Source organism: Chiloscyllium plagiosum, unplaced genomic scaffold (assembly GCF_037043375.1).
Source record: "Chiloscyllium plagiosum isolate Xiang-an unplaced genomic scaffold, Cpla_swu_hap1 HiC_scaffold_2, whole genome shotgun sequence".
In the NCBI taxonomy this organism is placed as follows: domain Eukaryota; kingdom Metazoa; phylum Chordata; class Chondrichthyes; order Orectolobiformes; family Hemiscylliidae; genus Chiloscyllium; species Chiloscyllium plagiosum.
Genome location: NW_028270140.1, coordinates 43050740 through 43122828, shown reverse-complemented (window position 1 = coordinate 43122828; position 72089 = coordinate 43050740). Strand labels below are relative to the sequence as shown.

Here is a 72089-nt window from a genome sequence, read left to right as displayed (position 1 = left end):
TTGGTGGAGTGGGAGGGGGAGTTAAAGTGTTGAGCCACAGGGTGGTTGGGTTGGTTGGTCCGGGTGTCCCAGAGGTGTTGTCTGAAACGCTCCGCAAGTAGGCGGCCTGTCTCCCCAATATAGAGGAGGCCACATCGGGTGCAGAGGATGCAATAGATGATGTGTGTGGAGGTGCAGGTGAATCTGTGGCGGATATGGAAGTTTCCTTTGGGGCCTTGGAAGGAGGCAAGGGGGGAGGTGTGGGCGCAAGTCTTGCACCTCCTGCGGTTGCAGGGGAAGGTGCCGGGATTGGAGGTTGGGTTGGTGGGGGGTGTGGATCTGACGAGGGAGTCACAGAGGGAGTGGTCTTTACGGAATGCTGATAGGGGAGGGGAGGGAAATATATCCTTGGTGGTGGGGTCCGTTTGGAGGTGGCAGAAATGACGGCGGATGATGCGCTGTACATGGAGATTGGAGGAAGTGGGAGGACTGAACTGGTCCTCACCTTGAAACTGACTGAACTGGTCCTCAGCCTGAACAACTTCTCTTTCCAATCCTCCCACTTCCTCCAAACCAAAGGAGTAGCCATGGGCACCCGCATGGGCCCCAGCTATGCCTGCCTCTTCATAGGATATGTGGAACAGTCCATCTTCCGCAACTACACTGGCCCCACACCCCACCTTTTCCTCCGCTACATCGATGACTGTATCGGCGCTGCCTCGTGCTCCCACGAGGAGGTTGAACAGTTCATCCACTTCACCAACACCTTCCACCCCAACCTCAAATTCACCTGGACAGTCTCAGATTCCTCCCTCCCCTTCCTCGACCTTTCTATTTCTATCTCAGGTGACCGAGTCAACACGGACATCTACTACAAATCGACCGACTCCCACAGCTATCTGGACTACACCTCCTCCCACCCTGCCCCCTGTAAAAACGCCATCCCATTCTCCCAATTCCTTCGTCTCCGCCGCATCTGCTCCCAGGAGGACCAGTTCCAAAAACGTACAACCCAGATGGCCTCCTTCTTCAAGGACCGCAATTTCCCCCCCAATGTGGTCGACGATGCCCTCCACCGCATCTCTTCCACTTCCCGCTCCTCCGCCCTTGAACCCCTCCCCTCCAACCGCCACCAGGACAGAACCCCACTGGTCCTCACCTACCACCCCACCAATCTCCATGTACAGCGCATCATCCGCCGTCATTTCTGCCACCTCCAAACGGACCCCACCACTAAGGATATATTTCCCTCCCCTCCCCTATCAGCATTCCATAAAGACCACTCCCTCCGTGACTCCCTCGTCAGATCCACACCCCCCACCAACCCAACCTCCACTCCCGGCACCTTCCCCTGCAACCGCAGGAGGTGCAAGACTTGCGCCCACACCTCCCCCCTCACCTCCCTCCAAGGCCCCAAAGGAAACTTCCATATCCGCTACAGATTCACCTGCACCTCCACACACATCATCTATTGCATCTTCTGCACCCGATGTGGCCTCCTCTATATTGGGGAGACAGGCCGCCGCCTACTTGCGGAGCGTTTCAGAGAACACCTCTGGGACACCCGGACCAACCAACCCAACCACCCTGTGGCTCAACACTTTAACTCCCCCTCCCACTCCACCAAGGATATGCAGGTCTTTGGAGTCCTCCATCGCCAGACCACAACAACACGACGGTTGGAGGAAGAGCGCCTCATCTTCCGCCTAGGAACCCTCCAACCACAAGGGATGAACTTGGATTTCACCAGTTTCCTCATTTCCCCTCCCCCCACCTTGTCTCAGTCAAATCCATCGAATTCAGCACTGCCTTCCTAACCTGCAATCTTCTTCCTGACCTCTCCGCCCCCACCCCAGTCTGACCTATCACCCTCACCTTGACCTCTTTACACCTATCACATTTCCGATGCCCCTCCCCCAAGTCCCTCCTCCCTACCTTTTATCTTAGCCTGCTGGACAAACTTTCCTCATTCCTGAAGAAGGACTTATGCCCGAAACGTCGATTCTCCTGTTCCCTGGATGCTGCCTGACCTGCTGCGCTTTTCCAGCAACACATTTTCAGCTCTGTTTCATTGAATCAATTCTGCTGCCTTTTTCTTGACTTAATTGAAAGCTGGTCACTTGAGTAGTCAGTGTCTTTCTCTGTTTGCTCATTGCTTCATGAGCTTTGGCAGCCTGCAATATTGTGAACATGTCTTTTCTTAATCCAACCTCTGTGCATTTCAGGGTGTGCAAAACTTCAAATAAGCTTTCATCTTGTTTCTTTGAATTTACATTTTTTTTTATTAGATTACTTACAGTGTGGAAACAGGCACTTCAGCCTCACAAGTCCACACCGACCCGCCGAAGCACAACCCACCCAGACCCATTCCCCTACATATACCCCTTCACCTAACACTACGGGCAATTTAGCATGGCCAATTCACCTAACCTGCACATTTTTGGACTTGGGAGGAAACCGGAGCACCTGGAGGAAACCCTCGCAGACACGGGGAGAATGTGCAAACTCTACACAGTCAGTCACCTGAGGCCGGAATTGAACCTGGGTCTCTAGCACTGTGAGGCAGCAGTGCTAATCACTGTGCCACCGTGCCGCCCATGTACACTTGCGCCTGGCCTCAGGCTTTGCATCTCATCTCAGTGAATTGGATGATTGGGCTTTGGCTGGAAGTGAGAGCTAAAATTGTCAAAAGTTTTTGTCTGTATTTTCAATGTCAAATCTTGCCATGCTCCCAGCAATTAAACAAATTTAACTCTTCCTCTCCTGTCCCATAACAAATGGAGTTGACTCTGCCCCCTTCACAGAAAGATATGATTGTCAGTCTGAGCTCATGTTGAAATGCCTGAAGTGCTGAAACATCATCAGCCATCCAACTCAACATGAGCTGGAACTTCAGTTCTGGCCACTTCATTTTCAAAGGATTTCTGTTTCCTCTCTCTGGCAGCAATTCACGCTGATTTGTTTTCAAAATAATTCAGGATTAAATCTCTTAAACTGTTTGGATATTTACTCACTTGCACATGCAGCCACCATGTCAAGTCTTCTGTTTCTCAGAAGTTAAAAATAATTATGCTTCTAGTCTGAAAATGCAGGCTTTTCATTGAGCAAGTTACTTGCAGCTCCCCATGCATCTATCATACTGATACAGATGCTCGGCAGCTGAACGCTGTGCAGGAGTGAATGTGATATGCTGCCATGTACATTCCGATAACAATTAGTTCCTAGCTCTTTACGAGTAATACAAATATACTGAAGCTATCGCAATTTATCTTCTGCTGCATGTTCTTTTCTAAGTATCCCAGGGCAACCAAATTATGTCACCAGTGTTATGTAAATAGCTGGGGATGCCTGCTTCCCGTTTAAGAGAGCAGGACCTTGGGCAACAGTCTAAGTCTGACTGTGCCACTGTAAAGATTATAATAAACTGCTCCTGGTTCAAATTTCTACAGGCCTATCTTGATGCCTTTTTTATTACTTATAATTAGACACAAACGTAGTAACTGGTGATCCGGCTGAGTCACCGCCCACTAACGTTGTCCCACCACCATTTTTGGTCAAAGTCACCTGGACTTTGAAATTGGCAGAGAATAGAGGAAGTAGTATGTTAAACTTCCTGGGAGAGACAGACAAAATGTTGAGAGAAGCAATCACAAGGGGGGGACTTGGCCACACAACCAATGACTGAAAATGGGAGTTCTCACCTGGCAACTGAATGAAATCTTTGCGGAGAGCATTCATTGTGGGACTTGGACTGTGAGCGGCTAAGGTACTTAGGTTAGAGCGGCAGGAAAACAAAGTGGTAAGCTAGTTTGGATTGACAAGACTGTTAAACCAAGGGACAGAAAGTTGGCTGCTGTACACTGGATGTGTTAATGCATACTCGATGGCGAACAGAAGAGGCTTTTTCTTGAACATAATTGGGAGCAAGACCTTTGTGATTCTAAGGAAGGTGGAGCAACCAGATAAACTTGTGGAAAAGACCTAACAAGAGCTATGTGAAGTGTTGCAAAGTCATTTTGCACCAAAGCCACTGATGATCGGTGAATGTTCCCATTTTATAAATGGGTAGGGCATGAAAAAGAGACTCTATTTCCCAATTCATGGCTGCCTTAAAGAGCTTAGCAGATCATTGCAAAGTCAAAGCATCCTCCAGGATGCCTTGCAGGACTAATTGTTTTGTGGCCTCTGACATGAAGCCATTGAATGAAAACTTCTAACAAAGTGTGACCTGAATTTCCAGGCAACTATCAAAATCACTACCTCCATGGACTTGGCAGCCAGTGAAGCAACACAGTTGGGTATTGGTACTCGAGTGAATAAAGTAGCAGAAGCTCAGCAAAATGCCATTGATGCAAGTTTGGCTACAAGTAGTCAATGTGCTGGAGTCTAAAAACTCAATGCCGAAAATGTAAGTGAATAGACCACATTTCACAAAATTGCTGTTGAACCCAAAAAAAGAGAAGGCGAGTCGACAAGAACCAATTTTGAGGACAAGCATAAAGTAGATATTGCCAGCCAGGGAGTAGACATGGAATCAGTTAGGTCTGTGGAAGAAGCAGAAAGGGTGCGAGTCAGCAGAGTTTTGATTAAACATTCATTTGGTACAGGTTGAAGATGATTGTTTCTGGGTTCTTCCCAAATTAGAGGTGAAGGCAGTAAAGGTGGAAGTGGATACCGACATAGCATTGTCTCTGATTCCTGAATAGGGGGATATTAAGGGCACTACCATTAAAGCCTGCTAAGATTACACCAGAAACATACATGGAACAAGTGGTGTCACTGAAGGGCTATGTACTTGTGTAAGTACAGTTAAGGGATCAGAGTGCAGAACTGGCAATTTACATAGTAAAAGGGGAATACATTGCATTATTTGGAAGCCCCTGGTTACAAAAATTAAAGTTAAATCGGAGTGTGGTTGCTAGATTGGCAGACTCCAGCATAAGTTTGCAAGAGATCCTGGACAAGTATAAACATTTCTTCAAGGCAACCTTGAGGAAAAAGAAATGAGTCGAAATTAAACTACATCTGAAGGTGAATGCTCATCCAAGGATTCTGAAGGTGTGTCCAGTACCATATGCCTTCCACCTTGAAGTGGAGATGAAACTGAAATGGCTGATGAATCTGAGAGTGTTACAACAAATAACCAGTAATGAATAGACCACCCCATCATTCCAGTCTTAAAAGAAGAAGGTGTGGTGAAGATTTGTGGTGACTTTAAGGTCACAATCAACCCAACTTTGGGTGTGGACAAATACTCACACCCATTTATAGAAGACCTATTCAGTGGACTGGCAGGGGGTAAGAAATTCTCTAAAATGGATCTATCTGCAGGCCTATTTGCAGATGGGAGTTACAAAGGAGTCTCAGCCGCTACTGACAGTAATGACACACAGGGACTGTTCTGTTACAAGCAGCTGCCTTTCAACTTAAAATCAGTGCCAGCTCTGTTATAGAGGGCCATGGACCATATTTTAAATGGGTTGCCAGGAGTCCAGTGTTATCTGGACAATAGTTTGGTCACCAGCTCCTCTGAAGAGGATAATTTAAAAAACCTAGAACAAACTCTAAAAAGGTTGCAGGAGCGTGGCCTACAAGTAAGAACTGAGAAATGTGATTTTTTTAGGGACTCCATTGAGTACTTGGTCATGTAATTGATGGCAATGGATAACACATGCCACCCAAGTAGATGTAAGCCATTGTGAAGGCTCCCTACACCAGAGCAATGACTCAACTGTAATTGTTCTTATTAACTTGTCAATTATTATGGCAAGTTAATATCAGATCTGGCAACCATGGTAAAACTCCTACATCGTTCGTCAGAAAAGGTAGCTATGGAAATGGACTCTAGAATGTGAGGAGCTTTTCTGGGAGATTACGGAGGCCTTAAAATGTCGGAAGTGTTAACTTAATTTGATCTGAAGTTGCCACTGCAGATGGCATGTGATGCCACGCCTAATGCGGTTGGTGCTGTACTGTCACATATCCCGAGCAAATGGAGAGGAAAGGCCAGTTGCATTTGTATTGAGGTCACTAATGAGGAGTGACCTCGTTAGTGGTCACTCCTCATTAGTGAGGAGAATTATGCCCAAAAAGGTGGATTGGGCATCGTGTTCACTATAAATAATTCCTCTACCATTTCCTTATGGCAGACACTTCGTGGAGTTGACTGACCATGGGTCACTAACCTCCATTTTCAGCCCATATACAGGAATACCATGAATGGCATCAACATGCATGCAGAGAAATCAGATACCAAGAAATTTGAGAAGCTTGGCAATGCCCTGACATGGCTGTCACTACTGGGGAATGGAGATGGTTTCCCGATTGGAACTTGAAAATGACGTACTTTTCCCAGGATGACAAGGTACTAGTTTAGTGAGTCTGGTGTGGAACGCTGCCCAGAATGATCCAGTTTTAGCCAAGTGGTGAACTTAGTTCTGAGAGGGAGAACCAGTCATAGTAAGTGGCTAGAATTACTTTCTTACCTGTCCAGCATGTGTGAAGCTTCCGTATCGGACAGGTGTTTAATGTGGGGAATGAAAGTACACCAAGGACACCTGGGAATGGATGAAGGAGAGAGCCAGGAGCTACTCTTGATGGCTAAATGTGGAATGCCAGGTTGAGGAGAAAGCGGAATCATGTGAACCCTGTGCATTAGTAAGGAAAGCGTCACTGTTGTTGTCCTTTAAACCATGGGAAAGACCCCAACCACTGTGGCAGCAAATTCATGTCAATTTTGCAGGACCAGTAGAGGAACAGATGCTCAGTAGTAGTCGGTGATGCCCACACTAAATGACCCGAAGTGGCAGTTATGAAGTTGGTCTCATCAGAAGCAATGACAAACCGATTAGTTGAAATATTTGCCAGATTCAGGAACCTTGAACAAGTTGTGAGTGACAATGGTCCACAGTTTGTGGCAAATGAGATTGAGGAGGATGTGTGATCAGCTCCATATCACTCTGCAATGAATGAGTAGGCAGAAAGGTTGTTACAAACCCTGAAGCAGGCCATAAAGAGCTCACAAGGAGAAGGGTTGCTAGCGTGGTGAATCAACAAGTTCCTCAGCATGTACTGTAGCACCAGCGTCCTTAATGTTCAAACATTATCTGAGAACCATGTTTGACTTAGTGAGGCTGGAAGAGATCAGAGAGGTGGTAGAGAGAAATCAAGAAGGAGAGGTGGTCAGTAGGATGGGAACCTTACGGTTAAGGGTGTTCCAAAGAAGAGAGACTGTGTTGGTTCAGAATCATACATGCTGTGAAAAATGGATTGCAGCGATAATGGAAGGTCAAACAGAAATGTTGTCATATATGGTGTAGACTAGGGGTGAACTGGTCTGGAGGAGACACGGAGACCAGCTGGTCGCTGCACCTCACCAATGGGGGAAGGGGATGGAGGTCCCTCAACATTCAAAGCTGGGAAGGAAGGAATCAAGTGTGTCAACCGAGTCATGTGTCCGTGAGCCAGGGCTGGTCATACCCGGGGTGAGACAGCAGCAACATCACTGGCTAATGACAGCCAATCAGAGATAGACGCATCTGCTGAATGGCAGGAGTTTCCTGGAGTCTGTGTCATGGACCAGGCTAGACCCCCTCAAAACATTTCAAGAAGGTAGCCCACATCATAACTTTGCCAGTTGTTTTAAGCATGTTCAAAATGGATATTCCAAGAGTGATACAGTTGGCCCAACCACTTGGCTTTAAACAAAATAGAATTAATTTATCCATGAACAAAAGAGAATTGAATATAGAATAACATTAATTATCTGAAAACCCAATCGACATGAAAATGCAGCTTAATGATGCAGTTTGAAATATTTGCAACATCCCCATAAACAACAACTTAGCAAAAAAATTGTAAAAATCAAATACAGGTTTCTACAGGAGAGATGTCAGAGAGAGTGAGGATCAGCATGGAGCTGTTTCTTTGACAAGCAAAAACTGACCAGCAGCTGAAAAACAGGGAGACTGCTAAAACCAAAGCAAACTAGAAAAAGGCTGACCTGGGAGAACTGGCCACTCTCCTTCCATTGTACAAGTGTTCACTTTAAAACTTAAAAGCTACTTTAAGTAAATAAACACAGACATATTGGGACCTCTGTCTCAACACTTAAAAGACATTTGGATAGATACAGGAATAGGAAAGGTTTGAGGACTAGTTTAGTTCGGGGTTATGTTCAGCATGGACTGGTTGGAACGAAGGGTCTGTTTCCATGCGGTATGACTCTATGACTCTGCAAAAAAAAACATAACCTTGTTAAGGAAACAGCATTGTTTCATCTGGGAGACTACACCAGGAAAAGCTGGGACTAAGGGACAGCCTTCCAGAAACTCCCATCCCTCTGACAGACTATTCGTGTTGATGCAGACTACAGAAGGAGTGGCAGGGAGGGAAGGAATGTGGTTGTTCTTCCATGTTTTCCATGCTTTTGTAAATATTCCTGATTACATACATTTGTTGGTTATAATGCCTATATAATATTTATCATTGTTGTATATATGTTCATTAATGGGAGTTTTTGCAATAAATGGGAAGGAGTGTTATGCATGTAGTTGGGAATGCTTGTTGCCCCTTTCAGAGAGCTGGTCAGATGCCTTGGGGGGGGTGGTTGGGGAGGGGAGAGAGCAATGAAGATTGGGCAGGAGTCTATGACCTATTGTGTAGCTGTAAAGATGTCAAATAAACTGCTCCTGCTTCAAATTTCAATAGCCCTACCTTGTGGCCCTTCATGATTATACCCAGACATATCAAATAGGAGCTGAAATCACTTTGTGTCTTTGTTTATGTTCAAAGATGCTGAATTTGATTTAATGTCAGGCTGTTGTAACAGTATGTCAGAAACTATTTTCTTATTTTCAAGTTATAAGTCATTCTGCCTGATCATTAGGAAATGATACAATTAATAACAGAAGTAAACAGGATTAGAAGGGTCCAAGACAAGGCCGCAATCAGAATACAGGTCTTGGCCTGACATTGATTCTTGAATTCTTGTTTTTGAAAAGCACATTGCCAATCCCAGCTCGTTGAATGCTGATCACATGGAAGACAAATAAAACAATGTTGTAGAACTGTGGGTTAGGGAATATCATTCTTCATATAGTTAGATGTAGATCTTGGGGCTTGAGAGACCAAAGGGAATGGTGAGAAAGTGGGAACAGGTTACTGAGTTGGATGATCAGCTGAAGTTGTATTGGAAGGTGGAACAATCTTGAAGCATCGAATAGTCTAAATCTGCCCCTATTTTTGATGTTTCTATGTGTGCACTGAGTGCTACAAGATCATAAGTATCATTTTTTATTGCAGACCTATATAGATATAAGTTTATTTACTACTGTCACTTGTACCTGAATAGTGAAAAGTGAATAATAGTGCCGTGTTCCAGCACCATCATGGATTACAAAACAAATTACAGAATAAATTATATAAATGGTAAAATACTGGATAAATTAATATTAAATTGGTATTATTTCAACTGAATAAACTTCAAGAGTTCATCTTTCCCTCTCTGTAGACTTCACCATCACTTTTCCTCCAGTTGCTGTTGTCCAGTATCATCCCCTGGGTCCTGGCAATGTGCCCCTTTTCTGCCACCATCAGCACTGTCACTTCCACATCCGCTGCTTCCAAACTGGAGATGGTCATGCTGCGCGGGTCTCGCACCTCCGAAACCAGACATCAACTGATGGGTCTGGTTCTGAGTTATCCAATGGAGTTTTGGCTTGTCATTCCAGCTGGTCCCATCTCTCTTGATGGTTTCTTTCTGTCTCTGTCTCCCATCAAGAACAAAGCCTGCTGCAGGGGCAGAATAGCTGCTTTGGGGAAGCTCTAGTCAGATCCATTGCAAGTGCCCTATAATAATGGCTACACATGGGAAGAGGAATTTAACCTTTTGCCTCCCATTTTATCCTATAGAGTGGCCAAGAACAAATTCACATTATTATTTTTAGCTTCCAATTTTGGCAGCAAAAGGAAAAATATTCACTTGTATGATAAGCAAGATACCCACCCAACAAGTGTTCGGTTGCTTAAAAGCAGACGATAAGGTGTAGGCATTATCAAATGCAAATATATTAATTGGCACATGTTCCACTGACTTGCACCGGATCTTGAGTTGCTGATCCAGTAAAGAAGCTCCTGAAGGGAAGCTTAAATGAAAGCTTAGTTGGCTAGATGGCTAGCGTGCAATCGAAATTTCCTCCACTAGTGCAGGTTCAATTCCCTTACTGGCTGAAGTGTCCATCAAAGTCCCACCTTCTTGATCTTACCCTTCACTTGAGGTGTGGTGACTCTCAGGTTAAGCTCACCACCAGTTGTCTCTCTCTCTCTAATGAGAGACCACCACTATGGTGCTCCGGGACTATGGGTACTTTACCAATCTTGTTAGTAAAATAGTTTCAGATAACTTTGAAACACATTTTGAAGGTACATACTATGACTGTGTGTGCTATCAGTAGATCCCTAAGTAGTAGTAGTCAGGTGTTCAATGCCAGGGTAGATGGTAGAGTCAGAAAATTTCAATACACTTAAAGAAAAGGTGAACAGGCATTTGCAGTACAATAATCCCCAGGACTGTGTTTTCTTTTATTCACCCACAGGTTGTAGGCATCTCTGGCTTAGCCAGCATTTATTGCCCAGAAGGGGTTTAAGAGTCAACCATCTTGCTATAGGTCTGAAGGTACATTTGGGCCAGACCAGGTAAGGATGGCAGTTTCCTTATCTAAAGGGAATTCGTGAACCAGATGGGTTTTTCTGACAATCAACAATAGATTTGTAGTCATCATTAGACTCTAATTTCCAAGTTTTGTTTTTAGTGAATTTAAATTCCACTAACTGTCATGATAGGATTTGAACTCGGGGTCCCAGAACATTAGCTGAGTTTGCCACTAGACCATTGACTCTGCTATTAAAGCAGGAAAATTTAGATTTGGTAGATAATTTATTTCTGACCAACACAGCACACTAGCCACAATGGACACTTATCTTACTGTACATTTCCTATACCTCTATAAATGTGTCATCATTCAACTTGCTTATGAACGTTTTTATGGCCTTCACCTAATTAATTTTGAAAGTTAATTCATTGTTTATTCTCATAAAATCAGATGTAGACTTGATTAATTTGTTCTTAAGATACTCTGTAATTGCAGAAAATTGGCAATTGGGTTTCTTGCTGTTGACAGAATATTCATTCATGTGAAACAGTTTTCATTCCTGTGGTAGTTTAACAGGTAGTTAAATGGTTCATTGAAGATCATGAACTTATTTATTTGGTTTGTTTCGCAAAGCCAAATGATTACCTAATTTACTGAATTTAAGGAAATGACTGCACTGTTCGGTCTATACAGGGGACACTCCTCAGTAATGTGCATATTGCTTGTGCATAAAGGCTTTGCACTGAGGCCACAAGGATAGAGATTTCTTGCAGGGACCTTGATATATCCTGAATCCGTTCAACAAGGATCACTCTCTTGCCATGGGAATTCAAAACCTCCTATTTGACAGATAGCACTTATCCCGATTAATTTGCTCATGGCTTTCCCTGTTTCTCACTGCTTGATCCAAAGATGTCTGCTGGCAGGTGTTGCTCAGGAAGGTTGCTCCATACGAAGCACCGAGATGGAAGGCAGGTAACAGTGGGTTGAATTGGCCATCATGGAATAACTAAGTAAGATGCAGTATATAAGAAAATATTACTGCCAATGCTGGAAAACAACAAATGCTGGAGATTACAGCTGGTCAGATAGCAACCATGGAAAGACAGCTAGCTAACGTTTCGAGTCTAGATGACTGTTCATCAGAGCTGAAGTGAAGTGAGGAAGACACGACATTTATGCTATAGTTTGGAGGGGGTGGTATGGTGCAGTGGATGTAGCGTGCTGGTGGAAAGAAATGTTGCCAGTTCAAATTAAGTGATTTCATTTATGTTTGAGTGTCCAATGAAAGAGTCAGCTTTTCCCACTGTTGACTTGAATTCCAAAAGAGTTCAGGTAGCTTGTTGTTGGATATTCATTGAAGGGGGTCATGTTGACAGCTGTCATGGCTGTTATATTAGGAAGCCCAATTTCCTTAGAGTGAACTCAGACTGTTAGAAAAGGCTTTTAAAAAGCCTTGTAAGCCTTGTGGTTCTGTGAAGCACCTTTGGACATTTACAATACTAACCACCAACTTGCAAAGTTACAAATTAAGAGCAGAAGTAGGCTATTCTGCCCTTCAAATCTGCTTCCCCATTCATTTTGTAGATATGATTTCTTTGAAGTATTAGTTAAAGTTTCTATGTGGCCTGTGAGATTTTATCACATATTCATCTATGGTGTTGTCAGGCTTGGAGCAAAATGTAAAAAACAAAACTTAGTGATATGTATGCTCTGTTTGAATAATTCCAAATAAAATATCCACATATGGAATTATAAAATTGTAGAATGGTTACTTCAGGTCAAGCTCCCTCAGCTCATCAAGCACATACCAGCTCACTGCAAACAGGAATCAGTTACACCCACTCCCGGCCCTTTTCTGCATTACCCTCCAAATGTTCTCCCTTCAGGTGGCTTATACAGTTCCTTTTTGAATTCACCTCTAGCACATTCAGGCAACACATCCCCATCCTAACAATGCGGGGTGTAAACAAGTTATTGATTCATTTGTTTTCACTTCTTAATCTTTGTCTTCTGGTTCATGAACCTTCCACAATGGAATAGATACTATCTACTCTGTTTGGACCCCTCAAGCATCTGCACACTTCTATCCAATCTCCTCTCAACCTTTTCTCTGCTGAGGATATCAATTCCAGTTTCTCTAATTTATCCACATGAACACTCTCATTCCCTAAACCATTCTCAGAAATATTTACTTCATCCTCTTTGAAGTCTTTATGTCTTTCCTCAAGTGAGCTTCCAAGAATTGGACACAATTTTCAAGCTGAGGGGCATACCAGAGTTTGAAAAAAGCTCAGTATAACCTTCTTGCTTTTACATTTGAGATCTCTATTTGACCCAATATGTTTTATTAATCACTTTCTCAAATCTTCATTGATTTGTGCAGATACACTCAAGGTCTCTCTGTTTCGGCACTTTCTTTAAAATTCTGGTTGCTATTATTTCTCTTTGCTCATCTTCCAAAATGTATTGCTTCACACTTGGTTAAATTTTGTCTGTTACTGCCTTCCACTTCCCCAGACAGTTTGTCCCTTTGTCAATATCCTCCTCACAGTTTATAATACTCACAAGCTTTCTACCATCTACAACTTTTGAAATTGTGCTTTCTAGACCTAAATCTAAGCCCTTAATATACATTCAAAATAAAGGACTGTTTCAGGATCCCTGCTAATTCATATGATTCTGGAGGGACACCTCCAAATTTTTATACTCCCAGTTGAGGAAGAAGGAACTCCATCTTTGTTCAACTACCTCCCAACTCAATTGGTTACAGCAAGTTTTGTTTAACCCTAAAGATCCCTTCTGTTATGGACCAGGCCGGACGTCCTCAAAACATTTTAAGAAGGTAGTCCAGAACCTAGCTTTTCCAGTTGTTTTAAGCAGCTTTAAGGTGAATATTCCAGGAATGATGCAGCTGGTCAAACCACTTGGTTTTTAACAAAACTAAGTTTATTTACACATGAACAAAAGAAAACCAAATTTAGAATAACATTATTTGAAAACCTAAATGTTGTTAAATCGCAACTTAACAAAGAGCTGTTCTGATTTTTTTTTTAAGATTAGCTTCCATACAGTGTGGAAACAGGTCCTTCGGCCCAACCAGTCCACACCGACCCTCCGAAGAGTAACCCACCCAGACCCATTTCTCTCTGACTAATGCACCTAACGCTATGGGCAATTTAGCATGGCCAATTCACTTGACCTGCACATCTTTGGACTGTGGGAGGAAACCAGAGCACCCAGAGGAAACCCACGCAGAGAATGTACAAACTCCACACAGATAGTCGCCTGAGGCTGGAGTCAAACCTGGGACTGTGATGCTGTGAGGCAACAGTGCTAACCACTGAGCCACCGGGCCGTCCCTGCAACATCCCATAAATACACCATTTGGCAAAAAGGTAAATTCAAACACAGGTTCTTACACAAGAGAGATGTCAGAGAGAGAGAGGATCAGCGTGGAGCTGTTTCTTTGGGATCCCAGCTAAAATGAACACAAAACTTGAAAACATTCTGATAAATGCTGCAAAGATTCCTTCCATGTGTGACTAAAAATCACTAGGTCATCAATATAAACTACACAATTGGGTAATCTGGAAATTTTCTTTTGGGTTAGTCTCTAAAATGCTGCTGGCACATTTTTCATACCAAATGGCATAACATTAAATTGATACAGTCCATTCAGCATTGAGAAAGTCAAAATTGTCTTCGCTCTTTCTGACAAAGGTACCTGCAAGTATCCTGTGAAAAAGTCCAAATTAGAAATAAAGTTACTTGTCCCACCTTTTCAACACAGTCTACCAAACATGGAATTGGATATGCATCAGTCTTAGTAACAACGTTGACTTTGTGATAGTCCACACATAACCATTGAGTACATCTGGTTTTGGCACCAATACTATGGGTGAGCTCCAGTCACTGTAACTCACTTAGACCACGTTGTCTTGGAGCATATATTGAAACTCTTTTTGAATCTATGCAACATTAGAGGGTTTAGCCTGTAAAGATATTCCTTAATCAGAACAGCATTTCCTATATCTGCATCATACATAATTAGGTTAGCACTTCCCAGTTTATTTCCACATATCTCCCCATGTGATAGCAATAACTCTTTCAGGTCATTTTGATTTTACTCTGGAAGGTAACTCAAACATTTATTCCAATTTTTGACAACTTGTTCATTGTCCAATTTAATTTGAGGAATATCCAATTCAGAATCCTCTGAACTTGTTTCTTCACTCTGTTGTAACCAAAAACACAGTCTCCTTTTGCTTTCCTTCCCTGTCAAAGTACCTTTTCAGCATATTCGCATGGCACACTCTGTGAGATTTCTTTCTATCTGGAGTCCTTATCAAATAGTTTACCTCACTCAATCTCCTTTCGATTTGATAAGGTCCACTGAACCTTGCTTTTAAAGGTTCACCGACCACTGGAAGAATCACTAACACTTTATCTCCGATAGCAAAATTGTGAGTTTTTGATTTCTTGTCTGCTACCTCTTTCATTGTATGTTGCGATACTTTTAAATGTTTTTTAGCCAACTCCCCTGCTCCATTTAACTGTTCCCTGAAGTTTGACACAGAGTCCAAATATGTGGTCTCTGAATTATGACTTAGCAATTTCTCCCTAATCAACTTTAGTGGCCCGCTCACTTCTTCCCCCAAAACTAATTCAAATGGACTGAATTTGGTTGATTCATTTGGTGTATTTCTGATGGCAAAAAGTATAAACAGAATTCCTTTATCCCAATCATCTAGTCTTGACTATAAGTCCTCAACATGGTCTTTAATGTCTGATGCCACCTTTCTAGCGCTCCCTGCGATTCTGGATGGCATGCAGTAGATTTGAATTGCTTTATTCCTAAGATGTCCATAACTTCCTTGAACAATTTTGATGTAAAGTTTGACCCTTGATCTGATTGTATCTCTGTGAGTAATTCATATCTAGTTAATAATTTGATTAATTCCTCTACAATCTTTTTAGCTGCGATATTGTGTAATGGAATGGCCTCTGGAAATCTAGTGGACACATCCATTATTGTTAACAAATACTAATTTCCACTTTTTGTTTGAGGTAGGGATCCTATGCAATCAATTAAGTCTCTTGTAAAAGGTTCCTCAAATGAAGGAATAGGTATTAAAAGTGTGGGTTTTATGACTGGCTGTGGTTTTCCAATTCCCCGACATGTATGACATATCTGGCAAAATTCAACTCATCCTTGTACAGTCCAGGCCAGTAAAAATGCTTTTGAATCTTATATTGAGTTTTTCTCACTCCTAAATGACCTCCGACTGGTAGTTAACATGCCACCCACAACACCTCCTATTTATGACCCACTGACTTGATGAACTTCAACCCATTTCTCATCTGCCTGAATGTGATGGTCTCCATTTCTTGATTAAGACATCATTTTTAAGATACGAAAAGTGTGGCATTGGAAAAGCACAACTGGTCAGGCAGCATCTGAGGAGCAGAAGAATCGACATATTGGGCATTTTTAAGATAGTAGCATTTAGGGATACATTTGAATTCTTTTTCTGTGTATGCTTTTTGATACAATTACTTTAGTTTTTCGTCTTTCTGTTGTAACTCAGTTAATTTCTCTGAGCCAAATATGTCTACTTTGTCAACCATCTGGTCTTGGTTTTTCTCAACAGTTGATCAAACATGGTCTCTGATAATCCCATTTCAACTGTATTATCTGAACTTTTTGATCTCTCCTGTTTCAACTGGTGACTTTGTGACCTTGTCACACAGTCAGGAAAGATCCCAAGATATGTTTCCTGTAATACCTCAGCTGCCTGATTTTCTACTGGTTTTTCAACAACAGTAGGCAGCGCTCCTACCTGTGAACCAGCTATATCATTAGCAAGGACAATTTATATTCCTGGAGCTGAGAGTTTGTCCAGTAGTCCTACCATAACTTTTCCACTCTTCACTGTACACTATAACTTCACTCTACATATGAGCGCTTCTTGTCTCACTGTGAATTCTTGTTACTAGCACTTTTTCTGGCAATAGTCCTTCAGGGGTACATATTTCCTAATCTTTCAACATCAAACATTGAGAGGATCCTGTATCTCTTAATATTGTAACCTCTTTACATGTTGCTCCTAGCCTATGCGAGTATCCTTTACCTTTTTCGTTATAGTTTAAGAAGATCTGGCACTTGCCCCTTAACCAACCTCCGACCAGATTATACATTCTAGTGCAGCTTTTTCACCTCCACTGTGCTTTCTGATACCATTCTGACAAAATTCACAGGCTAATCCTGTTTTCCTACATCTGGCTTTTTCTAACCCATCAACACTGTGATTTCACGTGACTTACTTTATTGCAGCAAAAACACTGGAGCCTTTTAACTTCTCTTTCCCCTTCAACAGTTTCCCTTTTACCCTGTGGTAAGTTATCCTTATGATCATCACCAAGTTCTACTTTTTTCTTACCACCTGAGGATTTAGCTTTCCCCAACTTCTATCTCTCATGGATTGAAATTCATGTTGGAAGCTAAACTTTGGCTTATGAACCATTTCATAATCATCAGCCATTTCAGCTGCTAACTTTGCCGTTTTAATTCTCTGCTCTCCTTGAAAGTGGAGTCGCAGGTAGATAGGATAGTCATGTTGCGGCTTTACAGGACACTGGTTAGGCCACTGTTGGAATATTGTGTGCAATTCTGGTTTCCTTCCTATCAGAAAGGTGTTGTGAAACTTGAAAGGGTTCAGAAAAGATTTACAAGGATATTGCCAGGATTGGATGATTTGAGCTATAGGGAGAGGTTGAATAGGCTGGGGTTGTTTTCCCTGGAGCATCAGAGGCTGAGGGGTGACCTTAACGAGGTTTATAAAATCATGAGGGGCATGGATAGCATAAATAGATAAAGTCTTTTCTCTGGGGTGGGGGAATTCAGAACTAGAGAGCATAGGTTTAGGGTGAGAGGAGCACGATATAAAAGAGACCTAAGGGACAACCTTTTCATGCAGAGGGTGGTATGTGTATGGAATGAGCTGCCAGAGGAAGTGGTGGAGGCTAATACAATTGCAATATTTAAAAGGCATTTGGATGGGAATATGAATAGGAAGAGTTTGGAGGGATGTGGGCCAGGTGCTGGCAGGTGGGACGAGATTGGGTTGGGATATCTGATTGGCATGGACGAGTTGGACCGAAGGGTCTGTTTTCGTGCCGTACATCTCTATGACTCTGTGACTCTATGAGTTCTCACGACCTTCGTAGGTGAATTTTTGAACTCCTTCAAAATAATCATCTCTTTAAGAGCGTGATAGGTTTGCTCTATTTTTAATGCCCTTATCTACCCATCAAAATTACTTTGTTTAATCCTTTCAAATTCAATGTAGGTTTGACCAGGGTCCCTCCTTAGATTTTTGAAATGTTGTTTGTCGGCTTCTGGCACAAGCTCATATACACTTATAATGTCTTTGTTCACCTCCTCATATGCCCCAGATACTTCCTCTGATAGGGATGCAAATACCTCACTAGCTCTGCCTACAAGTTTTGTTTGGATCAACAAAACCCACATAGTCACTGGCCAATGCATTTATTTATCCACCTTCTCAAATGAGATGAAAACAGCCTCTACATCCTTTTCATTAAATTTAGGCAATGCGTGAATATATTTAAACAGATGCCCACGATGCCTTTGCTTACCACGGGTTTGCTCATCCTCACTAAGCTTAACTTCAGCATCCATCACTATCCTTTTAAGCTGACATTCCTGTCTAAGTGCCAGTTTATCAAGTTCAAACTTCCTCTTTCTTCCTTTCCTCTCTCAACTTTTCTCTTTCTCTCTCTCCTTTTCTTTTTGTTCTGCTACAGTGATTCTGTCCTTTTTTTGTTCTGCTAGAGGATTTCGTTCTTTTTCTCTTTCCTCTGCTGTTAATCATAACTCAAACAGTTTCATTTCTTTTTCTCTCTCTTTCTCTTTTGCCTTTTACTCAAGCTGCTTCATTTTTAGTTGAATTTTAGCCATCTCTAAAGATTCCGACGGTGTTTACAGCAAATTTAAATGCTGAGTTATTGCTGCAATTATTTCTCCCTTTCTTGTAGAAAAAGGCAGTTCCAACTCTAGCTTAACTACCAATTCAAGCAGCTTTGCCTTGCTCACCTTTTGTAAAACCGCCAAGGTCACTTCTTCCAACACCAGAATACTCTTAGTGACTGAAAAATCCATTACTATACCAAGCACTGTTTAAACCCATCAAATTCAACACCCGAACAAAAGACACTAACACCTACCACTCGCTGCCTTTGAGTACAACAACCCTCATCCTAAATCAGAATTGTAGAACAAATCCTGCAAAGAGCCCTCAATCTTTAATGGACCAGGACAGACTCCCTCAAAATATTTGAAGAAGGTAGCCCAGAAGATAACTTTCCAGTTGTTTTCACCAGCCTGAACGTGAATATTCCAGGAGTAATGCAACTGGTCAAACCCCTTGGCTTTAAACGAAACAAAATTTAATTACACATGACCAAAAGAAAACCAAATTTTGAATAGCATTACTATTTGAAAACGCAACCGATGTGAAAATGCAACTTAACAAAGAGCTACCCAATTCCTTGAAACATCCCATAAACACACCCCTTGTCAAAAAGGCAAATTCAAACACAGGCTCTTACAGGAGAGAGATGTCAGATAGAGAGAGGGTCTGCATGCAGCTGTCTTTTTTTGGGTGCCCAGCTAAAACTAACCCAAAACTAGAACAACCCAGAACTGGGAGAAATGGCCACTCCCCTTTCATTGTGCAAGTGTTTTAAAAACAAACCTGAAGTAAAGGAGCACATAGCAATAGAAAAATTATATACATCAGTATTTGGCTTGTCCATGAGCAGGAAATGCTTGATATTATGACTGTTATGTTGTGTCATACAACTTTGTCCTTGATAGTTGAGCAGTTGGCCCAGAGATTCTTGCTTCAGCAAAGTAGCCAAAGGAAGTTGGCCTGTTTCATTTCTGATGGCGGATTTGCTGACTTGCCTTAGCATTTTGACATTTATCGCTAAAGGAAAAGAATGTTGTTCCCCTAACTTGAGGAGGAATGTAATTGTATTTGAGGCAGTTGAGAGGAAGTTCTTATGATTGATTCCAAAGATGAGGAGTGTGTCTTATGAATAGAGATTGAGCAATTTAGACTTACGCTGTCTGGAGTTAAGAAGAATGAGAGGAGATCTAACTGAAGTATATAAGATGCGAAAGAGGATTGACAAAATAGATATAGATAGGATGCCTCATATGAGGAAATAATCTAGAACAAGAGATCATAGTTTTAGGATAATGAGTAGCAAATTTAAAACAGAGATGAGGAGACATTATTCTCTCAAAGGATCATGAATCGGTGAAATGCACCATCTCAGAATATGGTGGATGCTGGAACAGGGAATAAATTTAAGGAGGAAATGGACAGATTTTTAATTAGGAATGGGTTGGAGGTTTATGGAAGGTGGGCAGAAAAGTGAAGTTGAGGATGAGACAAAATCTGCCATGATCTTAGTGAATGACGGAGCAGGCTCAAGAGGCTGCATTGCCAACCCCTGCTCCTAGCTCGTAATACTTATGCACTTATCTTCATCAAGCAGCGGGTGAGAGACACTTCTGTTCTACTTATTTAAGGATCACAAATGAATGTTCCTCAGTTGTGACTTTTTCAGACCTGTAGAACTAAAACACCAGATGAGCACACCGTGATCTAGGTCTCCGTTGATTTTTTAAAAAAATAATTACTTGTGTATTTCCACTTAGAGATTTCTTCTACCTCACTTAATGTCCACAGTCTTGGTTGTAACTCAAAGGAAATGGTTTCTGGTAGGTGCAAATGAGCCTCCATTGATCCAGCAACTACAGGAGATCAGATTTCAGTTTGCATTGCATCTCTTCATTTTAATTGTTTGAAGTCCCTTGTCATCCTCTGAATGTGATATTCAATTGTCCAACTCTGGTTTGAGTATAATCCCCACAGAACTTTTTTCTAAATAGTCACTGAATTTCATTCTCAAAATTTACATCCACAGTAATCTTTGGTTTATATGCTTTTATTTTTTCAATGAATAAAAACCCTGTCATACTTAAAACAGTCCAATAGTTCCTTAAGTAAATCAGGGTTGTAATCCACTGTCATGATAACACCAATTTGTGAAGAGCTTCAGTGTAAACATTCCTTCAGACTGAGAAACAGCCAATCACTCAGACAACTTTGTACATGTGCTATCCTTTTATTTCATGAGCACCCAAACTGATGGCATACCTAATACAGGCTCCTTTAGCAAGAAAATGAATTCTAGAGTACTTGTAATCATGCTACATAATGCACAATATTCATATCCTGTCAAAGATAAAACGAGTGGACTTATTGTTTCAATGTTATCTCATTGCCAAGGTGTCACAATATGAAAAATGGTTACTCGCCAGCGTGCAGAGATAAATACACATCTCTGAAGACAAAAATGGTTTAATAGATAGCTATTTGACAGATTTGCTAAATCTATCATTTGGAAGACAATCTATAAGAAATCCACATCCCCAATGTAATTATGAAGCAAGCATTGCAAGATTTATAATGCCCACAGGATACAAAACTGAATCTGTTAAAAACAATGAGTTTGTCTTCCATTTTTTATAAGTATACATCAGCCCAATAATAACAAGATGGATCAGAAAATAAGGCTTCCCCTTTCATCACTGAGATAAATACTAACCATGCCATAATCTTCATTGTGAAGACTAAGAATTTGCAATTATTCCAAATCATGCGCAAAAAACTTTATTTTTTGAATGGATGTTTCTGTATTCGCCATTTAGTTTAATGCCAACCCTAAAGATTGTGATGCAAGGTTTATTTATATCTATTTATTAGTAAAGACATGTTTGTACCCATTATAAATAGAAAGGTTAGGATATTAATGGGCAGAATATGACCTTTCCCAATTTTGTAGCAAGAAGAGAAAAGCACCAAATCATTTAAATGGAGAGAGATTGCAGATTTCAGGAGTGTGGAGGGATTTGGTATCTTGATACATTAATCACATGATGTTAGTATGGACGTCATGAACAGAGAGATATGTGGAATATTTTGGTTTATTGCAAGGGAAATGGAGCATTAAAATCGGGATGTTTTGCTGCAGCTTTCCAAGATATTGGTAAGAACACATCTACAGTACTGAGTATAGTTTTGGTATCCTTATTTCAAAAAAGTGATAACATTGCTTTTGGTGCAGATCATTCTTGGGAAAGTGTTATCTAATGAATAAAAGATGAACGGGCTGTGCCTATGTTTAAGTACAACAGAAGGTGGACTTCTCTCCCCTAGAAAGCAGTGGAGTAAGAAGCACATGTAGTGATCTTTATACTAATTCAAGATTCACTTTGATTAATTTTTGATAGACAAGAGAATTGAGTGTTAAGGGAGGCAGCGTCGAAGAGAGAGGTGCTGAAAAACACTGGCAGTCAGGCAGCATCTGAGGAGCAGGGCAATCGACATTTTGAGCATAAGCCCTTCATCAGTAATGAGGCTTGTGGTGCAAGGGGGCTGAGAGATAAATGTGAGGGGGGTTGGAGCTGGGGGGAAGGTAGCCAGGAATGCGATAGGTAGATAAAGGTGGGGGTGAAGGTGATAGGTTGGAGAGGAGGATGGGCCAGATAGGTGGGAAGGAAGATGGACAGATAGGATAGTTCAAGAGGCTGGTGACGAGTTGGAAGGTTGGATCTGGGATAAAGTGGAGGGAGGGGAAATGACGAAACTAATGAAAGCCACATTGAACCCTTGTGCTTGCAGGGTCCCAAGGCAGAAGATGAGGTGTTCCTCTTCCAGGTGTCGGGTGGTTAGGGTTTGGCAGTGGAGACGACCCAGGACTTGCATGCCCTTGGTGAGTATGACGGAGAGTTAAAGTGTTTGGCCACCGGTCAGTTTGTTTCATGCATGTGTCCCAGAGGTGTTCTCTGAAACATTCTGCAAGTTGGCATCCAGTCTCCCCAATGTAAGGGAGACCACATTAGGAGCAACGGACACAGTCAATGACATGTGTGGAAGTACAGGTAAATCTGTGTCGGTTGTGGAAGGCTCCTTTGGGGCCTTGGTTGGAGGTGAGGGGGGAGGTGTGGGCACAGGTTGTTCAATTCCTACAGTGGCAGGGGAGGGTGGGTTGGTGGGGTGTGGAGCTAACAAAGGAGTCGCGGAGGGAATGATCTCTCTGGAACATAGATAGGGGTGGGGAGGGAAATATATGGTAGTGGGGCCTGTTTTTAGGTGACAGAAATGGTGGAGAATGATGCTGCATATCCAGAGGTTGGTGGGGTTGACAGTGAGGACCAGAGCGGTTCAGTCCTTGTTGCAATTGAAGGGGTGGAGTTCAAGGACGGAGGTGTGAGAATTGGAGGAGATGCTCTGGAGGGCATCGTCGACCATGTGGGAGAGGAAATTGTAGTCTTCAAAGAAGGAGGTTTGGAGGAAGAAGGAGAAGTTGTTGAGGGTGAGGACCAGTTCAGCCAATTGAATGAGAGTGTCAGTGGAACAGTACAGGTTGGGACAGTGTAAGAGGAAGAAACGGAGGCCTTGGAGGCCTTTGTCATGGTGGATGGATGTGAACAGAGACTGGATGTCCATAGTGAAGATGAGGCGTTGGGGTCCAGGCAAATGAAAGTCTTGGAGGAGGTGAAGGGCGTGGGTGGTGTCCCGAACATAGGTGAGGAATACCCTTATCTCTGCAAATCTTGGCACCATCCTGTCTTGCTTGGTCCAGGAATTCCCTGCCTATGTTTGGGACACCACCCACACCCTCCACCTTCTCCAGGACTTTCAATCCCATGGCACACAATGCCTCATTTTCACCATGGACATCCAGACCCTGTACACATCCATCCACCATGATGAAGGCCTCCAAGGCCTCCGTTTCTTCCTCTCATGCTGACCAAACTAGTACCCTTCCACCGACACCCTCATCATTGGCTGAACTGGTCCTCACCCTCAATAATGTCTCTTTCCAATCTTCCCACTTCCTCCAGATCAAAAGGGCAGCCATGGGCACCTGCATGGGCCTCGGCTATGCCTGCCTCTTCATCAGGTACGTGGAACAGTCCTTCTTCCGCAGCTACACTGATTGTCCCACCTTTCACTCCGCTAGCTCAATGATTGTATTGGCATCACCTCGTGCTCCCATGAAGAGATTGAACAGCTTATAACTTCACTAACACCTTCCTCCCTGACCTCAACTTCACCTGGACCACCTCAGACACATTCGTCTCTTTCCTAGACCTCTCCAACTCCATATCTGTGGCTGATTAAACACAGGCATCCATTACAAACCCACTGACTCCCACAGCTATCTGGACTGCACTTCCTCCCACCCTGCCTCCTGTAAAAATGTTATCCCTTATTGCCAATTCCTCTGCCTCTGCTGCACCTTCTCCCAGGACCAATTCCACCATAGAACATCCCAGATGGTCGCCTTCTTCAAGGACTGCAATTTCCAGTGCATCTCCTCCACTTCCTGCACTTCCACTCTTAAATCCCACCCCTCTAATAAAACAAAGATAGAACCCCCTGGTCCTCACCCACCACTCCTCCAGCCTCCAGATAGATCGCATCATCTTCTGCCGTTTCCACCACCTACAAACAGGCCACATGATCAGGAACATATTTCCCTCACCACCCTTATCTGCGTTCTGGAGAGGCAATTCCCTCTGTGACTCCCTTATTAGGTCCATGCAACCCCACCAACCCACCCTCCACACCCGGCACCTTCCCCTGCTACTGCAAGAAGTGCAAAAACCTGCGCCCACACCTGCTCCCTTACCTCTGTCCAAGGCTCCAAAGGATCCTTCTGCACCCAACAGAGATTTACCTGCACATCGACTGTATCTGTTGCTCCCAGTGTAGTCTCCTCTACATTAGGGAGACAGGATGCCAACTTACAGAACATTTCAGAGAACATCTCTGGGATACACACACTAAACAACCCTACTACCTGATGGCTAAACACTTTAACTCCCCCTCCACTCCGCCAAGAACATGGTAGTCCTGGGTCGCCTCCACTGCCAAAGCTCACTGCTGACCATAGAAACAGAGATTGAGATTGGTATTCGTAGATATTGGGGTCACATAGTTGCTGCCCAATCAGTAACATGAGTAGGACCCATGCAAAAGGAGGTGAAGGAAAAGGAGGAGAAGCAGCATGGCTTTCCACGGCCCCTATTAGCAACCTGAAGCCTGGAGGAAGAACACCTCATCTTCAGTCTTGGGACCCTGCAACCACACAGGATCAATGTGGATTTCATTAGTTTCCTCATTTCCCCTCCCCCACCTTATCCCAGATCCAACCTTCCAACTCAGCACCACCTTCTTGAACTGTCCTGCCTGTCCATCTTCCTTCCTATCGATCTGCTCCACCCTCCTCTCTGACCAATCACCTTCACCTTGACTTTCATCTACCTATTGCATTCCTAGCAACTTTGGGGCCCTGATCTAAGGAAATGTTTACTGGCATTGGAGGCAGTCCAGAGATGATCCAAAATAAAACTAGATGCTGGAAAACAAACAAAATCAGGAATTGAACCTCAGCAGGTCTGGCAGTGTTGATGGAGAGAAAGCAGAGTCAATGTTTTGGGTCCAGTAACCCTCCTTCAGACTGATTGTAGTTAGGAAAAGATGGTTTTTATGCTGAAGATTGGAAGTGGGAAGTCAGTGAACAGGCGATGCAGATGGAGTCCAGAGACAGAACAAACAGTTAGGTAGACAGAGAAAGGGACAATCATGAGTTGGGATGAAAGAACAGTTGCTAATAGGGGCCGTGGAAAGCCATGCTGCTTCTCCTCCTTTTCCTTCACCTCCTTTTGCATGGGTCCTACTCATGTTGCTGATTGGGCAGCAACTATGTGACCCAAATATCTACGAATACCAATCTCAATCTCTGTTTCTATGGTCAGCAGTGAGCTTCATAATGGGCAGTGCTTTAACCAACCTCGTCTGGCACCAATCACATCAAAAGCATATCAGTTGTAATTAGTTGAGTGGCTCTTTATATATCCTATAAACAGCACTCATGTTACCTACTCATTTCTGAAACAACAACATTAGCAAGTTAGAAGTTCACCGAATGTTTGTTTATCAAGTTTATTGTTTGTATTGCAATCTTTTGTTGACATTTACACCTCCCGTAGCTCACACATTCAATCTCTTCCTGCTTGTGCAGGGGAATCACATTCTTGCACCAAGTCCCTCACTCCATGCCAAGCATGGAGACTGGCTAACAGTTTTGCAGTAGAGGATCTATCTGTGGAGTGCCAGTGGAAATTGAATGCCACACCCAGTAACTTCAAGCGAAATATAGGATTTTCATCTGAATAAAGCATAATTTGAAAACTGAAGCTCTGAGTATTTGCATGAGAAGATGTAATAGTGTGGTTGCTTTCTGATATGGGTGGATGATTGAAATTGGATGGAATGTGTTAAAGGATTTAAGTCTACCCTTAGAAATAATTTAGTCTCCTTTTATTAAAAAATATCTTCAGATGTTAACGCAATTAGGTAAAAGTCATTTTGACTTTGTAAATTTATGTTCACTTTTTCTTTGCATCGCTTCCAAGTGTCATTCCCACCCAGATTCCACCTTTACTCCTTGTATTCTGCTGCAACATTGCTGCTGCTTTCACTTTCCAGTTCCCCACTTCATGGCTTCTGAATTTCTGGGTTGAAATCCCTTGCTGTGCTCATCACGGAAATCCTACCAGTTCCTCTTTGGTAATTTAACAGTAGTGTTGTCGGAGAAATGAGCACGTTTGCAATTTCTGCATCAATTTCTGCTTAAGGGGTTCAGAAGTCACAAAAAATCTGCAGTGCAAGTCTCTTTACTAAACAAAAGCAAATGTTAATGCCTGCTTAATAACACAAAATTACAAAATAGCTTAAAGGGAATTTAGGCCATGCACTTGCTCTATTGTACAGAGCAAATTAAATTGCTGTTGGTTTTTGAATGCCTTTCTATAGTCTAATTGAGTGGATGTATATTTCTCTCCTAGTTCCTACTGGTTTTCATTTCTTTGTAGATTTTTTAAAAAAATTAACTACAGGTGTTAAAAGGTCAAAACTCTGTATGTTAATCTGGTCAATATTTTACAAAGTGTTGACATGCTGGTTTTTCCTCTTCCTTTTGTTGAACTCCATTAGGAAATCCTTTTTAGCTTACAGGGTTTTTATTAGAACTGAAAGGTCAGTGTTCAGTTCTCTTTGGTTTGGATTTTCATAGCGTTGTGGAGACCTGTCTCTGAATGTGGACAAGACCAAAGAGATGGTTGTCGACTTCAGGAGAGCATGGAATGACCACTCTCCACTGGACATCAATGATTCCCCCATGGAGATTGTGAAGAGCACCGAATTTGTTGGTGTATACCTGGCAGGAATCTCACCTGGAGGCTCAACAACAGTTCCATAGCCAAGAAAGCTTAGCAGTGTCTCTACTTTCTGCACAGGCTGAGGAAAGCTCTCGCCCACCCAGCCACTCCCCACTCACCCCCATCCCATCATCACGACATTTTACAGAGAGTTTAATGAGAGTACCCTGAGCTGCTCCATCACTGCCTGGTTCAGGAATTGCATCATCTCGGATCGTAATACCCTACAACAGATAGTGAGGACAGCTGAGAAGATCATCAGGGTCTCTCCCCTCTATTACAGACAGTTACTCCACACACTGCATTAAAATGACTAAGAGTATGATGGAAGATCCCACACACCCTTCACTCAAACTCTTTTCCCTCCTGTCATATGGCAGAAGGTAGCGGAGCATACGATCTTTCACTACTAGACTGTGCAACAGTTTGACCCCCCCCAAGCCATCAGGCTCTTTAACACAGTATAATTGTCTCTTTCCCATTTGAAATTTTTTTGTATTGCTGCTAGAAAAATGTCTATTATCTATCATTCTTCTGTTAAGCTGTAACTTGTGTATTTTGCACCTCTTTTCACTTTTGCTGTGCATTATTGTGTAGTTTGTGCTGTCCACGTAGCACCCTTGGTCCAGGAGGAATACTATTTCATTTTTACTGTATGAGTTGTATATGGTAGAAATGACAAATAAACACGACTCCCATCTCTCTCTCGCTCTGTATATTATCCAGTGTGATGTGGGAATCATAGACTCATAGAGTCATAGAGATGTACAGCACAGAAACAGACCCTTCGGTCCAACCCGTCCATGCCGACTAGATATCCCAACCCAGTCTAGTCCCACCTGCCAGCACCTGGCCCATATCACTCCAAACCCTTCCTATTCATATACCCATCCAAATGCCTCTTAAATGTTGCAATTGTATCAGCCTCTACCACATTCTCTGGCAGCTCATTCCATACACGTACCACCCTCTGCGTGAAAAAGTTGTCCCTTAGGTCTCTTTTATACCTTTCCCCTCTCACCCTAAATCTATGCTCTCTAGCTCTGGACTCCCCAACCACAGGGAAAAAACTTTGTCTATTTATCCTATCCATGCCCCTCATAATTTTGTAAACCGCTATAAGGTCACCCCTCAGCCTCCGACGCTCCAGGGAAAACATCCCCAGCCTGTTCAGCCTCTCCCCATAGATCAAATCCTCCAACCCTGGCAACATCTTTGTAAATCTTTTCTGAATCCTTTCAAGTTTCACAACATCTTTCCGATAGGAAGGAGACCAGAATTGCATGCAATATTCCAACAGTGGCCTAACCAATGTCCTGTACAATTGCAACATGATCTCCCAACTCCTGTACTCAATACTCTGACCAATAAAGGAAAGTATACCAAATGCCTTCTTCACTATCCTATCTACCTGTGACTCCACTTTCAAGAAGCTATGAACCTGTACTCCAAGGTCTCTTTGCTCAGCAACACTCTCTAGGACCTTACCATTAAGTGTATAAGTCCTGCTAAGATTTGCTTTCCCAAAATGCATCACCTCGCATTTATCTGAATTAAACTCCATCTGCCAGTTCTCAGCCCATTGGCCCATCTGGTCAAGATCCTGTTGTAATCTGAGGTAAACCTCTTCGCTCTCCACTACACTTCCAATTTTGGTGTCATCTGCAAACTTACTAACTGTACCTCTTATGCTCGCATCCAAATCATTTATGCAAATGACAAAAACTAAAGGGCCCAGCACTGATCCTTGTGGAACTCCACTGGTCACAGGCCTCCAGTCTGAAAAACAACCTTCCACCACCACCCTCTGTCTTCTACCTTTGAGCCAGTTCTGTATCCAAATGGCTAGTTCTCCCTGTATTCCATGAGATCTAACCTTGCTAATCAGTCAGCAATGGGAAACCTTGTCGAACGCCTTACTGAAGTCCATATAGATCACATCTACTGCTCTGCCCTCAGCAATCTTCTTTGTTACTTCTTCAAAAAACTCAATCAAGTTTGTGAGACATGATTTCCCACGCACAAAGCCATGTTGACTATCCCAAATCAGTCCTTGCCTTTCCAAATACATGTACATCCTGTCCCTCAGGATTCCCTCCAACAACTTGCCCACCACTGAGGTCAGGCTCATCGGTCTATAGTTCCCTGGCTTGTCTTTACCACCTTTCTTCAACAGTGTCACCACGTTTGCCAACCTCCAGTCTTCCAGCACCTCAGCAAGAGACCCAGCAATCACTTCTCTAGCTTCACACAGAGTTCTTGGGTACACCTGATCAGGTCCTAGAGATTTATCCACTTTTAACCGTTTCAAGACATCCAGCACTTCCTCCTCTGTAATCTGGACATTCTGCAAGATGTCACCATCTATTTCCCTACAGTCTATATCTTCCATATCCTTTTCCACAGTAAATATTAATGCAAAGTATTAATTTAATATCTCCCCCATTTTCTGTGGCTCCACACAAAGGCCACCTTGCTGATCTTTGAGGGGCCCTATTCTCTCCCTAGTTACCCTTTTGTCCTTAATATATTTGTAAAAACCCTTTGGATTCTCCTTAATTCTATTTCCCAATGCTATCTCATGTCCCCCTTTTGCTGTCCTGATTTCCCTCTTAAGTATACTCCTACTTTCTTTATACTCTTCTAAGGATTCACTCAATCTATCCTGTCTATACCTGACATATGCTTCCTTCTTTTTCTTAACCAAACCCTCAATTTCTTTAGTCATCCAAAATTCCCCATACCTACCAGCCTTGCCTTTCACCCTGACAGGAATATACTTTCTCTGGATTCTTGTTATCTCATTTCTGAAGGCTTCCCATTTTCCAGCCGTCCCTTTACCTGCAATCAGCTTTCGAAAGTTCTTGCCTAATACAGTCAAAATTGGCCTTTCTCCAAATTAGGACTTCAACTTTTAGATCTGGTCTATTCTTTTCCATCGCTATTTTATAACAAATAGAATTATGGTCGCTGGCCCCAAAGTGCTTCCCCACTGACACCTCAGTCACCTGCCCTGGTCAAGTTTTGCACCTTCTCTAGTAGGTACATCCACATACAGAATTAAAAAATTATCTTGTACATACTTAAGAAATTCCTCTCCATCTAAACCTTTAACACTATGGCTATCCCATTCAATGTTTGGAAAGTTAAAATCCCCTACCATAACTCCCGTATAATCTTAGAGATCGCTGAGATCTCCTTACTGGTTTGTCTCTCAATTTCCCTCTGACTATTGGGGGGGTCTATAATACACTCCCAATAAGGTGATCATCCCTTTCTTATTTCTCAGTTCCACCCAAATAATTTCCCTGGTTGTATTTCCAGGAATATCCTCCCTCAGCACAGCTGTAATGCTATCCCTTATCAAAAATGCCACTCCCCCTCCTCTCTTGCCTTCCTTTCTATCCTTCCTGTAGCATTTGTATCCTGGAATATTAAGCTGCCAGTCCTGCCCATCCCTGAGCCATGTTTCCGTAATAGCTAAGATATCCCAGTTCCACGTTCCTACCCATGCCCTGAGTTCATCTGCCTTCCTTGTTAGGCACCTTGCATTGATATAAATGCAGTTTAATTATTAGTCCTACCTTGTCCCTACCTGCCCTGACTGTTTGACTCACTTCTGTTCTCAGCTGTACCCGTCTCAGATCGATCTCTTTCCTCACTATCTCCCTGGGTCCCACCTCCTACTAGTTTAAATCCTCCCGAGCAGTTCCAGCAAATTTCCCTGCCAGTATATTAGTCCCTTTCCAATTTAGGTACAATCCATCCTTCTTGAACAGGTCACTTCTACCCGAAAACAGTTTCCAATGATCCAAAAATGTGAATCCTTCTCCCATACACCAGCTCCTCAGCTTGCATTCATCTGCTCTATCCTCCTATTCCTGCCCTCACTAGCTCGTAGCACTGGGAGTAATCCAGATATTACTACCCTTGAGGACCTCCTTTTTAAATTTATGCCTAACTCTCTGTAATCTCCCTTCAGAATCTCAACCTTTTCCCTTCCAATGTCATTGGTTCCAATGTGGACACTGACCTCATGCTGGCCTCTCTGCCCCGTGAGAACATTCTGCACTCTCTCTGAGACATCCTTGATCCTGGCACCAGGGAAACAACACACCATTCTGCTTTTTCTCTGCTGGCCACAGAAACGTCTGTCATTGCATTAGAGTCAGTCTGACTACCAGAAATGTGGCTGTTCCAGCTACGTTCCCCTGAGTATCCATCACCCCTACATTTTCCAAAACAGCATACCTGTTTGAAATGGGCATATCCACAAATGACTCCTGCCCTAGGTGCTGACCTCTCTCTCCCTTCCTGGAGTTAACCCATCTATGCGACTGTATCTGAGACATTCCCTCTTTCTTATTAATGCCATCCATCACATCCTGTTGCTGTTGCAAATTCCTCATCACTTCTATCTGTCTCCAACCAATCCACTCGATCTGATAAGATTCGCATTCAACAGCATTTATGGCAGATATAAGCTGCAGTAACCCTTAAACTCTCTCTAAACTCCCACATCTGACAAGAAGTACATATCACTGCAAAGGCCATTTTTGCTCCTTCACAATCTACAGACCCAGAAAATAACACCGTCTTATTCCTCTACAAACACTGCCCCAGGTTAAATTAATAGCTATGGCTTATATTTTAAGTTTAATCAAGAGACTTCTCTCCAAAAACATAATTAAGAAAGAATCCACTATACTCACTACTGTAGCCTTTCTCTTGGGCAGACTTAAAACAACAATTAACTTATCTGACATCCTCGATCTTCAAGTACTACCCCAGTTCTAACAATCTATTTCTGTCAGTTGGTGAAAGGGGATATTATTTACTCTTGGAAGAATCCACGGGGACATTTGAATTCACTGGTAAGTTCAAACAGACCAAAATTTCACTGGAACACAATCTAGTACCTACAGAGAAATGTCTAATTTTTAGACATCAATGCTCATAAAGCTGCATAAAATCTGGGAAATTGCAAAACTGACAAGTTATTTAAATCACCTGTTCCATAAATTTTGAAAAACAAAATGCCTGTTTTCTGTTTTAACAAATGTTAGTACTTGCAATTTCAATAGTTGTTTGTTCACATGATTCTAAGGATTATCATTATAGCACTGTTTCTATTTGCCTCTTTTGACAATTTGTAATTATCATTGTTGGGGGTGGGGTGGTGAACTTTGTGAATTCAGTTTAGGTGACAGTTCCAAGAGGTTTAGAAGGATATGGGTTGTCTTTGATGTGAGGCTATGAATAAAAATGCCTGTTCATATTGGGTCTTAAGTACTTGATGGGATCCAAATGTAAACAATGAACACATGATTTTATGCACATATAGCATATAGATATGGGAGCTTCATTTCATTTTTGTGTGGTTTCTGAAAGTTGTTCACGGTAGATAATGAGTGAGTTGAGATGGAGAGCGTGAATGAAAGAGCTGTATTTGGAGGCCATGAGTTTGGATGAGTTGGCTCTATACTTACTTAAGTGTTGTAAAAGGCAACAGTGGTAAGTGGGGCCTATGCATTTACATCAGAGTGTATAGAGGCCATGAGTTGGTATGAAAGTATGAGGGGCCTTGGTGATGGGTAGAGGGGAGTGTTTGCACATGTTGACGTGGATGGGACACAGGGATTTATTGTGGAGTTAAGGGTGAGTGAGGGGTGACATTTAGAGGACTTAATATTTAATAACATAACTGAGGTGAAGCTCAGAATACTGAGGTGATAGTTTTGTAAAAACTTGTCACGGCACTTGGCAGTCACTGTGGCTATCTCTGAACTGGGGGTGGCAAATACAAATGCAGCATACACCATCAGCACACATGAGGTAGTAAGTAGCAATCAATCCCTACTATTCCTGGAAATATCACAAATGTTAAAGTTTTTCTAAAAAATGCAGCATTCCCCAATTTACCTGTCTTTTAGATACAAGCTGATGAAAACATGGACCATATTTAAAAATAAATTGATTCTCGTTACAAGTGACGAATTATGAACACTGGTATATAAATCTTTTAACTAAAACTCTAATACCCTTATAAAACCCTTCCAATGGACAAAAAAAAAGTATCATTGGCAGATGGAGAGATCAGGAAGGCAGTTCAATGGTCCCTGACAGGAGTTACTGAGATGATCCTTTTCTTTTTATTAGGACATGTTGCTTTGTGAGATTCCTTCTCACGATACTTTCACCCACTTACAGGAGGCAAATACTGAGTGTTTTACAACTTACAAAGTATCTGCCTTCTGGATCAAAAACCAAATCTTGCAGTAACTGTTACACCTCAATATGGTAGTGTGCTGGAAATTAAGCCTCGCAATTACCGGAGTCTTCACAAACGTTAAGCATTTTAGACCAAGTCTGACAGAAAGCATGACTGTTTATTACTAATAAATAGATTTTAACCACAGACAAACAATTATGAATCATCAACATATCATTGTGCCAGTTAACACTTTTAGTGCCATCCCATAAACTCCTCTGATACAAATATACACACAAGAAGCAAAACAACACAAGTGTTATGTGTGGAGGAAAAGGCTGAGAAGGTATTTCAGTAGTCCCAGTTCCAACAGTTCATGGAGATAATCCTTTTGGCTTCATTTTTCTTCTTGTGACACTCTCAGTTACTTACAGAAAACATTGGGCATGTGGTTCAAACCGATTAAATCTGACTTAATGATCAAAACAAAAACAAAGTTTACAACAACTGCTGAGTGGAAATATATTGGCTTTCCTCAGGCTTGATGTAAATTTGTTCTGCAGAAAGAAGGGACAGCCCCTTCCCTCTCAGTGATCAAAAGGCTTTCACCTTAAACATTCAGACCCACAAACAGATTAGCTACCTGAGAACCAATCATACAGAGACAAAAAAAAGAACTGCAGTTGCTGGAATCCAAGGTAGAGAGGCAGGAAGCTGGAAGAAAACAACACATCAGGCAGCATGAGGATGTGGAGAAGTCAATGTTTCTGGTGTAACTTCTCTTCAGGACTGGGAATGGGTGTTAGGGGAGCTGAAGATAAAGTGGGAGGGAAGGCAGGGTGGTGAGGTAGGGATAGGTGAACACAGGTAGATGGTATGACCTGGTTGGTCGATGGGAAGAATGAATCTGGTTGGTGGCTAGAGGGAAGGGTCGATGAGAGGAATGGAAGGGAGGGAGAGGGACTGGGAAGGGAGTCAGGTGATGGGAAGGGAGGTTATTTGAAATTGGAGAACTTAATGTTGAGTCCTCCAGGCTGTGGGCTGCCCAAGCGGAAGATGAAGTGTTGTTCCTCCAAGTTGCAATATGATTTTCCCACATTATACTCCATCTGCCAGATTTTTTGCCCACTCACCCAACTTATTTATTTCTATTTGCAACCTCCTTATTTATTCAGGATGGCATATTTTCTTATCTACCTTTGTGCTGTTTGTGAATTTAGCTATTGTGCCTTTGCTCCCTCATCTTGGTTGTTGATGTCAATTTTAAAATACTGATGCTCCATGACAGACCCATGCATATTCTCTGCTTCCAGCCTCTCTTCTATTCATATTAATATGCCGTAAGCTTTTATTTTCTGAAATAACCTGTGACATGACATTTTATCAAATGCCTTATGGGAGCTCGGACATCCCTTTGCAAATGAGCAAACAGACTCCTGCCGGGCTAAGTTTGTTAACCGTTTCTGGGACTCACCCCAAACATTCTCTATTAGGTCATCTGGTAAATTAAATGGCTGTCTATCTGCTCAACCTGCTTCTATTATTACAGAAGTGGTGGACGAGAGTACTCATGACTATGCATAATAATAAATAATTAATATAGTTATCACTTAAAACTGTAGCTATAGGGAAATTTTCATGACCACTGAACATCCCAAAGCATTTTCTAGCTAATAAAGTACATACTGGTGTCGTTGTTGTCATGAAAGAAATGCATCATCCATTTTGCATCTTGCATTCTTTGATCATCAATATTATAATGACCAGGTAATCTGATGCTGGTTTAGGATTAAAGGGACAGAAGGGTACCTGGAGAACCCCATTGGTATACTTCAAAGCAAGAGAACATGCAAGGACAGACAGGCTTCAAGTGAAGATATCACCCAGGAGATAGCATTTCCAACATTGCAGCATTCCCATGACACCGCACTGAAATATCAGGCTAGATTTATACCTATTACTGTGACATGCAAATAGAACCTAATATCTTTTATACATGAAAATGGAAATGTATCACAAAAATGATCAAATATTAAAACTCAACACAGAACTGACTTACCCAAAGAGAAAACTATGATTTAAAATGTTCAGGATGGCAATTAAGCTAATAAAGACATTTCTCACTCTAGACTGACATTGTAATTAATAATGGGAAATAATAGCACAAAAGTATGACAGAAATGTGCCACCAAAAAGAGTGATGCTGAGTAAGGCACACAATATATAAAAGAAAAATGCAGAAAGATATCCACACACTTTGCATTGAATTGTGTGTTTGCATGCTTACCCAGAAAAAGGGTACATCTTGTTACGCATAGAAATGAGTGTTACAAAAGTACAAAGATATTTCGATGTGTTTTCACTTCCAGTGAGAACTTTTGCCCTGGTACATTTCTGAGACAAGATTTTGCAAAGTTATTAACATAATAAAATACTAAGCATATTTAAGAAAAATGTGTGATACCTTCATAATTAGTATCATAAAGGACATAATACTGAAAATATTTATGAGGTATATCAGATCTAAGAGATTTCAGTTTTTGGGAAAGATTGATCAATTTAATGAACAAGAGAAAGTTCAAAGATAACCTAGCTGAGGTCTTTAAAATTATTAATAGCATTGAGAGGATAGGTTTGGAGAGAATGGGCAGAATTTAATGTCTTACATCTCCAAACATTATCAGAAACAAGTGTAGGACAGTGTATACAGGGGGGAGAGGGTACAGGATTGCAAAGCCCTCCCACCTTCTCCTGTTCAGCCCTGGATAGGATGGCTTACAGGCTGCCTTTGGGTCTTGTGTTTCTCGTCCATGGTTGAGATAAACCAGTAGGACCTGTAATTTGAACAGGTTGCCAATCAATCTCTGTTGAAGTTTCCAGCAGCTGACTGTGGGACACCATCATTTATGGGAGCTATTTGTGACCGTGAGACCCACTCATTCCCATTAAATTCCAGCTAATGCTTCATTCATGGTAAAGCTCCTAAACTAAGGGAGCCAGAAACATGAGGTCGTCGCCAACAAAAGCAATAGGGAATTGAGGAGAAATACCATTACTTAGAGAGCTATTGGAATGTGGCACTTGCTACCACAAGAAATGTTTGAAGCAAATTGCTAAGATGAATTAAAAAATTGAAAGCTTGAGTGAATATATAACTCAAAATTCTGAGATGTGGCAGAATGAAAGAATGGAAACTTTTGCTGTGTATAAATATCAGCACAGAAGGCCTTTTTAAAAAATTCTTTATCCTGTGTATGTAACTGGGACTGCTAAAATAATATTCTATATTTGCACACCAATATGCCTGGCATTAATACCAGTAGATACAATTTCTTCTCTGAATTAAAGTCAGAGAAGAAATATGGTTCAGTGGAGCTTTCACATAATTACTAACATAATATTAAGTTGGATTTGTTTCTGTGAGCATGCTCCAATTCTCTACAAAATGGAGACAAAGGTTCAATCTGTCTACTAAACTCTCTAATAAATGCATACAATGAAAAAATGCATGTTTATGATTCAAGGCTTTGTAAGAGTGAATTAAATATTGGTCATGATTGCAGTTACTTTTGTATTTGAATCCAGCAAAATAGTTTCTTTATATCACAAAATGCCTTCTATACTTCTTTTCTCTGAGCAACTTTGTTGAGCTAAGCGGTTATGAAGTCAGGTGCAACTTACCATGAATGGTAATTAAGAGTTCTTTAGTTATGGCTTTGTCGTGGCATTCTCACCAGTGAGTCAGAAGATTGTGTGCTGAAGTTACAACATCAGTACAATATGGAGGAAGTATTGGATAATCAAAACAAGCTGTCACTCAGATGAGATGTTTGACCAAGACTCTAACCCATTGTCAGATATATATAAAATATCTAGTTTGAAGAAAAAACAGAAAAATTTCATCTGATGCCCTGGAAATTACTTACTTCGCTACTAACATTATTTTAAAAATGTTATTCTGGTGATGTATCTTATTGCTACTTGTGAGAGCTTGTGTGCAAAGTTGCTACTGTGTCAACTACCTCATGTCAACCACTTTACATGTATCTTGGGGCAACTTGTAAGTGCTATATAAAGGGTTCTTGTGGTACAGTGGCTATATCCCTACCTTAGGAACAGGAGGCCTGGGTTCAAGTTCCATCTGTTCTAGAGATGTGTAATAACATCTGTGAACATGTTGCTTAAAAAATAGTTTTGGCACCCCACTTGTGGCGCAGTGGACTAGAAAGCCTGGATTCAAGTCCCACAAAAGAACTATGGGTGCTGGAGATCTGAAACAAATAGAAAATAGAAATTGTTCAAGAAACTAAGATGGTCTGGCAGCATCTGAGGAGAAAACAGTTAATATTTTGAGTCCAGTGACCCTTCTTCAGAACTAAACACTTCCTTTGTTAGTATAAGGAAAAAAACATTCACTGAAATATGTATGTTACTTTTTTTTAATAACAGTCAACTGGGACTGTTTTAAATTCTAGTAAAGAAAATACCACTGGAATTTAATTTGTGTCCAAACACAATTGTGCCTTTGGTAAATTTGGTTATCCTGTGGAATACAGTCTAAACGTTGACACCGCAAAGGATTAAATTTAAATTTTTTGCACTATATGCAAACCACCTGCTTTAAAGGGAATTAATATAAAAACAGCAAGATGTTAATTAAAAGTTAATTGGTCATGTGGTCAAATCAGGTATCAAGGGAAATTATGCTTAGCCTGTCTTATATAGCACCATTCAAAAATCTACTTGTTTTGTTACTTTTACTGAAGTGGTTGCATTACAGGTTACAGTGAATATCAGAATTTCAAATTCTCATTTGTGCGCATTGCCTTTGTGGATGTGCTTTCCATTATGGAAATTAACAGATTTCCAAAAATATTACGACACTATCACTTAACATAAATGAAGGGAGCACGGGTATGTGATTGTACCATTCAAAATTCCTCCATTGGATTTTACTTCACAGTCAGTATCATCATTACTGAATCATAATAAGTGACCTGAAGGTACAAAAGGTTGTATACTGTGTCTAAATTTAGATTAGTTGAAGCACTACTAAAATTATGCTGCTCCATGTAACTTAATGGCTTGATGTTGGCCCAGACACTGATATCCCTGTGAATGTCATGTGTGGACTAGCTGTTATAAACATCTTTTGGATTTGCCACTCGCACTTTCTCCATGCCTAGTTTCTTAGATTATGAGGGAAAAAAAATGCATCTCACATCAAGCAAAATACCTAGCTGGAAGCAAAATCATAAAGAAAAAAAGGCATAATGACAATGTCAACAGACTAGTAACTCAAAACCCCAGGCTAATGCTCTAGGGACATGGGTTCAAATCCCACCATTACAGATAATGTAATTTGAATTTGAATGAAAATATGGAATTGAAAACTGGCCTAATTATAACAGTGTAAATATTGTCAGTTATCAAAAATAACCATCTGGTTCACTAATATCCTTTAGACAAGGAAGTCTGTCCTCCTTAACATTTAAACATGATTCCAGCTGACAGCAATGTGATTGACTCTTAACTGCTCTCTGAATTGGCCGAAGAAACCGCTCAGATCAAGAGTAATTGCGAATAGACAATAGCGTTGGCCCAACCTATGACACCCACATTCCATGAATGCTTTTCTAAAAAAAAGATGGATACTTGAAAGTGCTCAAGGATGCCCTCATAAGAACTGTGTATGATGCTCAACTCATCGATTGCCAGTTCTGACATGCCACAGCGAGAAACTGTAATGACCTCCTCAGGAGACAGACACAGGATGCAACGTACAAGGTACCCTTTGTTGTCCAGTACTTCCGGGGGGGGGGGGGTGAGGACTATGCCATGTTCTTCGCAGCCTGCAACGTGCTATCAATGAAGATGAACACCTCACCAAGACCTTCTCCACACCTTCAGTTCTAACCTTTAAACAACCACCAAACTTTAAACAGATCGTGATTCGTAGCAAACTGCCCAGCCTTCAGGATCACAACACCGTACAACCCTGCCACAACAGCTACTGCAAGACATGTCAGAGTATTGACACGGGTAACACCATTGCATATGGAGACATCTCTCACCATGTATGTGGCGAGTACTCATGTGACTTGGCCAACGTTGTCTATCTCATACACTGCAGGCGAGGATGCTCTGAGGCATGGTACATTGGTGAGACCGAACAGATTGCTAAAACAATGAATGAATGGACACCTCACAACAATCAGCAGATAGAAGTATTCCCTCACAGTTGGAGAATATTTCAGCAGTACGGGACATTCAGCCTCAGACCTTTGGGTGACCATCCTCCAAGGTGGACTTTGGGACAAGCAACAATGCAGAGTGGCTGAGCCGAAGCTGATAGCAAAGTTTGGTACCCATGGGAATAGTCTCAACTGGGACCTTGGGTTCAAGTCACACTACAGGTGATCCCATTGCACTATGCACACACACACACAGACATTTCTACACACACTCATACACACACACACACAAACTGCATGAATCCATGTAAAACTCTGTAAAACTAAACAGAGGGTTTGTCAGTCTGACATAGCATTGAGACACAGACAGGCATCACACCTATTATTTAAAAAGTTGAGTTATTCTAAGAATTTAAAAGAAGTTCTGGGATTTACTAATCAAAGAACAGAAACCAACATATCCTATTATAAAAGATGAAAGTTTTAATCTAAGATTGTTTACTGTATCACATCTCCATAACCCTGGACTCCTTTGGCTATAAATTCTGAACATGATCTTAACTTCCGCAACCACCTGATGAAGGAGCGGCACTCCGAAAGCTAGTGTTTCTAAATAAACTTATTGGACTATAACCTGGTATTGTGTGATTTTTAACTTTGTACACCCCAAGCCAGAACCAGCATCTCCAAGTCATGTTGATCAGATTGTAATCTTAGCTTCAATTTCCAGTCTGCAAGCCATCCTTCTGCCCCCCTCCCTCCATTCACCCCATCAAATTTGACCCCCTTGTCACATTATTTAACTCTGCGCTATATAGCTTCATAAGTTTGGGTGTTTTAAGAATCCATTCACAGTGGGCTTAATGAGAGAGCAACACAACACTTGGCAATGAATCCTACTTGGTCATCAGGATTCTTTGCATCTCCAAATGAGCAGTTTCTATCCTATCCCACGAAGGCAAGGATCGTCCCCTTGTTGGGGTTGAGTAGGTAAATATTAGTTAGTCCAACACCCAGCATGGCTATCCTTGGCCTACAGTAGGCCATTTACATTAGTGGCAAATGTAGAAATAAAGTGCTGTGAGGATGAATACTAAGTTGTTAAATTTATTTGCTCACGGGATGTAGGCATCACTGGCTAGACTGGTATTTATTGCATGTCCCTGAGAGGACAGTTAAGAGTTAACTACTTTACGGTGAGTCTGGACTCACATGGTAAGCCAGACCAGGTAAGGGCAGCAGTTTCCACCCTAATGGAATTAATGTACCAGATGGGTCTTTCTGATCACTGAAAATTCTCACAGTTACCCTGAGACTCTTAATTCCAGACTTATTTTTGTTCAAATTCAAATTCCACTGTATTCCAAAAGTCTGAACATTAGAACAATTTTTGAAATTAGCAAAGAATAACTTGACAAAAAATAGTGAAAAAAAAGAATGACAAAATTAACTAGGAATATAAAATGCAGCTTTTGAGACCTCCCACAAGTGTGCAAATATGAGAGTAATGAAAGTAACATGACTTCCTGAGACTGGAGAAAGTAAAATAGGCGCGTGAGAAGAAATGTTCAACAAATGTTTTATATCTGCCTTCACAGAAGGACCCACAATAAATGCTAGAAATTGTGGGAAATCAAGGATGTAATTAAAGTAATTTGAAGTAATTAAAATTAGTAATGAAATAGTACACATTAATTTCTCCAGTATCAAAAAACAATTAAGCCTCTGGACTTGAGATTCTACAGCCTAGGGTCTTCAAAGAGATGTCTGACTAGGTGGTGGAAATAGTGGAGGATGATGTGTTGTAATGGGAGATTGGTAGGGTGGAAGGTGATGATCAGAGGGATTCATCAATGTATAGAGACCACATTGTGAACAGTGAATACAGTAGGCTACATGAAAACACATTATATTTCATCTGCTAGATGTTCAGACACTCAGTCAAGTTATCCAATTCACGCTGAATTTTCTGTCCATTCCATCCAGTTCTCTGTCACCTACAAGCTTGAAGATACCAGATATTATTCCATTTAGATGCTCTGCATGGATAACTATGCTCTGTGACAATGGCTGATGACACTTGAGTCTGATTTTTGACTCCCTGACTGAGGCTGAGCTTAGATAAAACGCTGCCCATCTTTTGACCAGGGTCATTATGGAGCAGATAATAGGTCAATTGAAGGTGAGGTTCTGATCAGTTTGGGAGATTTCTGCATGAATTCTAGACAGTAAGTGGCCTCACACCTTACATTCTGTGTTCTACACAAATGGAAAAGGTGAGAAGAGGGTGTGATGGAGTTTGAAGAGTTGGGAAAGCTGCAATAGGCTTCCAAAGATTAAGATGGCAAGGAGCTCAATGTCACCTCCTGCAGGATACAGCACAGCAGTATCAGCTGCAACAAGTCAGACAGGACTTAATTCACACCTGGTTCCCATAGGTATGAATTGGATGCAGTGATCCGTCACTGACAGTAAATTTATTGCTGCTCAAAGGGCAAGCAGTCTCTGTCTGTTCTCAAAGGTAAATTCGGCTTTTATTTATTTGTCTTTTTTCTTTGCTTTTGCTATTTCTAAATAAAAGTGAATGTTTTCTAAGGTTGAAGGCTTTCCACTATGTGATCATCAACATTAAACAATGAAAGGATCTTGGGCAACCTTGGGAATTGAGGGAAGGAAGCTCCTCTGTTGTAGCTTTGTAGCCTAATATTGACCAAGACACCCATGTGTCTGAGGAATATAACATACTGAACAGTTAGTTGTAATAAATGTCTGTTGGATTCTTCAATTTTGTGATATCCACAACCAGTTTCTCATGTGACAGGACCTAATAGGACCATTGCTGCATCAAGTAAAACACTGGGGGCAAATTCACGCCACCAAGAGTCATCCAGAACCTGGCCATTAACCATGAAAATTACAGGGGTCTAAGGGGTGCCTCCCCAACAATGGATCCTTCGACCTATGCTAATTAATTTATTAATGGATTCATTCCTTTTGACCAGAAGTCATTTTTAATTTTCAAAGTGAGACATCATGTAATTCGTGCAGAGCAATATTTTTAACCCAAATAATAGACCAGGCTATTCAGATAGCAAATTTAAAAAAAACTGTATTTAAAGGGAAATACAAATTAGTAGAAAATTGTAATATTGGGTTTTGAAGTTAATGCAAGACAAAAGGAACAAGAATCATACATGCACACCATTAAACCTTCTCAGTTTTAATACATAGTATGTATTTGCGGTTAAAATCATTTACTATCCCCTTTCTACACTAGATTAATTGTAATATCATAACCCAAAAGGAGACTTAAGTACACTTGTCATATGTAACAGACTTCAGATTTGTCAAAACACAAGCTCCTCCAGAGAATGCAGGTTAGCATGTTCTCTGGAGATGGAATTCTTTATTCTTTAGTAAAAGGTTTAAGATGCTCCCTCAGCAAGTGACAATGGGGCCTCGTCACCAACTGATTGGGTGGTATGATTTTCTAATTTAGTTTAATTGGCCATTGTCTTTGTGTATAAATAAAGTAAATAAGAGGACGATGAACCATTCAATATGTTTTCTTAATCTGAATAGGAACCCATGTTTGCGATCAGTTGTATTAACTTCTGTTTCTGTGTGCTTAAATTCTAAGTTTTTGATTTCTAGCTTAAAATATTCAGGAAGGTTTTAGATTAATGTTTATTCTTTATAACAATATATCTTATATAAATAAAAACAGAAATTGCTGGAAAATCTCAGCATGTTTGGTAGCATCTGTGGAGGAAAATCAGAGTTAATGTTTCAGTCCAGTGACCCTTCCTCAGTTCTCAGCCATGTATAAAACCATGTTCCAAAGGAATTTGCAAACCATTTTATCCGTAGAAATACGATGGACTGAATTTTCAAGGAGTCAGGATGTGGAGCCATCAGTGGGGGAAATGCGATTGTAGGTTTGCTATCATCAATTCCAGGCACCTCCAATTTTTATTAACTGTGTAAGTCAGTTTAGATGGTCATTTTTAATTTTAAACATAGCTGGCATTCTCAGATTAAAGTTTACTGAAAAGTTCATAGGGTAGCCATCATAGAAGCCACAAGTGATTTCTTGATATTAATCACTTCTTTTCTAACTTAAGTCTAGAAGATTCTGTGTCACATAACAAGGTCACAATGTGTTAGGATTATGAAAAAAAAGTATGCCAGTAACCATAGCAATGTAAATGGATACGAGCCACGGAAAAGATAATCCACAATAAGTTACACATGTATTTGAAAGATTAACAATAAGTACTCATTAATTCCATTGTAAAGGACAGAATTTAAACTCACACAAGTTTAGTTTAGATATAAAAACCAAAATAACTGCAGATACTAGAAATCAGAAACAAAAATGGAAATTGTTGGAAAAGCTCAGCAAATCTGACAGCATCTGTGGAGAGAAATCAAAGTTACTCTTTCGGGCCAGTGACCCTTCCTCATTTTTATTTCTGATTTCTAAAATTTCTTAATTTTAATCTGAGAAAAAAATCTGTGTTTAAAAAGAAAAATGACCATCTAAACTACTTACAGAATCAATGAAAACTGAGGGTGCCTGGAAGCGAGGATAGCAAACCTACAATCGCATTTCCCCCACTGATGGCTCCACATCCTGACTCCTTGAAAATTCAGTCCATCGTATTTCTATGGATAAGATGGTTTGCAAATTGATTTGCAACATGCCTGTATTGTAGGCACTGAAAGTACAGGTGGCATGGTGGCACAGTAGTTAGCACTGCTGCCTCACAGGGCCAGAACCTGGGTTCAATTCCTGCCTCAGGTGACTGTGTGGAGTTTGCACAATCTCCCTGTGTCTGCGTGGGTTTGCTCCTGTTTCCTCCCACAGTCCAAAAATGTGCAGGTTAGGTGAATTGGCCATGCTAAATTGCCTGTAGTGTCAGGGGGAATGGGTCTGGGTCAGTGTGGACTTGTTGGGCCGAAGTGCCTGTTTCCACACTGTAAGTAATTGAAAAAGAGTTATAACTACAGCTGTTTTGAGGTCTTCTGAAACCTTTGCATTCCCAAGGCACCTGCAAAATTATGAATCTACTTTAATGGTGACTGAACCCATTGCTAGAGGTACTTACATTAAAATGCTTATTTTACAATTACAGTCGAGTGATTTTAAATTTCCTGCATTTCCTGATTGTCAAGTAACGAGCATGTTAAGTCCTCTGCCAAAATTATTCATTGTATCAACTTAATTGAAATGATGTGAGACTAACACCAAGTCAATAGCTAATGCTTGCCATGTGTGTAGAAGTGTAAACTACTGCAAATCATTTAATGCTTCATTGGACCAAACAGGACAAAGAAGCAATCTCTTGCTCATAGGGCAGCAGCACAAAATTATCCTTGTCAACTAGTCTTTGGCTTCCTGTCTAAGAAGAGATGAACCGGTGCATTGAAAATAATGGTCACTGCTGCGAGTAAAATAGTTTGCTGATTCTTGGTATGTAACTACATTGGTTGTTTTGGCTTTTCAAAATTGTGATGGTAAATGTGAGACCAGTGAATGGGTTTATCATTGTACACTATTTTCATCGTGGCATCCTAATTGAAGCATCACAATTTCAAATGTGAAGGCAAAAGCGTGTGTTTCCCTTTTTGGATCCTGTTAGAAATACAAATTGTAGAATCCATACAGTGTGGAAGTAGGCCACTCAGCCCATCCAGTCCACACTGACCCTCTGAAGATCTCACTCATACTCACCCCACCACTGCAATTCTCATGGCCAATCCACCTGGCCTGCATATTATGGGAAATTTGGCATGTCCAATCCACTTAATTTACACATCCTTATGCTGTGAGAGGAAATCGAAGCACTGGACGAAACGTAAGCAGACACAGGGAGAACGTGCAGACTCCACATAGGCAGTGGCCCAAGGGTAGAATCAAACCCAGGTCTCTGGCACTTTGAGGCAGCAATGCTAGCCACTGTGCCACCCAGAGCATTTCTGCTCTGAGTATAGACCTGCACTGTAACAACAATAATTTACATTTATTAAGTAAGTTTAATGTAGTTAAATGTCTCAAGGTGCATTAAATGAACATCATCAACCAAATTTTGACACCAAGATATGTAAACATGACAGGTATCCGAAATCTTTCCGAAATGATACGTTCTGGGGAGCCTTTTAAATGGGGGCCAAAACATTGGGGAGGTCTAGACAGGGCTTTAAACAAAATATGTTGGGAGGGGGGGGAGAAGTGGCGAGCTCAGTTATAGGGATAATTAGAAAGCTTAAATTAAAGGAGGAGGTAAGAGTGCAGAATTCAGGAGAGGTTATTAAAATCTCCAGCACAGACACAAATAGGATCAAGTGTATGGAAAGGGTTAGGAATCAGACTTCAAGCATCACTGGCCAAATGGGTGGCATGACAATATGGACTGTTATTACAGGAATGAAGGTATTGTATCTGAATGCATGCAGTATAATGAATAAGGGAAATGAGCTTGTGGTGCAGATTGAAACTGGCAGGTATGATATGGGGTGGGCATCACAGTGACGTGGCTGCATGGGGATCAGAATTGTGTGCTGAATATTCAAAGATATACATCCTATCGAAAAGATAGGTGGGTGGGCAAAGGGTGTGGGGTTTGCCACCCTCAATTCCAGACACACCAAATTTTCATTGGCTGTGTAAGTCAGTTTAGATGGTCAGTTTTAGTTTTAAAGACATCTAGCAATCTTAGATTAAAATTTACTGAAAAGTTAATAGGGTAGCCATCATAGAAGTCACAAGTGATTTCTTGAGCTTAATTACTTACTATTGATTTAATTTCATTTCTTACTAATAAGAAACAAAGTGGGGTCAGATGGTGTAGAATCTGTGTGGGCAGACTTGAGGAACTACAAAGGTTAAAAAAAACCCTCAGTCGGAGCTATGTATAGGCCTCCAAACAGTAGTCAACAGCTGGTGCGCAAGGTACACCAGGAGATAGGAGAGATGTGTCAGAAAGGTAAAGTTACGGTGATCATGGGGGAATTCAATATGCAGGTGGACTAGGAAAATCAGGTTGGCAGTGGATTGCAAGAAAAGGAATTTGTGGAATGTCTCTGAGATGGCTGTTTGGAATCGTTTGTGGTGGAGCCCACTAGGCAATACTGGATTTTGTGTTTTATAATGAGGCAGACTTGATAAGGGAGCTTAAGGTGAAGGAGCCCTTAGGAGGCAGTGATCATAATCTGACTGAATTTCCTCTGCAATTTGAGAGGGAGAAGATAGAGTCACATGTAACAATATTTCAGCTGAATAAAGGCAAATACAGAGGCATGAGGGAGGAGCTGGGTAGAATTGACTGGGAGAGGAGCCCAGCAGGAAAGGCAGTGGAACACTAATGGCAGGAGTTTCTGGGAGTATTTCAGGAGACCTAGCAGTGATTCATCCCAAGGAAAAAGAAGCATGGTACAGGGAGGATGAAGCAACCCATGGCTGACTGGGGAAGTCAGGCAGAGCATAAAGCAAAAGAGAAAGCATATAATGTGGCGAAGAGCAGTGGGAAACTAGAGGATTGGGAGGCTTACAAAGACCAGCAGAGGGCAACAAAAAAATAAGGAGGGAGAAGGTTAAATATGAGGGTAAGCTAGTCAGTAATATAAAGGAAGACTGTAAGAGTTTCTTTAGATATATAAAGGGCAAAAGTAGACATTGGGCGGCTGGAAAATCACACAAGAGAAATAGAAGTGGGGAAGAGAAATGGCGAAGGAACTGAATAATTACTTTGCATCAGTCTTCATGGTGGGATACATGGGTAATATCTCAACAATTCAAAAGAATGAGGGAGCAGAGTTCAGTATGATGTCCATCACCAAGGAGAAGGTGTTAGAAAAAAACTGAACAGCCTGCAGGTAGATAAATGGCCTATACCCCAGAGTTCTAAGGGATATAGCTGAAGAGATAGTAGAGGCATTAGTGATGATCTTTCAGGAATCGATAGAATCAGGGAGAGTCCCAGAGGACTGGAAAATTGCTACCATAACAATACCATTCAAAAAGAGAGTAAGGCAAAAGAAAATTACAGACTGATTAGCCTAACCTCAGTTGTGGGTAAGATCCTGGAATCCATTATGAAGGATGAGCTTTCTGAATACTTGAAAGTGTATGGTAAAATAGGGCAACTTCAGCATAGTTTCATCAAGGGAGATCACGCCTGACAAACCTGCTAAATTCTTTGAGGAAGTAATGAGCAGCTTTGACCAAGGAGAGCCATAGATTTTATCTACCTGGACTTCAAGAAGACCTTTGACAAGGTGCTGCTCAGGAGCCTCCTTATTCTCTTGAATTGTTGGGATATTACTCATGTCTTCCAACATGAAGATTGGTGCAAAGTAATTATTCAGTTCCTCGGCCATTTCCTCTTTCCCCATTACTATCTCTCCAGCATAATTTTTCTGCAGCTCAATTTCTACTTTTGCCCTTTACATACTTAAAGAAATTCTTACTGTTTTCCTTTATAGAGTAAGATAAGGGCTTGTGATGTTAGAAGTAAGGTACTAGCATGCATAGAAGCTTGGCTGTCTGGCAGAAAGCAGAAAGTGGGAATTAAAGGGTCTTTCTCAGATGGCAGCTGGTGACAAGTGGTGTTTGCAGGGCTCAGTGTTGGGACCACACCTTTTCACTTTATACACGAACCATCTAGATGAAGGAACTGAGGACATTCTGGTTATGTGTGCAGACAATATAAAGATAGGTAGAGGGACAGGTAGCATTGAAGAGGCAGGGATGTTGCAGAACGAATTGGACAGGTTAGGAGCGTTGGTGAAGAAGTGGCAGATGGAGTACAACATGGAAAAGTGTGTGTTCATGCACTTGGGTGGGAAGAATAGAGGCATGGACCAGTTTTTCAAAGAGCAGAAAATTCAGATGTCTGAAGTGGAAAGAGACTTGTGAGTTCTAGTCCAGGCTTGTCTCAAGGTAAACTTGCAGGTTAAGTCAGTAGTTAGGAAGGCAAATGCAATGATGCCATTTAATTTGAGACGACTTGAATATAAATGCAGGGATGTACTTCTGAGTCTCAATGAGGGTCTGGTCAGACCACATTTGGATTGTTATGTGAAATTTTGGGACCCATATTGATGAAGTTTGAGAACACCAAAAGTAAAAAACATTCTAGCTTATTGGCATATCATAGTGTTTTGGGGTATTGGGAACTCAAGGGTTAAAGATTCCCTATTAGAGTGACTCACTATATGCTCGATTGTGTACTTGTCATTTGACAGGCTGAGACCAGAAATCACAGTGGGTGTGTGACTATCTCTGAACTGCCAAAATCGTCTGGAGCCATTAGTGTGGATTTTACTCCCAGTCTCTGGAAAAATATATTTGTTTCCCTGAATAAGGCTGTCAGCCCTGGTTATAAATTGTATTAATTGCCTCCTGTTCCTATTAACACACTTCCTCACCTATTAACAAGGGTATGCGAAGACCAACAATGAGGACAATGCTAAATGCTATTATCGACCTCCTTTCCTATGAACATAAGGTTGTGAATAATATGGTAACAAGCTCCTGTGAACAATTCAGTATTTGTCACAGGAAGGTAGCAATCACAAGTCATTGTAAGATTGAGAAATACCTGTTTTAACAACATAATAGCAATCGGCCATGTGATGTAAATAACTCTGTATTAGTCACACCCGAACAAGGTATAAGATATACTGCTTGCATGTAATGTTCAGAGATTCATAGAGGAGTGCCACCACAAGAAGGCTACGAGACTCCTTTTGGTGTCATCCAGAACCTTTTGCTGGCTGTTCTGTAATAAAATGTCTACCTTTGAACTGAAACTTGTGTCATCCAGAGTTAAGAGTCGACAATATCTCAGGAGGGATGTACTGGTCCTGAAGCATGTTCAGAGGAGGTTCATGAGAATGCTCCCAGGAATGAAAACCTAAACATATGAGGGGACATGAATACTGAATAGCCTGGACAGAGTAGATGTTGGGATTATGCATCCATTGGTAGGAAAAACTAGGACCCAAGGGTATAGCCATAGAGTAAGGGAAGACCTATTGGAACTAATATAATAAGAAACCTGTTCAGCCAGAGAGTGGTGAATCTATGCAATTCATTGCCACACAAGGCTTAGAAGCTAAGTCATTGATTATATTCAAGACTGAGACTCTTGAGTATCAAGGGCTAAGGGGAGAACGGGGTTGAGACTTATCAGCCATGATTGAATGGCAGAGCAGACCCGATGGGCTGAATGGCCTAATTTCTGCTCCTATGTCTATGGTCTTATGGTATATGAGGATAATTTCAGGATTTAGGCATCAATCAATGATGTTGAACCAAAGCTGAAAACATTGCAAAATAAAAATGGAAATAGTGAACTTGATGATATTTATAATTAAAAGTTCCAGAATCTTACTCAGTCTGCTGATTGTCTAGTATTGTGAAAGCTAACATACATTACTAACTTCCATTCCCGCAACCCTACACCCCATCCTTAAAATAGACATGCAAATATCTCAGCTTCACACATTGATACAGATTTTAAAATTCCAAAGTTTAAAATTTAGAAGCATATAAGGTCACAAATAATCAAATTATTCTTTGTTAAATGGAAATGAATTCTTTAGAAATGTAATGGAATGTACAACCATTTGTTTGCACATTAGAAAGTTTCAATTTTTCTTTATTTTTCATGTTGATGTTTAGCCAGTTGCAGAAATGCATGTCTTTCATCTTTTGGGCACTGCTGGTAAGTCTGTGGTTTATTGCCTTTCTCCAGTTGCCTCTGAGGCCTCACCTTAAGATGCTGTGGGTCATGTGGTGAAGGTCTTCTAACAAAATGTTAGCTAGGGGTAGGCAGGACTATGATCGAGTGAAATTGAAAGAAGAGTAATTTCTATACCTGAGTCAGATTGATGGGTGATGAGAAGGGAAACTTGAAAGTTTCCATGCCCTTCTATCCTTTGAGATAGTGTAGCTTGGACTAACAGACAAAACTTTCATAACTTGCAGCCTTGCATGTGAACACAGGTGTTAGGAACAGAAGTGATCACTGGAGTCTGCTCCCTCATTTGATAAGGTCATACCCTGATCTGATTGTGGACTCAACTGCACTTTCTTGCCTTGTCCAATAACCGTTGACTCCCTTGTTAGTCAAGAATCTGTTTATCTCTGCCTTGTAAGTATTCAATCATACTGTCCCCACTGCTCTCTAGGCAAGAGAATTCCAAACATTTGTGAAAATCCTCCTCATCTTCATCTGAAATAGGAGACCATTTAATTTTGAACTACCCCATAGTTCTATTCTCTTCACAAAAGGAAACATTTGGAAAAAGCTTTTGTGATTAGCCTGACTGGCTGCAGATCTTTCCGATCTTACCCATTCCCAAGTTCCTTTGCTCCTGTAACAATTGAAAATGTTACAAACAGATTTGTGGCTGGCAGTAATGATTTACTACAAGCCATGCAAACAGTTGACCCCTCTCTCGTTTGATTCTAATTAAAATGGAATACTGAGTAACATATTGATAACTGCTTAGTTGGTTTTGATTGCCTCTGAACCATTTTAAAAATTAAGCCTACACTTACTTCAGACCTGAAGTGCAAAATTCATTTGTGAAGACTGGCCATTTTCAGCTCCTTATGAATGAAAACCAATTGGTTTTTCAGAGGCTGCTCAATAATGATCTTAAAAATTTTGAAAGTTTGTCATGTTTTGCAAACATTCTTTTTAAAATGACAAATGAATTTTCTGGCTTTACAAACTCATGCAGATGCTTCTAGATTCACCTCTTGCTATGGGCCCAGTTGGTTGTCCCCACACATGCCTAATCATGATCTTGACAAAGGTCAAAATGAAAAAGACCTTGATGTGCGAGGTGCATTTTGGTTGGTTTGATTAGTACTGACAATTGATTCTGATAAGACATAAGAGCAAATTTACTTCAATCTTGTGGCCTTTCCATTCCTGTATGTTACCATTTTCATGCCTAGCTCTAATCGCTAATAAATATGATACCAAGAATTGTCAAGAAATATTGCTCAAGGTTGAATAAGAGAAACATTAACATTTTCAACAGGCCTTGGAAAGTATTGCCAATGATGAGTCATTTGGAAAAAAGTTGGTAAAGAACAGAAAAGTAAGATTCTCAAAGTTAAGAAACAAAGTCCAATTTTGTGCATAATGTTTAACAGCTGGATGCAAAGCACCATAGACTGGTTTATATGAAATATAATTTCACTTACATATTACTATGGCAGAATGTTTTGGTTTGGCCTGGAGTTTTCAAAAGGGTATAGAGTGGGTGGGAAGCCAGGTTTCAGCCTCCTGACAGCAGGTTAAAGTTTTGGTATTAACTTCCTGGAAGCTTTGAGAAGATTACCTTTCCTGAGTTCATTCTTTGGAAACTATAAGACCATAAGATGTAGGAACAGAAGTAGGCCATTCAGTAGGTCAAATCGCTGCTATTCAGTGAGATCAAGGCTCAATTTGAATTTCCTGCCTTTTCCCCATAACTCTGGATTCCCTCACTGTTTACAAATTTGTTAATCGCATCTTTGAATATACTTAATGATCCAATGTTTATAGTCCCCTGCGGTAAAGAAATCCACAGATTTACAACCCTCAGAGAAAAAAATTCCTTCTTATTTCTTTCTTAAGTATTCAACTACTTATTCCAAGATTATACCTTCTAATTGTACAATCTCGAACAAGGGGAAACCAACTTTTCCACATCAACTGTGCCTAATCCTCTAAGAATCTTGCATGACTTAATAACGTCTCCTCTCATTCTTCTAAATTCCAATGATTTCAGGCTCAATTTACTTGACCTCTCATAAGCCAGTCCCTCCATACCTCGTATCAGCCTCATGAACTTTCTCTGGACAGCCTCCAATACCATGATATATTTCCTTAGATAAGGGCTCAAAACTTTTCATAGTATTTGAGCTGTAGTCTGATTAGTGTCGATTATAGTTTTTAGCAAAACTTCTTTCTTTCTATACTACATTCTCTTTGAAATAAAGACCAACAATCCATTTGTTTTCCCTATTGCCTGCTGAAATTGTTATCCATGGATGAGAACTCCCAAATCCCCTTATGCTGTAGCTTTCTGGAACCTGTTTCCTATTAAATAGTATATAACTCCTTTATTTTTCCTGCCAAAATAAATAACACACTTTTTCCAACATGATATTTGATCTACCAAAATTGTCCCCACTCACTTAGTCTGATTCTATCCCTCTGTAGAATCTTTATATCATTCTTATCATTTCTCTTCCCACCTTTTTTTCTGTCATAGCTTTACAGAATTATACAGCTTGGAAGCAGACCCTTCGGTCCAACTAATCCATGCTGAACGTAATCTCAAACTAAAATATTCCCACCAGTCTGCTCCTGGCCCATATCATGTACTTATCTAAATATATTTTAAATGTTGTATTGATACCCATATCCACCACTTCCTCAGGAGATCTATTCCACATGTGAACCACTCTCTGTCATCTGCAAACTTGGCTGTAGTAAATTTGAGTTGTTCATCTAAGTCATCCTTGATACATGTTATAGATAAATGTAGCTCGAGCATTGATCCTTGTGGCTCCCCATTAATTACAGGTTACCTCCTTAAAATGCCCCCTTTATCCCAACTCAGTTTTCTGTTAGTTAGCCATGCTGATTTTGAAAATCTCTCTAAGGTTCAAGGGGAATCATTAATGAATTTCCTCATGGAGCTTGTAGAGTATGAGTTCCCTTGGTAACTTGGCTTGTCCTGATCAGCTAGAACTCAGCACCTGAGCCCTTCACAAAGCAGATGCAGTTGCCCATAATGGCCTTGCATTTAAGTATTTAATTGGCTGCATGGTGATGATTAATAGTTAAAAATTTTTTAAAAAGTCATGGTGATTTGGTGGTGTGGAAAAATAATTTGCTTGTGTAAGATAACACTTCTCAATTTGAAACCATTAAAGCAGACCCTGTTGCCTGTAAAGGGCTTTGCATGTAAATATCTAATTGGCTACATCATTGATTTACTGGGAGTGGTCAGTAGTTGGAAAGATAATGCCATGATGATTTAGCGATGGGAACTAGCCTGTCGTTCGCTTTTGTTTTGCTTCCTTCCCTTTTTAAATAAGTATGTTACATTGGCAGTTTACCAATCCTGAGTGACTTTTGCAGAATATAAGTATTCTTGGAAGATACTACCAATATATCTATGATCTCAGTAGCTACTTCTTTCAATATCTTAGCATGCGCCCATTCAGTCCAAAGGACTTATTGGCCTTTAGTCCATTAATTTCTCATTAATAGCATACTTCCTCTATTGATAATTATTGTTTTGATTTTCTATCCTCCTTTTTCTCCTTGATGATTTAGCATTTACTTTGTTTGCAAGGAGTATTTTCTGTCACTGAGACATTGTAGGGGGGAGGGGGTTAGGGGGAAGCACACCATATTGATTGACTATGCAACACAACTATGCTGCTTACATTCCCACTTCTCAGAGGGCTTGCTCCTCCTTGGTGACTGTTGTGCATGAGAGCATGAATGCTGTTCAGAACCTTATACTTGTAGTGCATAAGAGCATCTCAGGAGGTCATCATTCATGAAGGCATTCTAAAAGGGAGTACCAAACCATTTCAAGTATAACCAGATTACACAATACTACAGGAATGTAAAAAATTAGAGTGTATTTATTGGTACTTTGCTGCTTTACAAAGGGCTACACTTGATGTGCAAAATGATTGACATGTTCTTTTCTTTTTCTTGCTACCACCCAGTCACGTTACTACTTCAACAGTCACAGCTAAGCTGATGGAAAACCACTGACTGCTTTGCTGCACATAACATTGACAGATGCCCTCTAGAGACCCAAGGCCTAGAGGGCTCTGGTCAGCTGGGATCTCCTGAACAGTGCAAACTTCTCAGCCAAAGCTGATGGAGACATTCAGGTCAGAAGGAAAGTGGAGCAGTAGGGCACCTCTGGAGTTTCCAAAGAGGACAATTCCTGGGTGCCTGTTTGCTGCTCGTCCTCACTGATGTTACACAATGGCAGCTATTTCAGCCCTTGTGAGCATGGGGCTCCTGAAGTGAAATTAAGGTGCTTCAGCCCTCCTCTTGCTTTGCTAATGAACGAATGCATAGAGACAGAACCATGAGATCAGATAGAACCTGGCCATGCTCCTCCTCTTTGCTACAGTAAGTTCTATAGTAAATGTTCTCCTACTTGTCTATCTATCTTCATCAACTCATTTATGACCCAGTGCAGAGACTCCACCTACAGCAGGCTCACTCTTGCAGTCCTCTGAGTAATGGTGACCTCAGCTTTTTCTTCCTTCTTTAGCCGTGATCCTGTTTCTGATATTAAAAAATTGCCTCCTGAGGCGAATGTCTCTGTGCTAATGAAAGGTAGGGTGAAAATTCTTGATGGTGCATCTGCTGAAGAAGCTGGGAAAAATAGGCCTGAATTTTGGCGGTTGGACTTTTCTTATCCGGAAGTTGGTTGCGAGAGGGCTCCAAAGGCTGCAGAGAAATGCTCAAGATTTGTTAAGGTCACAAGTTACCACCCTTACTTAACATTTTATTAAGACTTATTTGTCTGATGTGCAGCTGTGAGTAGTTGCAAGGAGGATTGCACAGTAAGTGCTACAGGTATCCAATCTCCACTTCACCACAGTAGGCTCCCCTTACTCTCATACCAGCTCGGCAGCCTGTTCCTCAAGTGCTGTGAACTCTCTTCGCTTAATTTTGTGAATTGCAAGATAATTTATTCAATTGCAGCAATGCATCCAATCACATCCCATGGAAACTGTCTGAAACGACCACCTCTATTTAGACAATTTTGCTATCTCGTGATGGCCTCCTCTTCTCATCCCTTCGAAAGAGGCTCGTCCCTTATTTGTAATCTCTCTGAGGTGTCGTTGTTTTTTCCAGCTCTGTGACATGACAAGGGCTGGGTGTGAGTGAAGAGCAGATCCTGGTTTGCAGAGAATGAAGGCTTGTCTGCAAGCCTTTTAAGTACGAACCCAGAGGTTGGAGCACAGAAAGAGCCCACAGAAAGAACTTCCTCTGCTCCCATCACTGAAATTTGGTGTTCTACTCACACATGAATAGATGATGAGCTAAAAATGTAATCACACAAACAAACAAGAACCAGCCCTGTGTGGTTGTCCCTCCACTTTACAGGCCACTTCTACATATTGTCATATAAATGAACGTTTTTGCCCATTCCGTGCACTCCTGACTTGTATCTTGCTAAAGTGCTCATCATATTGAAACATTAGGAGTCCATAAGTGGCCAAAAATCACAGCATGGTCTGTCAGAATATCTCAGCCTGTAATTATTGTTAACTATATTCTGAATAGAAAGTAATAACATTCTCCCATAAGTACTTAGTAGTCAGTCCTACATCTGCTGAAAAACATGGCAGAATTACTATGAACATTTGACTTTCAAATGAAGAAATCATCCTTTATTTACAAGGGATGAGTAGGTTTAAAATTACCATGCAATCTCTTTTTTTCATTTCATGTCATGTGACAATTTGCTAATTTTTAAAATCAAGATTCCAGAAATTTCACTTTTTGTTTTTGCTTAGCCTATGGATTTGAGGTTTTCTATATTTGTGGACTAGATTAAGATTTTCTAATCTGCTCTGACTTTGTGATGCGCAACCTCTGCTCCTTAACCAGCTGAGATCAATTTTAATCATCAACTTCTTTTTGCCTCTGTTCACCAAAGGAAGAATATCCATGCTGGGTACCCAATGTCATAAACAAGCACTCTCAAAACATGTAGAACATTGTTAGATGCCGATTTAAAAATCCTGCATCCTCAGACAAGCAAGTTCCACAACTAATTCTTGTAATCACTTTGAGGGTGATAGTAAAATATTTGATAGGCATTCAGGTGCAACCTTTCAATAGAAAAAAAATTTCATTGTCGGGACTGCGTGTGAGGTGTTGGGTTGGGTGGAGGGCAGTGAATCAAAGTACCAGGTCAACATTGTGCACTCTGATCACCCAGTGTGAGAATCTTATACCTCATTTTAATGACCCAAATCGAAAGACATGGGGAATAATGTCAGCACTGCTGGACAAGTGCGGAATGTCACAGGAGATCATGCCGGTGAAGGGGAATCTGTGGAATTGTTCATTGCAAAGCGACTGCGCAAGGTGGTATATTTGGGAATCATTGAAGCTCGGGAGGGATTCAGAGTAGCCAAGATCAAGCATGGTTCAGGGGATCCTTGCAGGTCCAGCCAGAGTTCCTTCTGCTCCACAGGAATGCCATGCAAAAATTGCTTTCACAAATTTAACTTGGTATCTCAAAGCCAGCCTGTGGGTTTCCACATGGTCAAGACATATCACAGAATGGTGGGGCATGGCTTTCTCCAATCCAGTAGGGCACAGCTTTAAGACTTAATCTAGGCTGGGTCTATCTGCAGTGGCAGCCTCACCAGCCTTGAACATTAGGCAAGCGAGAATGGAGCAACTTCGGACTGACAAATGGATATGATTTAACATTTTGTTATTTGGTTTAAATTTGCAGGAATGAATTGCATTAACCAACTGGAATAAGTATATTCCATGAAAAACTGAAGAGCTGGTGATTCTTTTTTTTTCCAAAATGGAGCTTCAATAAATTTATTTCTGTAATGAATTCTATAATGAATGATTTTATTGTCACTTCTATTTTACAGTGAGGAGAAACAGTGAAATACAGAGACAAGCGTTTCCACTGTCACAACAATCTAGCACCATTTTGAATAGTTTCAAGAATAAGAATCATAGAATCACAGAATCCCTATAGTGTGGAAACTGGCCCTTCGCCCTAACAAGTCCATACCAACCTTCCAAAGAGTATCCAACCAAACCCATTCCCCTACCCTATTACTCAATATTTGCCCCTGACTAATGCATCTAACCTACACATCTCTGAACATTATGGGCAATTTAGTACGGCCAATTCACCTAACCTGCATATCTTTGGATTGTGGGAGGAAACCTAATACAGACATGGGGAGAATGTGCAAACTCCATGATAAACGAAAGATATAGCTTAAAGAGAGTCCATCAGTCCTGAGCCAGTACATCATCAACGCCAGCTGCTTGCCATTCCCTTTTCCACCACCTCGCCGCCATCTATACCAGACCCAACCAATGTTAAAGTTGCCATTTTTCAGGCATCATCTTTCACCACTGGATTGATTATCCTCTACCGCCACTTCACGTCTGCCTGCTCCAGGTTCCAATTTTTACTGTTTTCTTGTCCTTCTGGGCTGGCCTAGGATTTTTGATGGCCAAAACCAAATGCTGAAGTACTATGAGAGATTGAGAAGAAACTGGAATCATAGTTATTTAGTGGTTTCCTTCATGCGCTGCAGGTCAGGCATAGATCAAACATTCGTAGGTGAAAAAATTAGTTCATGGCAACCTCCTTGAAATTGGGAACAAAGAACAGTCTCTAGCTGGTCATTATCTATGCATTTGGACCACTACTTGCTAAAATGTCAGGAAATGAAGTTGGGGGTGATGTAGGAAAACGTTGTTTGGAAAAGAATGATCTAGAGGCAGAGTAAAATGATCTGAAAGGGGCAACATGGGGTCTGGTAGTTTGGTGAAGCCAGGTGATATGATCCTGCCACCTTCCTGGTCCACATACAAGTAAGTATTATCCTTTTGATAATGAACTGTCCTGATTGGTGGCTCTTTTTCAGAGCTACTTGGCAGGTCAAATGTGGTCCATGTTTCCCAGAACACAAACAGTGCAGCTTTGACTAAAGTTGCCATAGTGTCAGAGGACCGTGGGGATCCTCTCTCATTGGAGAAGGAAAGAGAGGACTGATGGTAGTTTAATGTGAGGCAATGAGAAATATTGAGAAAGAGAGTCTTTCATGGTAACCTTAGTTGGTGCAGAAGCCCAATCCATCTATTGTTATAGCTCTGCATCACAAGCCATCCATCCAGCCACCTGAGATAACTAAAACCCCAGTATTGACTATAAGGGAAAAGGAGTATTGAAAAGTCATGAGTTCCCATTTTGCCTTTGTAAACAGTCAAATACTTGTTCCAGGAATAAGCTTGAACTGGATTCTCCTTCTGCTTTACAAAATGGGTACAGTTTCATAAGGATGATGGAGGGCACACTTTCATAAGGATGGTGGAGATCACAATACCTGCTATCATGGTCAAGAGTGTAGTGCTAGAAAAGCACAGTAGGTCAGGCAGCATCCGAGGAGCAGGAGAATCGATGTTTTGAGCACAAGCCCTTCATCAGGAATGAGGGCAGAGAGATAAATGGGAGGGGGTAGTGTTGGGGACAGATAGCTGAGAAAGCGATAGGTGAGGGAAAAAGTGATAGGTCAGAGGGAGCAGTGATGGACAAGTCCGGAGGGCAGGGCCGAGTTGGAGGCTTGGGACTGGGATAATGTGAGGGGAGGGGAAATGAGGAAGCTGTTGAAATCCACATTTATCCTGTGTGGTTGCAGGGTCCCAAGACGGGATATGAGGCGTTCCTCCTCCAGGTGTCGGGTGGTAGTGGTTTGGTGGTGGAGGTGGCCCAGGACCTGCACGTCCTTGACAGAGTGGGAGGGGGAGTTGAAGTTTTCAGTCATGGGGCGATGGGGTTGGTGGATGTGGGTGTCCCAGAGATGTCTTCTGAAATGACCGTAAAAAAGCACCCTGTCTCCCCGATATAGAGGAGACCACACGGGTGCAACGGATGCAGTAGATGTCATTGGTAGAGATACAGGTAAATTTCTGATGGATGTGGAAGGATCCCTTCGGGCCATGGACGGAGGTGAGGGGAGTGGTGTTAGCACAGGTTTTGCACTTCCTGCGGTGGCAGGGAAAGGTGCCAGGAGTGGGGTGTGGGCTGGTGGGGGGTGTGGACTTGACGAGGGAATCGCGGAGTGAATGGTCTTTTCAGAATGCTGATTGGGGTGGGGAAGGAAATATATCGCTGGTGGTGGAGTCTGTTTGGAGGGGGTGGAAGTGGCAGAGGATGATGCGTTGTATGCAATGGTTGGTAGGGTGGAAGGTGAGGACCAGGGGGGTTCTGTCCTTGTTGCGTATCAAAATGGCATTCCACAGCCATCATGATCTGATCTCCAGGAACTCCAAGGGATTTATATCTGATAATTAATGGGAGGAACTGTGCCACCAGGGCTGCCAGTTTCAAGGGGAATGTTTGGTTGGTGACTTGCCCCTTTAGAAAGCCTGCCCCAAGAGCTGCAGACATGTCAGAAACCAGCTGCTTTCCATTACCAGCAAAACCACTGGGAACAGTAGCAGCTGATGGTACTACAGTGAGGCCTTCACCAGGATTAATTGTTGGATGCCAGAGAAAGGTAAGTGAGGGAGGGATAGGGATCATGGCTAGTGAAGGAGCAGCTCAGATTAGAAGCCGTTCTCAGTAGGCAACCCTGGTCATGCCCCCTTTCAGTGATTTGGTCCATTGACCACTCAAAGTGTCTTGTATAAAGGTAGCTCCAGCCCACAATTCCATACAGCCTCTCCAGGAAGCCACAAGCAACTGTTGACAGTTTAATCTGTCGGTTTGCTTGTACGGTGAGCCTCCTCACCCACCACAGTTTAAGTATCAATGACGGGATGAAAATGCCACTTACTGGGTATTGGGAGCTCCCCATACCAATGCTCCACCTGCTCAATCTACTGACCTTGCTTTGGAACTCTTCTCAGGAGTGGAAGGGGGTGGTGTGGTGGGATGGAGAATTGAATTACATTCTGTCTGCAGTGATTGGTGTGCTCCCAGCAAATAATGAATGTTCTCACCCCACATATCACAGTGTATGCTTCCAAAATGGATGCATCGCCATCAATGTTCTGTCAGTTGAATGCACCAGCCCCTTGATCAGTATGGTTTGGTGGTGTTCCAATAAATGAGCAGAAAGGCAACATTTCCGACCTGCAGTATTGGTAAACAAACTATTCTGGGAGCAACAGCAAATCTCTGTAAACTCACAGGAATCTATAACAATGAACTGTTTGTGGCTGTGCTCAAGGTTTCTCTCAAGATGTGGCAAGTTGTTCTTTTTCATGCCTGGATAATTAGTCCACCTTGGCAATCCAAGACAAAATGTTTTGAGGTAATTTGAAACAAAGGAGGGAGGTTGAGAGGTTGTAAGCTGTATTTAAATTTCTTGCCCTTTGATCAAGAAAACCAGACATTTTTAAAGGGTCAGCAGTTACAATGATTATTCAATCAGTAATATAATTCAAATAGAATGCAGCGAATGACAAATGACCTGCTGAAAATGGGCCTATGAACACTGACACTGAGAAATGGCTGCTATTATCTCAGTGCACCTCAGTGACTCCCATTGTCTTGCCATTTTATGTAAATGTATTTTCAGCTTTCACGCAAACCCATGCTTCAAGCTAAAAATAGTGAACCAAGTCAGTTTAGAAAAATCATTGGCAATAATATAATTTACAATTCGTCTGGACTGGCAGAATGTATCCATGTGTTGAATTAGAATTATCTACTTACAAAGAGGCATTTCCAATTTACTTTAAATAGATAACGTCGCAGTCAGACCTGTCTAAAGACATAACGTTACATTTCAGTTAACCCAACCATACATTTTCATTTACACTATTTAATGTTCTGGGACAATTCATATGACTGAATAGTTATCTTGCTGTTTTCAGTCTGAGGAACTAAAGAAGAAAACTTTGCACCTTTTGTTTTTCTCAAGTTCTCTGCCTCCATCCTGCAGGACGATGATCTTGACCATCCCAGCCCAGCCCAGCAGGAAAGGTTAAGTCACCCCTGTGCTGTGGGCACCAATCTGATCTACAATGGCCTTCCAGCCAATCTGCCTCTCGGGGAGTCCAAGGTTTTGCAATAGCAACTCTTTTGTAAGCATGTTGTTCAGAAAAAAAGCTGTTTTTCTAAATAACCTGCTCAGAGATGAAATTACACCTTTCTGGAACAATTAGGACTTGAATGGCTCAGAGGTAGGGATACTACTGTAAGATCTGTTTAAATAAATGAAAGACTTTTTCTTATTCGCTAATCAACTTGTTCACACCTCTGGAGCATTGAATCCAGGGCTACTGGTTTAGAGGCAGGGACACCACCTCTGCACCACAAGTCCCATATTGTAGACCAGAACCATAGAAGAGACTCCACCATGCTTTCCATCATATTTAAAAATCACACAACACCAGGTTATAGTCCAACATGTTTAATTGGAAGCACACCAGCTTTCGGAGCGATGCTCCTTCATCAGACATGAAGGAGCGTCGCTCCGAAAGCTAGTGTGCTTCCAATTAAACCTGTTGGACTATAACCTGGTGTTGTGTGATTTTTAACCGTATACACCCCAGTCCAACACCGGCATCTACAAATCATGACTTCCATCATATTGGCCAGGCAGGACTTTCTCCAGCAGTTATCACCTGCTATTGCCGTGTAATAGAGGAATTTACAGGTTGATATGAACCTGTTTGGCCATGTAATAAATGCATCTTCCAGGGCCACAAATCCTGGCACTCTGGATCAGAAGAGGCGTTGCACCACAAGCTGTCTGCAACCTTTTGGTTTGTACATTTTAAAGTAATGTTAGACTTGCCTACTTAAGCTTTAATTCTTTTTTTAAAAGTATCTATTATTTTTATATGTTAAATTATTAAATGTGACCTTAACAACCTTACCAATTTCTGCTTAATCAAGCAGTTCCATTGTACACCAAAACTGGCATGCACTTTGTTACACATGGATCTCAAACAAAAGGTTGGTGGACTCTCATTACCTTCCAAGCACATTATGTACCAGATAAAGTTATGTGAATGTAGCGAGAGACTGGAGAATGAAAATTAAATTTTAAATCAAGACTTCACTGTCTAAAACATGATGTATCTGCTGTCATCTTTCCCAATAATATTTATACTCTGCGTAAAGTTCACGGAAGAGTTTTATGCAGGGACAGTATGTTCTGTTTTGAGAGTAGTAAATTTTGCTGCCAGCAATGTGGTTGGGTTTTTTTTTTAAACTAAGCTTATTTCCTTTTACAAATGCTTGGAAAGTTAAAAGACAAAATAAAGACTCATATCGCACCACTGAAGACTCTGGTCCAACCTCATGAGGTCTCCCTTTCACCTGTCACTTTCTCTGCAACACATATTGCGAAGAGAAAAGATAGTAGTTGTCATCTTCCTGGACTGTCACTTTGCCTTGAGCAGGGTATTTGTACACTGAAAAATAAATTGTGATGAGTCACGTGCCACTAAATACAGCAACAGATGTTTATTATAGCTCCTGATATGTACATATGTTACAGTGACAGGCACTTCAGTGTCTGGGCTTATACTGATCTATTCAGGAGCATGCTTGCAACAGGTTGTCATGCTTCAAGTCCCTGTAGCCTAAGTAAAGATGGTGCCTGAGACTTTTATACCATCAGGTCATTTGATATAATACAGTGATCATATCATAGTCATGTCTCTTAAAGGTCCACTGCATAATAACTTTGAAGCTTAACACAAAAATCCTCATGACTGATATTTGAGCTTAAACTCCACTTTCCTGCCTAATCTTCCATGCTTGATTCACTTAGAATCTAAAAAGGAATGAATCTCAGTCTTGAATATGTTTAACTGTCACCTATTGTTCTCTGGGGTCGAAAATTCCAAAGATTCATCATCGACAGAGTGAAGAAATATTTCCTAACTGATGGTCTTAAACGATTGGCATCTTATCCTGAAACGGTGCTATCTAGTTCTAGATGCTCTGGCCATGGAAACAATCCATTCATTCTGTCAAGCGCTGTTGGAATTTTTATAATTTACTGAGATTACCTCTCTTTCATTTAATCTCCATTGGGTTGGCCCAATCTATTCAACCTCTCCTTAGGGGATAAAACCTTACATGCAAGAAATTATTTGAGCAAATTTATATTGCACACACCTTAGAAATAAGTAACTTCTTCCATAAACAAGAAGCTGAAACATTACAAACATGGTTAAAAAATAATTTGTCCTGTCTCATGGCATTTGTAGACGGAAAGGACATTTAGTTTGGTATGAAGGCAGCGTACTGAAAACTGACCACCTTCTGACTTCCTCCTCCATTTAGTCAGGACTTAGGAATTTGAAGGTCCGTCAACAGGAATATCCACCTTGCTGCTAAATGAGGTGCTTGAGTGGGTAAATAATAACCATTTATGAATCATATTCTATCAATGCTGGCAAAGTGTTATTTGGCAGGTGGGTCTGTTGAAATATGTTGCAGACAACAGAGAAACTGTATGGCTAAGGGGCAGTCCTTCTATCAATATCACTCCATACCTTTACTGCTGATAATCTTATATCATTCTTCTGTTGGCATCCGTCCCATGAAATCCCTCTTGACATGATTCTCCTGTGTCCCTGGTACCTTCTTCTCGCCTCTGGTGGAACCTTTGCTCCGTGGGAGTCCTGATTCTTATTAAAGGCCCTCTGCTGGCCTAGCCACTGTGTATTTGCTTCATGGTTTAGCCGCCCTTCTCAAAAAGAGGTATTATGGATCTTTTTGCCAACTCTTCAGTCAGCAGTTAAGGTTCCATATGCCTCAACACATTTCCACTGTTTCATAATGACCTGTACAATTACGGCAAGAGAGTTTTGCTATTATACCCAACCACATGCAACAGAGGCGAGCTCATTATTTCCCTTCTTAAATACTCTTGCATGTTAATCTGTTTGTCTTTTGTGTCACCAAAGTGAATAATCTCACATGTCTACAAATTATACTCCATCTTCCATCTTCTCAGCCATTAACAGACTAACATTGCTTTGCATAATTTCAAGGGAGAGATTTTTATTTACCCCAAAAAACATTCATTATCACAGTTACAATTGGGCCTAATTTCCACAGCTTACTTGCCCAGCTTTGTATTGTTAGCATTCCATTAGATTCCAGCATCCGTAGTAATTTGCTTTTATTTGTATTGCTAGCACATTCGCTCTCTCTCTCCAAGTCATCAACATTGGTTGTAAATAGCTGAGATCTAAACACAGATCTTTGTGGTACCAAACAAGTATACATATCAACTTGAGAAAGAGCCACCAATGGGTTAACAGTTGAATACATAAATGATGATTGAGCACTGAAGAGACAAGTAACAGAGTAGATGCTGTGTTTGGTTTAAGTGTACATGGTTACGAGAATGTGAATGAGTCCTCCCAAGACTGACCAGACAACAATGGTCAGTGACACTGTTTATCACAATGTAAGCCATGGGATGGCCCCTCTCACTACCAGAATTTTTTGAATATGTGAGACGCTCACGGGAAGCTGAGAAATAGCAGGAATGGTGTGGCTGATTCACTTGATAGATATGCACTTCAGAATTAGCAGAGTAATCAAATAAAGACCAACTAAGTATCCTAATTCTGTGCATTTGACAGCATTACAAATGATGTTTTGGCAAGAAAGGGAGTGAAGGAAGTGACAGCTACTTTCAATGAGATTTTCACAGGGTTTGACACGTTCTTCAGTATCCAGTACAATATATCATCAAGAGAGCAAAAGTTGAAAAGCAGAAGCAGAAGTCAGGAGAGAGTGTAGATTCGTTCATCAATGACCTATATTGTTTCACATGTAACTGTGAATACAGGACATTAAAAGATGACCTGATTAGCGTTTGGATCACAGTTGGAGTTGTGGAGGAAAGCTGATCAGGTTTTGTACACTCCATGGAATCCTTGACTTTAACAAATACAGTGCAATTAGTGAGACATGTTGAAGTAAGGGAACAAATCAGAGTCTGTACTTGAGGGGATAGAGAAGTATTATAGGAGAGAGCTTTCAGTGATTGTACAATATATCTGGCTCAAAAGTGAAGGGGTACCGAAGCTAAGATAGAGCTGTGTGAAGAAAGGGTAGCCAATGCCACCACACTGCATTCTCACAGGGGCAGGAAGAGGCTGCATCAGTGTGAAGGCTATGCCACCGTAAATGCAGACTGCCATACTGCAGTAAGGGGATATTTTAAAACATTCTGTCTTGGTAAAAATATTTTAACCTCAAAATAGGAAGCAGTGATTGAAGAGCCAGACAGGAGTGAAATCACATTCCTATGGAAAATTTTTAAAAAATGAAAGAGAGATAATGGTGTGATGGTATATTCAGTGAATCGACCTAAAATAAATTTTAAAATTCACATGGGGCAGTTAAATCAGTCTTCTCAGGTACAGTAAAATCACTGGAACGGCTGAATAAAGAAACTCTCCAGCCATCCATAGTTTGAGTCTAGGGACCAGGAGGTATCCAATTAAAAGTAAAAGGAGAGCTGATGGCAAAATTGCAGTAAACTTAAAAAGTTTCATTTGATTCATAGCTGTTCTTTACTGAGCAGAATAATGCACAGGGATCTGCAAATACGTTTCACAGGTGAAGTCAACAGTTAGTTTGAAAAAAAAAATGGATTCAGAAGTGAATTCTCAAAGTTATTTTTTGGCCAGTGGAAGCTAAAGACAGTTTACCACATAATGCTGACTGCAGATGCCAAGCCAATTTGCCTAATCACATTTAGAGAAGTCCCGAATAAAGTAGAATGTGAGACTGAGACATTGCTTACCAAGGTGTTGTTTCACCAGTAACTACAGCCAATAAAATTGATAGGCTGGTATGAGTCACAAAACTGAACAGTTCACTGAGAACTTATGTGGGTAGAATAAAGCTGTATAGTGAGCTACCTACTGTATAATATCAGTGGATGAAAGTTTGGTGAAGCTGGAAACCAGCATCATTTTCACTAAACTCAATGCTAATAGTCGATTTTAGCTATTACCATTGGCTGAAACATTAAAGGAAGAAGGGCTTATGCCCGAAACGTCGATTCTCCTGTTCCCTGGATGCTGCCTGACCTGCTGCGCTTTTCCAGCAACACATTTTCAGCTCTGAAACATTAAACCCTTAACAAAGTTCATTGGACCATTTGGACAGTATGGCTTTAACTGTTTATCTATCAGCATCCCTATTGCAACTAAAATAATCCAGAAGACAATGACAAACATCTTCTGCGGATTAGAAGGCAATATAAGCAGTACAGATGATGCAAATTCGTATCTCAATTGGAATTCTAAGTTATTAGATGTCTGGGCTACCAAATACAGTGACCGTTAACATGTTATTAACTGTACTAAGGGCAATATTATTCCAAATCAAAAAGTCAAATAAAAGACAAATTTACTCTGCATCCTGTGTATTAACAGAAACTGAACAAAGGTACACTGTGGTTGAAAAATAATTCTTCATTATCTAATAATTTGTGCAACGAGACTCAAACCACAAATGTTAGAGAAAATAGATCCTCAGACACCTTTGAGGGAAGTATGAATTAGACTGTAAGATTGGTGAAGCTGCCACAACATTTATCCCTGTGAGACATAGACTTTGGTTGGAGGTGGAAGAAAGCTTAAATATTGCACAAAAGAAATAACATAGAGGGAAATGTAGCATAAAGAGCTAACATCTGAATATGTAAATAGGAAGTTTTGCCACAAGTGATGCAATGGTTTACATGATGCTTCAGAGACTCCGAAGAGAGAAATAACAGCTATGCCAAAGTGTACACTGTTATTGGGCTGTGCATAAAGGTTACAATGAAAAATCTTACAGTTCAGCAATGTCCCTTTAGTAAGGTAGGGCACCCAATGTCCTCCAAGCCTCCCCATTAATATCTATGTTAATGTTACTCTCAACTCTTTTTAAATCTTGATCTTTTAAAACAAGCCTCCAAATGCCACCTCATTGAATATCAAATGAAAATGCAAGAATACTGCTGTCACTGGTCATCATTCTGCTATAATGCTGGTTTCATCCTGAAAATCTCTAATCAATTTATCAAATTGTGTTAACTCTGTCTAAACATATGATTAACAGATGCCCTGTTACCATTTCCTTAATAATGGAATCCAGTGATTTACTGATGACTGATGTCAGACTAACTCAACTATGTTTTTCTCTTCCTTTCTTGAACAGAGTTTAATTTGCTATTTCAAATCCAGTGGGACTAAAAGGAAATTTGGACTGATCACACATCTATTATAATGGCATTTCCTTTGGCATTCTATGATGTAGGTCATCAGATTTGGTTGTTTTTATTTCAATTAATTGTTCTAGTACTTTATCTTAACTAATGTAATCACGTAATGTTCATTTCAGTGAATTGACTCTTCATTCTCTATTAGGCATTTTCATCTTCACCTGTGAAGACAAAAACAGGATATTTGTTTAATGTTCATAATCTACATTATAGTTTTTCCTGTCTCAGTCTCTAAAGAACCTGTGCTATTTGTTTTTATTTTTACGTACTTGTAAATCTCTCTGAAGTTTAAAATATGTTTCGTGCTCGTTTACTTTTATTCTATTTTTCCCCTTTATCATTTCTTCTTACTCATCCTCTGTGGTTACTAAAATTCTCTCAGTTGTCAGATTTATTGCCATTCTTCACAGCTTCTTCCTCTAAAACATTACTGTCCTTTAACCTTTCCAGTAAACGACAGATGATCAGTTTGCTTGCAGAGCTTTTATTTCTCAAGGGATTATGTGTTCATCAAGAATTATGAAATATTTCCTGAACTTTTTTTTATGAGATCTTAACAGCGTGTCATGTCAGTGTTAATCTGAACAAGATAAAATGTTTTATTTAAAATTCATACAAACTCTTTTATAACTATTAGCAAGAAAATGCATCTGACAGCACATAATAAATAACAGCATCATTATTAATGGCTTTAATATCTCTTTCTCAAATAAAGATTGCAATTAAGAGTGAACCAGATAAGATGGCAATATGCTGTACAAGACTCAAACCACATTGGTAGCAGAGGCTAATGTAATTTTAAATCAGATCGTGGAAACATTTTTAAGTTTTATGTAATTTAAATACATTGGAGTTCACCTTCACATCTTAAAAGAAGTGTTTGTGAGATTGCAGATGCATCAAAGTTAATTTCCCAAAATTTCCTGAACGCTGAAAACACTCAACAAAACTGACGCTTAGTCAGTTGAAAAATAACAAGTGTACTCCTTTACTCAACAAAGATAGGAAACAGAAAACAGAAAACTACAGACCAGTCAACTTAACATCTGTCATGCAGAAAATACTGAAATATTTTATTAATGGGGTTTCCTGGGGCATTTAGAGTATCTCGGTACAATCAGACAGTCAACATGGTTTTGTGAATGGGAACTCAAGTTTGACTAACTTGTTTTTTGAGAGAGCAATGAACTGTGTGGATAAATGGAGCTTGGGGATGTACTATTCTTAGATTCTCAGAAGGACTCAACAAGGTGCCATGTGGGCGGCATGGTGGCACAGTGGTTAGCACTGCTGCCTCACAGCGCTAGAGACACAGGTTCCATTCCCACCTCAGGCGACTGCCTGTGTGGAGCTTGCACATTCTCCCCATATCTGCGTGGGTTTCCTCTGGGTGCTCCAGTTTCCTCCCACAGTCCAAAAATGTGCAGGTTAGGTGAGTTGGCCATGCTAAATTGCCCGTAGTGTTAGGTGTAGGGGAATGGGTCTGGGTGGGTTGAGCTTCGGCGGGTCGGTGTGGACTTGTTGGGCCGAAGGGCCTGTTTCCACACTGTAGATAACCTAATGTCAAATTTTACTCAAGAAAGTAAGAGCTGTTCGCTTTGGTAAGATAACATCATGGATAAAGGACTGGTTAGCTAATGGGAAATAGGAGCCAGGCATGAATGGATCATTTTTTGGGTTGGTCAGATGTGACAAAAAGAGAACAACAGTGACCAGTGGCCTCACAAATTTACAATTTATATTAATGACTTGAATGGAGGAACTGAATGCATAATCATTAAATTTGCTGATGGCAGAAAGACTTAGGAAAGTAAATTGTGAAGAGAAATATGGATTCTGCCAATAGATATGATCAAATTAAGCTAGTGGGCAAGCAATTGGCAGATGGATTACAATGTATAAAATTTTGAACTTGTTCATTTGTCAGAAAGAATAAAGTATAACATAATCTTTAAATGGAGTGAGATTACAAGCCTCCGAAATACAGATGGAATTTGTTTTCAGTTCATCTCATGTTTCTATGTCAGTTTCTATACACTGATGTTCATATATGAACCAAATATGACTACGTGTCAGTTTTGTTGAGTATTTTGGAGGATTTATTTTCATGAGACCTAATGAATCTCTTGCTATACCTTCCCAAAATCACTGCTCTAACTATTAATCCTGCTATCATGGTGATCCTCTTGTTTGATTCTAACCACGTTCTACCACTTGCTGTGCCTGAAACAACTTGCTGCTGTCAGGATATCCAGTAATTGACTGGCACACTTGGTGCTGGTTCTCTCTTTAAAAAACCCAGTGTCCACTTGGACAAACTGGAAGTCAGAAGCTGTCTTTCACTGGTATTTTCCCCGGACATGGCAGCCAAGGGACAGTTGGAATCCCACTTCATGAACAGAGGGCTGGAGGTCCTGCTGAAGTCAGGCAATTCAGAGGCAGAACTTCCACTTCTCCTCAGGCCAGTAGTGGAGGCCATGACACCAGACCATGCCAGCCTGCTTTGAGGCTGCAACATGGATCAGTGTAGTCTAAGCCATCTGGATTATTGTTCAGCATTGTAGGAAGAAGGTAAATGATCCTCTCCAGTCCACCAGCCTAAATTCCCTGTCTTATAGCACAATCAACCCATTCTCGCCACTCTGAGGCTTATTATCGCATTACATGTTGCTTTTAGCACAACTTTCTCATTCCCTACTACATTCAGCTCTCATTAATACTTATTCAGCTTCTTTTCTGTCCTGGCGTACATTTAATTATCCCCTCCTTTGTCTACCCTTTTCTCACCTCAATGGCGAGAACGTGCTCAAAAGATGCAATGAGTTGTTCCCAATGTTGAGATAGGCCTCATTGGTCTTCTCATGGGAATTTATCACACGTCTTGCCATAGCCCACATTGTTTAGGCCCTAATAAAATTCCACATATAGAGTTAATATGCAGGTATATCCAGGGATCAGGAAGGCAAATAAATTGTGGTCATTTATTGGAAGGGAAATGAAGTCCAAAGGTAGAGATGTTTTTCTATAGTTGAATGCAGCACTGGTGAGACCACATCTTCAGAAATGTGTACAGAGTTATTCTTACTAAAGAAAAGACACAAATTCCTTAGAAGCAGTCCAAAGAAGGTATACCTGGCTTGGGTTTGGCCACCTTACAAACTTAAGATTGGATATGCTGGGCCTGTATCCATTAGAGTTTAAAAGAATGAAAGGTGATCTTTCTGAAACATGTAAAGGGATCAACTCATTTAAAGGTCCCTGGATCCACACAAGAAGTGCTGTAACCTGCAAAACCAGAGACCTGGTGGTCAGAGGTGGGCTTCTTTCCAGCTGCTGCATACATGATGGGCTGAGTGTCCTCTTTCTGTGCTGTAACCATTTTATGGTTTCTATGACTTTACAAGTTGGATGCTGAAAAGAAATCTTCCTTCATGGCACTGATTAAAGCCAGGAGAAACACTTAAAAGTAAGGGGGTTTACATTTAAGTTGGAGTTGAGAATTTATTTCTCTGACCTTGAGGAAATGTGAGGTCTTGCACTTTGGAAAAAAGAACACAAGCATAGACTATTTCATAAACGGTGAGAAAATTCATAAAGCCAAAGTACAAAGCAATCTGGGAGTGCTACTATAGGATTCTCTAAAGATTGACTTGTAGGTTGAGTCCGTGGTTAAGAAAGCAAATGCAATGTTATCATTTATCTCAAGAGTGTTGGAATGTAAAATCAGCAATGTGCTACTGAGACTTTATAAAGCTCTGGTTAGGCCCCATTTAGAATACTGTGTTCAGTTTTGCATCCCACACCTCAGGAAGGACGTACTGGCACTGGAGTGTATCTAGGGGAGATTCACACGGATCATCCCTGGAATAGTAGGCCTAACATATGATGAACAGCTGAGGATCCTGGGATTATATTCACTAGAGTTTAGAAGGTTGAGGGGAGATCTAATAGAAACTTACTAGATAATGCATGGCTTAGAAAAGGTGTACGCTGGGGAATTGTTTCCATCAGGCGGGGATACTAGGCCTCGTGGGCACAGCCTTAGAATTAGAGGGGGTCAATTTCAAATAGAAATGAGGAGACGTTTCTTCAGCCAGAGAGTGGTGGGCCTGTGGAATTCATTGCCATGAAGCACAGTGGAGGCTGGGACATTAAATGTCTTCAAGGCAGAGATTGATAAATTCTTAATCTCACAAGGAATTAAGGGATATGGGGAGATTGCAGGTAAGTGGCGTTGAAATGCCCATCAGCCATGATTGAATGGTGAAGGGGACATAATGGTCCGAATGGCCTTACTTCCACTCCTATTTCTTATGGTCTTAATTATTTTCACGTCACCTCTGGAATTCAGTTATTTTGTCCATGTTTAGACCAATGTTGCAATGAGGTCAAGAGCTGAGTGACCCTGTCAGAACCAAAACTGACCACTAGAGATCAGGTTATTCCTTTGCAAACGTTGTTTCATAGGCTATTAATGACCATTTCCATCACTTCATTGATTATCAAGAATGGATGGTAATTGGAAGGATTACATTTTATCCTGTTTCTTGCACATAACAAGGCAATTTTCCACACAGTTGGATAAATGCCAGTGTTGTAAATATACTGGAACAACTTGATT

The 72089-nt window shown here is 41.0% G+C and overlaps 1 long non-coding RNA gene across 1 annotated transcript; it reads left to right on the top strand.

The window, feature by feature from the left end:
- The first annotated feature begins 44791 nt into the window (after window positions 1–44791).
- LOC148151869 (uncharacterized) lies at window positions 44792–57049 on the top strand. The gene is made up of 3 exons (XR_015758988.1): window positions 44792–44905; window positions 50120–50162; window positions 56962–57049. It is a non-coding gene; the product is annotated as an uncharacterized LOC148151869 (long non-coding RNA).
- Window positions 57050–72089: the final 15040 nt, after the last annotated feature.